Source organism: Notolabrus celidotus, chromosome 8, assembly GCF_009762535.1.
Source record: "Notolabrus celidotus isolate fNotCel1 chromosome 8, fNotCel1.pri, whole genome shotgun sequence".
Taxonomy (NCBI): domain Eukaryota; kingdom Metazoa; phylum Chordata; class Actinopteri; order Labriformes; family Labridae; genus Notolabrus; species Notolabrus celidotus.
Genome location: NC_048279.1, coordinates 8061596 through 8133684, shown reverse-complemented (window position 1 = coordinate 8133684; position 72089 = coordinate 8061596). Strand labels below are relative to the sequence as shown.

The 72089-nt window shown below is 40.0% G+C and overlaps 2 long non-coding RNA genes across 2 annotated transcripts; one reads left to right on the top strand and one right to left on the bottom strand.

Annotated features, from left to right (window-relative positions):
- The first annotated feature begins 19011 nt into the window (after positions 1–19011).
- LOC117818081 lies at positions 19012–22010 on the top strand. Its single transcript, XR_004632295.1, has 3 exons — positions 19012–19226; positions 21546–21671; positions 21836–22010. It is a non-coding gene; the product is annotated as an uncharacterized LOC117818081 (long non-coding RNA).
- A 19720-nt stretch (positions 22011–41730) lies between these two features.
- On the bottom strand, positions 41731–58333 carry LOC117817777. The gene is made up of 3 exons (XR_004632205.1): positions 57998–58333; positions 50951–51023; positions 41731–42591 (listed from the first exon to the last, which is right to left on the bottom strand). It is a non-coding gene; the product is annotated as an uncharacterized LOC117817777 (long non-coding RNA).
- Positions 58334–72089: the final 13756 nt, after the last annotated feature.

Here is a 72089-nt window from a genome sequence, read left to right as displayed (position 1 = left end):
AGAGAAAATAGAAGCCCTGCTTCTTTATATATTTGTTAGATTGGCATGAGTGCAAGAATGCTCAACTGTAAAATTGCTTCCTGAGGTTCATACCACATTCCCCTCACGCTATATGGTATTGTTACCATGAATACAGACTAGAAGTAATTACTCTAAGTACACTTGGATTCAAGTCAGCTCCCCCGCTGGACTCCATTAAATTTCTAACTACAGTTAAATGAAGTTTAAAGTAACATTTAACATAAGCTGCTTATTGAGTAGAAGAGTGTTTATCCTCCTGAACTTCATTAGAATACTTGACTCCAGTTGAGTGAACTTTTTCATGCAGTTTTAACCCTGTGACACAACGAAGAAGAAGAAAACACCATTAGAATAATAGAAACCAACCAAGTTGTTATTCAACAACTGGAAGATCTCTGAGACCTCTGAGAAAAGAGGTGACTTCATTGTTGGCTCGCAGAAAATGGAGGTTAATGATAATTGAATACTTGAAGAGGTAGATGAATAATAACCAGCAATTGGAAAGTCAAGAGGGGACAGAGGCACAGAAATTACCTTTTTCTGTTAGATAATTACAGCAGAATAAAACACAAACAGATCCATTTTATCATGCACATACCCACGTTCTCCTGAGTTTATTTACAATGTCTACTGTTATTACTTTGCATAAATTTCCATCTGTATTGTCCCCCACGGATTCATATTGTCCTCCTGAATAATAGAGAATTGCATGAGTGGCATGACTATTCAATCACTCAAATATCTACTGAACAGAACTTAAGTCTGTTTGAACAAAACTTTGCTGCTATGAAAGGTAAATGTGAAGTCTACAGGTAAGAGTAAAACCTGGTCTAAGCTTGTCTACTCTTGAATCTACGCTGTAGGTTCGTGTACCCCTGCATCTACGCAGAAGCCTATGAATATAGTCTGATGTGTGTCTCCTCCAAAATTAAATCATGTATTGAAACAAGAGAGAGGATGTAGCAGAACAGGAAACTGGGAATATGACTAGCATATAAATTGCACTGCCAAGTAGTGTTTGGATGGAGTACTTCAGAGGCATGAAGACATTCCAACACACAAGTCTGTCAGCGTGTGTTCTCAGTTGTCACCAAATTGTTGGTTTGATAGGCTGGCCTGGTGAAAAAAACTGGTGTGATGAGAGATGGCTACACTTGAAAGAGAAAAAACACCTCAGATCATGCACATAAGAAAAAATCAGGACATAGACACATCTTCAGACAGTAACTTGATGCTTGTTGTGGTCACCAGTGGTGAAGAAATAATCCAGAATTTAAGTGGCAGGAGGACCAGGTATTAGTAGAAACACAGATTGAGATTGCTCACAGGTGTGTCCCCACACAGCAGCAGCAGCCACGCCTACACCTTACACACAGGAAGGAGGGGGCAAAGGCAGAGAGGAGGGGTGAAACCAAGTGGCAAAACACTGCCACAGCCTGAGCCGTGACAAAGTATGTTGTGCTCAGGATGCTGTAGGCCACTATGGCGTAGAGTTATCACAGGATTAAGGCTTGAGAACTCAAGCTGTGTTTTCGCCAAAAGTGAAACCAATTGTACCCTGTCCAATGCTCCCGGATTCACTGCAGTACCATGTGTGTTTATTGAATTTTATTGAACTTCATCTGTGAATTTTCAACTTTCTAACACAGGACAAATATACTCTATCAGGTCTGTATTAATAGCATTACTCTGATGACCCACACTTCATCAGGAGTGTCTGGGTTGACAGCACTGTTACTTCAAGCTACCTGAGCTTGACCTGATGGTGAGCCCAATCAAAAACAATAAACTCTGAAAAACTCTAAATTACCTGTAGGTGAGAGTGTGTGTGTGAATTGTTGTCTGTTTCTCCATATTTGCCCTGTGATAGGTTGGTGACCTGTCCAGGGTGTACCCTGCCAGCCGCCCGAAGTCAGCTGGGACAGGCTACAGCCCCTTGCAACCCCAAACGGGATCAGTGGTCAAGATGGATTAAGATGGTTAGATGGATGGGTGGTATTAATGGGCTGCATGGTGGTGCAGTAAAGGCGGTGACTTCACAACAGGAAGGTTCCTGGTTGAGGCCTTTCTGAGTTTCATGTGTAGCTCCCCTGCAGGTACTCCAGCTTCCTCCCACAACCCAGACATACTGGTCAGGTTAATTGGTCACTCTAAATTGCCCATAGGTGTGAGTGTGATATGTAATAGGCTGACAACCTGTCCAGGGTGTATTCTACCTCTTGCCAAAGACAGCTGGGATAGGCTCCAGCCCCCCATGACCCCAGGATAAGTGGCAGAGATCATGGATGGTTAAAGCTGGGAATATGAACACAGCCGTACTGAAATCCAGCAGCTGTTGATAACACAGGTAGTTGTGAGCTAGCCAGGCTGACTAGTAAAGATATAAGTTGCACATTGTAGCTCTGAATAAGAGCAGATTTGAAGAAAAAGCAAGTTTAAGAGTATCAATTTCATTAAGTACACTGTCATACTTATTGTGAGTCCCATTAAGAGGGCATTGATCGCAGTATGTGGGTATGAGCTCTTGGGACAATTAGTGTGTTATGGCTTTAGCTCTTTGGATACATTCAAACGTCCCATCAGTGACAGTCACAGCATTGGTTTGGATAATGAAAAGCTGTAAAAGATCAATGAGATATCATAAGGAAGTAATGAGACTTTATACATACCATACAGGCCATTTAATCCCCATTTAATACTGTTATAAAAATCATCCTGTTCTAATGGGCATATTTGTACTGTGTAGATGAATGTATCTGTATGGCAGTGACTCAGTTGTTTGTCTTTAGTCAACAGTTTGGCTCCATTCGTCTGCATTAGCCAGACTAATATAATTATATAGACTGATGAAAGAGCAGTCGTGTGTGTACGTTTGTGTGTGTGGGGAAAGTGACGCAGACAGAGAATGGGTAGCTACTGTGCATGCTGGCCAGATGTATCTCTGAAACTTGGCTTTGATGGAGGAGTGTGCTGGACCAGAGCTCTAGACTAACTGATTCACCTGTGGCAGCAGCTAATAACCTGGTTGCATCTTTTTTGAGTACAGATTGGTATTGGTGTACCAATTGGTACTGCTTATAAACAGCTGTTTTAATTCCCATTGTAATGGTGGCAGTGTTTTTGCAACCTTTTAAGATAGTTGGAAATTAAACTTTTCTGTTTTAGTATTTTCGTAATGAGTTTATGGCCTTCAAGTCATCTTCAAAGGTAGAGTGAAACAAATGACAAAGCAGGTTATGCTTTAGGGCAGAGGTTCCCAAAGTAGGGTCGGGACACCCTGGGGGAGCCACGGGACACCTAGTGGGGGGTCGCAAGATGTCTTCCAGAACACTTTTTTAAAGTAATCTAAAATGAAATTTTTTATCAATTATTGTAAAAATATTATGGAAAATAGCAGTTAAATTTGAAATAAAACTTGCAAATACGTTTTTTTTATTGAGTTATATTTCTGCCTTTCTTTGATGCCAGATGACTTTCAAGGTTAGGGTCAGAGTTAAGGTTAATTACAGTTAATTTTTCAAAAGATTAAGATTAGCAAGTTAATTCTCAGCAGCACAGGGAACACAGCCACATAGACCAGCTGAGTAAAATATGAAGAAACATTTAATCCCTTGAAGGGACAGTGGGGGTCGTGATTATTTGGCATCTATATTTATGGGGTTGTGGAGTGAAACGTTTGGGAGCCCTGCTTTAGGGCATAGCAGCCAGTGATTGACAAGTTGCTTCCATGGGGACCGCCAACAAGGACAGATGCCAAGCAAAGGCATCCATCCTATGGTCCAGATTTGAGGCCAGTCTGAAACACAGTTAAGGGTCAGCTCTACCCTAGTGCAATAATACACAGCTGTAGGATGTAACGGCCAGAGATGGCCAGGACAATGTATCTACATATAAAATCCACAGTGCAGATGTTACATTTTGATTCAGGAAGGCACTGCTTTTCTCTGCACCATGCAGGCCTGTGGACCCAGTTTCCCTGTGCCTGCAGTCCACTTATCAGTCTCGCCTGGGTCAGGACTGTAACCGTGTTAATCAACCTGCATTTCTGGAGCACAGATTTGGCATATTTGGCCGTACGCCCAGTGTTGGCAGAACGAACCACTTCATTGAATCTTGTGAAATTTCAAGTCTCAAGCTCCCACAAACAGTGAAATCTCGGGCCCTCTTTGGGCACCTTAATTAGGAAAACAGATTTTTGGAAACCTCACCGTGCTTGACAAATACCTGATGTCACTTGTGGAAACAGAATTAATGTTTAAATCCTACATTCATCCAATTGTAATAAATAAAGGTTTGTCCCCGGGCAGCCATTTAATTTAGAACACAACCAAGCATTTGTATCAGTGTATTTCCCTCAGCATCCTTTATCAGCTTAGTGTTAATTAAAGTGAGCTGACACTTGTTTTTGTGTTTTTTTTTCATGGCCTTGCTCAAATTTTTTGAGTCCACAGTTTTAGTTTCAGCTCCCAACCTTGGATATAGCTCTGCACAGAAACTCAATGTGGTCTGAGTATTCTGCAGTTTTGATTAAACTTCTGATCTGTTTGCAGACTAAAAGAAGATTGTGTTACGAACAATCAAGTGTTCATCTGTTACTTCTTTCATTACTTATTACGGAAACACAAAGCATTTACGTTTCTGTCAAACACAGTTCATTTCAGGTCGTTTCACTACTTTCACCATGTGAAAACAAATCTCTTACATAATAACTTTTTAATGCATTTCAACGACCAGCAATTTCAAGGCAAATGTCAACCTTTTAACAGTTTTCCCTTTGTACCTCAGCGTAAAATGATGCTGACCTTGGCTGCACCCTGCGCTCTTTCTGACACTTTATATCGGTGTGTGTTTGATGATTTCAGATATGGCAGCGATGATACACCCTCACAGTTGAGTGGCTGGTACATGTTGAGCTGTAAACAGGCCAGCCGCCTTGTCCTTGGATTAAGGCGCTGGCCCGTAGAATTTAATGGCACATATACCCATCCTGGCTTTGCAGTGTGAGGCAGAGAGTGGGCAGATTTTAATGGTTCCTATAACTTGAAAAGAAAGAAGCACAGCAGAGGTGCGTGAAGGAGGATGGAGCATGCAGTTAATACCAGAGGTTTAATGCACACATCAAAGCAGACAGCAGGTTTCCAAGTTAAACCAAGAGTCCAACCAAATCTATCTATCCATCCATCCATCCAGATCTTTACAGACTCAAAAGAGAAAGCAAAATAAAACATTACAACTGTTAAAGTGAAAATGTACTTTAAAGGGAGAGTTCAGATTTTTTTTAAATGGGGTTTTAAGAAGTACTTGCCTATAGTAACTGTATTACTCACAGGGGATCCTGGCTGGCTTTGTTGACATTCGGCCAAAAACTCAACCAGGTATTGAGCTTACATTAAGAAACTTCGACCCAAACACTAATGTCAGTTTAAGTGTATGCTCCATTTTTGCCGTCAGGAAGCTAATTTGTTTTTGCATTATTCTCCAAAAGCAGAATATACAATTTCTTCAACCAACCAGCAATTTGGGTCTGCGGACTTTGAAAGACACACAAATATAACCAAACTAAATAACTAGTGATTCTTACAGCGATAATGGTAAATGGACTTATATGTAACGCTTTTCTAGTCTTTCTGACCACTTAAAGCACTTTTACACTACTGGTCACATTCACCCATTCACACCCATTCACTCACTGATGTTAGAGGCTGCTATAGTAATAGACGATCAGTAGGTCATTCATACACATTCAGACACCGCTGAACAACAGCAGGAGCAGTTTGGGGTTCAATGTCTTGCCCAAGGACACTTTGGTAGGTGACTGAAGGAGCTGGGATCGAACCGCCATCGTTCAGATTGATAGACGGCCGACTCTACCCACTGAACCACAGCCGCACCATGACATGCTGCTCAGTGTGGACAGGAGTGGACACCTTTATGATCCAGAGTTTACAGAGGAAGAATCAGACTTAATCAATGAAGGAGAGAGAGGAGAAAAACATCAAAATTAAAGCAGCACTGCAGTTGTGTAGATTGTTAGCCAATGCTCACAAACCCAGAGAGCTCCTGCTGTCATGAGTGGGACTTGGTAACAACAGTACTTAGCAATCTTTTCAAAGAATATACCAGCTGCATCAATGCTGTTGTTTTACCCACTTTCTTCAATTTTCAGAAGTCAAACCAGAAAAGTTGAACAGAATGTGTTAAAAGTTAGTTTTGGACTATCAGTTTTCTCTGTTATTATTGCATAATGCCCCATTCCATGGTTTGCATGATATGTTTACCTTATTAAAATACAATGTGTTAGCTGTTGTAAGGGGAAGAGTGAACTGAAACAACAAACTATTCGACTATAATAACTATCCTGTTCACTGGCTTCATCTGTGGTGTACCCAAGATGTTCCAAAGTCTTCTCCTGTAGCCCTGTTTAAAATATATCTATACATATATATTTGTTTTCTGAAATGACAATTTTGCCGCCGTATGAGTGTTTAACCCAGGAGAGAAAATATGTTTGTCTTTTTCATTTGACCTTTATTGTTTTGATCCTGGACACCTCCACTTAAAGTACAACTAATTGAAAACAAAATGCATTGTGAGGCCTTGTGTGGCTACTTTACTCGCACATTCACAGAAGCACTCAGAGCTTTCAGCTGATTTGCATTTAATTGACTTGATTTCGCTCTGCAAAGAAAAAATGCTAAAAGGAACTCTTAATGTGTACCCAGACATAGATGTGAGGCCAAATTATAACATACAAAGTTATGGGAAAGTTGAAACTGCTACCTAAAAGGAACAACATGTTCCTGGAAGCGTAAATTGAGGTGAGGCTAGCATTTATGCTAATGGAAAAAACTCTCAAAGGGAACAAAAAAAGAAGCTTTTGGATTACATGAAAGAATCAAAAGGGAATAAAAAAAAATATGTCGGTGAATATGAAAATAAACATAACTTAAAAATCAGTGTTTTGTCTTCCTTACTTTCTCAGTTTGCACAGTTGGCACACCACTTCTTCACACAGGTTCATCCTCTGGAGGTGACTGCAAACTAATCAAAGACGTGTTTTAAAGGCTTATCTCAAAGAAAGCCACAATGACTAATTAAAATAAGCTGTAGTTCCTTTGCTCCTATATTGCACCTAGAGAAAAAAACATATTGCGCACGTTATTACATCCTTTTATTATGTGTAGGGATGTGTTTGTGACTTATAACCTTAATTTAAGAACATCAGATAAGAAATCCAGACAATATGCAGTGTTACAAATACAGTCACACATTTGATTTCTGTGGTTCTTATCCAAACCCTCTCTCCCTCTCTCGCTTCCTCGCTCTCTCCACACTGAATAATTTTCCTCTTCTGCTGCCCTCAATTAACTCGCCTCTCTCTAGCTTTTTCATATCCTGCTCATTTTACTCTTTTTCTTCTCAGTCCAACCTAGTTTTCTGCCTTTCTTATACATTTCCTGAGCCTGCCATGACTAGACCACTTTACAAATGCCAATTAGTCTGAAACCTCTCTGTTCCTTTAGAGTTACGAGGGGGGTTAGATAAAATGCCTTTGGATGCTACAATCAATCAGACCAATAAGAAATCAAGTTCTTAAGCCTCATACTTTAATGCCAATCCCAGTTATTTGACATGACTTAATTATTATATATATTTCCTACTTGTCTGTAACATAAACCACATTAAATTAAAGTAGACATCACAGTTTTGTTTTGTACGTAGATAAATACCTTAAAATTTGGGGCCTGATCTACTAAGATCTCAAATAACGAGCGCTATATTGCGTGTGCAAACTAAAACATTGCATGTGCTATTTCTGGACGTGTTGCGGGTGATCTACTATGACTGCATGCACAGGTGATACAAGATGACAAGTGCAAAAGTGGAAAATACCGCCCTATTTTAATGAGGATTTTGCCTGTGCTACCGGCTGTCCCCATGGAGAGATTGAGAGAACAGAGTGGCTGTATTTGAAAAATGAGGTTAGAAGCCATGGAGTTGGAGGTCTTGGTGGAGGAGGCAAATAAACATATCGGTGAACTCCAGCAGAGACATCTCAGCGTTTTTGGGAGGCCTGTGAAAAGGTGAATGCTGTGAGAAAAAACAGAAGATCTGCTGATGAAATAAAAAGAAGATGGCAAGATATCCGTGGGAGAAAAAAGGAAAAACTTCCCCTTAATAAAACCTCAGCCCATTTCTAATATTGGACACATTTAATTAGTTCAAAAGTCTGTCACTCTTGCTCTAGCTACTACATTGAGAAGTCAATCGCAGTTTTAAAACAACCAGGGCGTCACTTTGATGAGGATAGTCGCCTCACTGGCGCAGAGAGAAAAGAAACTTTCAGGTGACCGTTTTTAATGCCTGCCTTGATATCATCATCCAGCAACTGACCCAAAGATTCACCAGCTTAAATTGAACTGTGAACATGTTTGAGGCAATTTACCCCAACACACTGCTGCAAGCACACGATGAGGACTTACACCAAGCTGCCTGGCGGCTTAGTGAGCACTACAGTTGGGACATCGCTCCCAGCTTCGCTGGTCAGCTGCTTTATTTTAGAACCTCTTTCAGGGACCAGAAACCAAAGCAAAAGTCTGTTGCGGAGCTAGCAAAAATGCTCATTGTCAACCACCCTGCAGTGACTTCTGCATTCAGTGAGGTTTGCGCCCTCCTTTTATGTTTTACTCTCCCCGTCACCATTGCAACTTCTGAGCACTCATTCTCCAAATTAAAATAAATTAAAAACCTCTTGAGGAGCACGGTGGGACAGGAGAGACTGAGTGGACTTGCCACGTTGTCCATTGAGAATGACAGAACAAAGAAAATGGACATACAGCGCATCGGGGACAAGTCCGCAGAGCTTAAGGCTCGTATGCCCTTCAAATACTGGTGAGCAGGCCAAGTTAATATTGATTTTTTGTTTGTATGTGAACATGTGTGACACTGTGCCAATTTTACTAAACTTTATAGCTGTTGATACAGTGACCTACTGTGCTCTCATTAGTTGAAAAAGTTAAAGTGGGTGTCAGAATGATGCGGTCGCTATCCGTGGTGCTGAACTGCTTTGAATTTGTGATGTTTTATGATTAGGGGCCAGGTAGCCTAATGTTGCTGTTGTTCTTTTGGTTTGTTAGACTGCATGTCCATTTGATTAACTTCAACATGACAAAACCATGTGTAAAAAGAATGTAGTAATGCTTGTAAGTCCCGCTGTTGCGAGCATGTTTTAAAGCGATGTTATGATGAGCTTTACAGTGACCGCAGCCATGTGTGCGTAATGCTATGCCAGTTTGCACCTGCCTTTCAAACGTGTTAATATAGACGCAAAAACAGCGCCCGCTATCTGCTTCAGGTTTGATAAATCACATTGCGTGTGTTAAATGTTTACATTTGCATCTCCTCCTCCCAGTATTTTGCGCGTTCTGATGATCTACATGTATTCTACATATTCATGTAGGCAAACACACTAAATGGATAGCGAGTGCTATTTTGCTCATTTGACAGACGCAATCCTCGGTGCTCCCCGTTAGTACATCAGCTTTACGTGCGCTATCAAGTTTGCACCTGTTTTTATAGACGGCACTGGATCTGATAGGTTTCTATTCTAGTCAATGTGTTAACTTGAATTGGATCTTCTCTTTTGCATCCCTGTTCTGATCTGGCATGCCAGACGCATAAATCTCAACAGAGCAGATGGAGCATGACAGGGAGTCATGCACCAAAATAAAATGAAAACATCCGGTTAGTTTTCAGGATAAAACACTGTGTAACCACCAGATTGTATTTATCTTAACTACAACAACAAACAATCATGATGAGCGGAGCCAGGCCTGGAGTCAACAGGTCAGAGGTGCTGCGTTCTGAAAATGCAACCGGTGGATGTTGATGGATGAGAGAGCATGGACACACAGAACACAAATCTGGTGCACCTTTATTACCTTTGTTTTTAAACTGACATGTGGGCTCTATCATAAATACTAGGGCAATATAATACCAATCTCAAACACAGAGAGAGGTTGTTTATGGGCAGGAGATGGTAGGATACTAGCTAAAGCCTCATCACTGACACACTAGCTCGTGCAACCGCCACCATCAGTCACTGCAGAAAAATGGACCCCATTCATTGTTCATTGCATGCTTCACAAAGCTTTCTAGGATACATAGCGACATGGACATGCGCAACCTTTTATCAGTATTTCTTCCTCATTAGGGCTTGTGTTGTGTTTTAATCATGCATTCAAAGAAAACTGTGGTATAATATTAAATAAATGAAACTTGCATGGTTCTGGTTTAATCGGAAAGGCTCCTGAATTCAAGTTACAAGCAGATGGGATGGTGGACTCTGCATGGGCAAATTGGTTGTTTGGAAGTTGGTGTGTTTGTCAAGCTCATGTGAAACATTTACTACATTAAATAAGCTTAGTTTGATTTCTCATTGACTTAAGTGATTGTAATGGGAAAAATACAGATTTGGTATTATATTTAGTAAGTTACACTCACACACAGACCTTCTGTGAATTGTATTTTTTTTTTTTTTTCTGTACACGTGGATGAGGAGAAAACCAGGGAGTGAGAAGTCAAGGTGACCAGGCAGGGTGAGGTTGTAAAATTCTCCCTGGTTCGTCTCACAGCTCTTTGGGTTTGTCTAACAATGAGGTCATCTTATACTCTGTGAAGACAATAAATACCACGCTGAATCTTCAATCTGGGTCAGTTGCACAGACCCAAGTGGCAACCCCCGGCCGCGAGACTTGAAGCCAATGCGGAAGTGTTAAAAATCGCAGGAATAAATGAATGAATGAATGAATGAATGAATGAATAAACGAATAAACGAATAAATGAATGAATGAAGGCAACATTATCTAACAGTGATGTATGCAAAGTGGATATTAAAGTTACGGTAACACTTTATATTAACTACACACTTTTAAGCATTAGTTCAGCATTAATTAATCATCAATTAATACTTAACTCATCATCTGTAAAGCATTGTTCATACATTAATACTCATTTATATATCATGTACAAACACAGTTATAAATGTTTTATTATTCATGAATATGACTCTCTATAATGTTTTAACTAACTCTTTGTTCATACTTTATAAATGATAGATTCACCGAATATAAATGAGCTATTATGGTCATTATAAACCAGTTATAAACACATTTACAGGTTATGATTCTAACATTTAGTAAGGGTTAGTGAGCACCTTATTACATAGCAAATTATGATGAATCAAGGTAGTCACAAAGGACTTATAAGCTGCTTGTTCATGGTTTTGTGAGCTGATCTAAAGTGAGGACTTTTTATGCTTTACAAAGCATTCATTAATGAGATTTAAGACCAGCAGCACCTTAAAACACAGAAGTCACAGATATTGATTTAACAGAATAAGGAAACAGACACAACACATGTACTTAAACTTGTATTTATTAAAAGGAAACAACCTCTGTATATACCGCGTTTATCAAAATAACTCTTCATATGAACTTAAAATACTCTGCAACTGAAAAAGAAAATCTCTCAAACTTAAAGTGCTCACAGTGGAAAAAATCAAATAATATATGACATATCAAATATATAAAAAGACAGTAACACTTAAACGCTGGCTGTATAAAACCATTTGTAAACACAAGTTAAGTTACAATCATGCTTTTATCTGGAGAAATCTGGACTTACAGAAGTTGTGGCTAACTTTGATACTTAATCAAACTTTCATTAAGGAAATCTTTTAAGAAATTTTGATCTTTTCAAAAATTTTGATGTCTGAAAGTACATTATAACCTAAGGGAGATGCTGCAAATGTTCATGGGACTGAGCCCAATGTCCACTTCAGATCTTATCATACATTTCTGCTCTCTCTTCTGTCAATGTTTCTTTCTCTGTAGAAACAAGAAACAATATGTCCGCTGCACTCCTCTAACCACACTCACCATCATAACTGAGACCAAGACTTCATGCTCCATTAGCTGTGGAATTGTTGTAATCTCATTTCCTCATTTGTAAAAAAGCAGAGGAAGCAGGGAAATATTTGTTTATAGCAAACAAGCTTTAATAATGATTGTAATGAGATTTGTGTTCTCCTTCGTTTGTAATATTAATAATAGGAAGTTTCAAACTGTCACGACACTGGCATTAAACAGAGTGATTCTCTCTTCTTGTTCCATTTATTCTCATCACATAGATTCCTCCTCTCTCTCCATCCTCCCTCCCTCCTGTAATTTCTTTCATCATTGCCTTTGTTGCTGCCTGCACTGTATTTGTAATTTTCAGGCCTTTCTTGTATCCTTCTCATCTCTCGTTCTTGCTCTCTAATCTTTTTTTGTGTTGTCCTCTTTCATTCGTCTTGAATCAAATCGATGCAGATAGGTCTCCGCCTTCTTGTGTCACAGACTTTTGCTGGGGGTGTTAATCTAAGGAGCTGATTGGATACGAGAATGTTTCACATGGTTACATCACGTCTTTGAAAGTGAAACTTCTTGACTGGCTGGAGAATGGCGGACAAGATACATCATGAATATGTGAGTGTTGGAGGAAAGACTTGAAAATTAAGTGTGTAGTGTTCCCATGTTTGTTTATGTTTTCAATGTATGAACTCATCCTCAGTCATTATTTACCTACATTAAAGACTTCACCCCAGTGGAGGCATGGCAGTGACCACTTAGTTCAGAGCAAAACAATCTAAAAAATTGAGCCACTTTCATTTCAGAATAAATCAAAGACTTTGGTATTTCTGTACTTTTCATTTGGCTCCATCCTCAGGTCATCGTTTTAATCTTTTGAATATCTGGTTTATGACTAATCAAATATGCAAAGTGACACCTGGCTGCATTCAGAGCCAACAAAACCTCATTCCAATTCCCATTGAGCTATTTTGTATTCAAATTTATTCCAGGACTGATTTGAATTATCTTTCATTAGGTTGTGAAGCACCCCAGCAACAGTCCCAATCATCTTCATCTTCTGTGCACCTGGCTAGCTTAGCAATGCTCTCTGAATGAATTTCAAAAACATCCACAGATCTACGTGTGGAATGTTGATGCAGTCGATGTTCTTGTTTTAAATTCCGTTAGATCAGTGTCCGGTCCGTCTCCGATCCATCACGCCATCGGATCTGAGGTTTCTATTCTAGTCTGTGTATTAACTCCCACTGGATCTGTTCCGTTACGTTCCGACTGCGACTCTGATCCGGCAGGTCGGAGCCCTCCGGATCAGATACACAAGACTTCTATTTTTGCCGCAGGATGACGCATCAATTTTAACAGAGCAGTTGGAGCGGGACAGGACGTCAGGCACCAAAACAAAATGTAAACATCCGGTTAATTTTCTGAATAAAACACTCTGTGTTATCACCAGATCATTTTTAACTTAACTACAACAACAAACCGTCATGATGAGCGGAGCCAGTCTTTGAGTCAACAAGTCAGAGGTTTCCAGAGGACCATAAAGACGACATGGATGAGGAGAGGAGGAGGATAATCGTTGATTTAGAAATTACTGCGGGAAAAGCCTTGGTCACCGTTTGGGTGTTGATGGACGAGAGAGCACAGAGCCGGAACGCAGTGGATCGGAGAGGGACTGGACAGGGATCTGGTGGAAGTCCCGTGATAGCTTTCACAGCACAAGTTTTCTTTTAGGAGCTCCTGGAGCCTCATCATCAACCTCCCAAGTAGCTCTTTGACAGAGGGTGGCCAAGGATCTCCCTGCCCCCCCTTAAAATCTGCTTGGCCACCCCAGGTGCCACCACAAAATCCCAAACTACAAGATTGGCTAGTTGCCTTGGCAGAGGCGGGTCTTAAATCTACTACTTGGGGTGCCGATTTGGCTGAGAAGTTAAATCGCTGGCCTTATACAGAGGATATACAGGGTTCCCACGCGTCCTGGAAGAACTGGAAAACCTGGAAAACAGTTGACTAGTTTTCCAGTACTGGAAAACACCTGGAAAATGGGAGAAAAAGTAAAATGTCCTGGAAAATCATGGATTGTTCTGGAAAATTATTCCAACATGACTGTGTGCGATCTAACAAGGTTAAAAAAACACATCCCCATTAAACATTTGTGGCCAGTTTTGTCATTCAGATCTATTTAGGTCAATTTATGCACTGATCCTCTGATTATTATTAGTATTTATTCATTTCACTAAGGCAGCTTCCAGAGTCTTTTGCTGGCTCTTTGGTTTTTAATTTTATATTTTTTGAGAAAAGAGAAAGCTGAGATGAGAGTTGCCCATCATTGTTGCTTGGTTGCACTAATAAAGTGAAATGCTGTACATCTGTGGTTGTATTATTCTATTATCAATTTGCCATCATTTTTAGGCATGTAAGAGATGATTTCATCGATAGCCATAGACTGCATGTCATCAATGTAGACTTCCACTGAGAGGAACATATTAGATTATTTAGGAACTAAATTAGGAACTAAAGACTGTCATACCAGCTTACTCATCACTGAAAATGTCCTTGAAATGTCTTGGAAAATGATCTCTGGAAAAGAGTGGGAACCCTGATATAGTCCTCAAACTATTTGGACTGTGTTGTTACAGGTTGGGAGTAGCTTTCTTTGTACATTAATGTTGCACACTTGATTTTATTTTATCTTATGACTTTGGACAAACATGTTTTTAAGTCCTTAAAGAATTAAGCTATGATTTATATGTTGCCACTCTGCTGTGTTATCTTTACAAGAAAAAAAACGATTCTACACAGGAATATAACAAATGTGTGATGCTCTAATGATGGTTATTAAAGTAGATAATGAAGATGAAGAAGTCATGCTATTGCAAGTAAACACAAAATATTATGACATTTAGATACACGAGATTAAAGCAAGCAACATTTTTTACTCGCATCCAGTCGGAACACGACATAAATGTTGCTAGTGGTGAAGAGATAAAGCAAATAGCATTGGAATGATAAAGCCTTCAGGAAACATTTTCCAGATCTTGCCTAAATTAACTCTTGAAACGCGGACATGACATGTATCTGGAAGCAGCATTGTGATCTCACGTGTTCCAAGATTTTGTTGAGGGACTGGGCAGTGGTGCTGCTGGTGTGTAGAGAGCTATGTCTTACAGTCTTTAGTCCATTCTTTGATGTAATCAATCATTTACAAAGGGTGGTAACTACACAACTATGCTAGGTATGATGCTAATCATAAGCACAGATGGAAGCATATGTGTTGCACAGCAGGAAAAAAAGGGGGAAAAGGTCTCATTAGAAGAAAAAAAAATAGGTTTGAGCTGACTCCCCCACTGGCAGAACATCCATTATGATATCAACAATTCTTTTTTTTAGAGTGTTTCATGATAAAGAGTGAAAACATTGTTATTCAGCTGCTTGAAGTTTTCAAATGATTACTCACTGTAATAATAAGAGGACTTCAAAGTAAAGACAAATGATGTGTTTACACCTGATCTTCTCATCTGTTCAGGTCTTGATTAGGACAGAAGTACAGCCACATGCCCCCTCTTGTTATGTGTCTTTTAAACATGCCCTCACACTCACTTTGAGTCACCCTTCATTAATGAAACCATGATCGACAGTGACGTACATTCTGCCTTTAACTGTCTCTCACTGGATTTCATCCCTTATATTCCCCTCATCCCTTAATTGGCTCTGCCAGCAGCTGGATTGTGACTTCACATGAATGGATCAGTTTGAGTGTGTTATGGAGGACAACGTCTAATCTGGAGGAAAAGAAATGTCGGTAACACTTTATATTAACTACACACTTTTAAGCATTAATTAATACTCAACTCATCATCTGTAAAGCATTGTTCATACATTAATACTCATTTATATATCATGTACAAACACAGTTATAAATGTCATACTTTATAAATGATGGATTCACCAATTACAAATGAGCTATTATGGTCATTATAAACCAGTTATAAACACATTTACAGGTTATGATTCTAACATTTAGTAAGGGTTAGTGAACACCTTATTACATAGTAAATTATGATTAATCAAGGTAGTCACAAAGGACTTATAAGCTGTTTGTTCATGGTTTTGTGAGCTGATCTAAAGTAAGGACTTTTTATGCTTTACAAAGCATTCATTAATGAGATTTAAGACCAGCAGCACCTTAAAACACAGAATCCAAGTTATTGTTCAGTTTTGCACCTGCATTTTAACTTGTGTTTACAAATGGTTTTATACAGCCAGAGTTTAAATGTTACTGTGTCTTTTTATATATTTGATATGTCATATTTTATTTGAGTTTTTCCACTGTGAGCACTTTAAGTTTGAGAGATTTTCTTTTTCAGTTGCAGAGTATTTTAAGTTCATATGAAGAGTTGTTTTGATAAACGCAGTTTTATACAGAGGTTGTTTCCTTTTAATAAATACAAGTTTAAGTACATGTGTTGTGTCTGTTTCCTTATTCTGTTGAATCAATATCTGTGACTTCTGTGTTTTAAGGTGCTGCTGGTCTTAAATCTCATTAATGAATGCTTTGTAAAGCATAAAAAGTCCTCACTTTAGATCAGCTCACAAAACCATGAACAAGCAGCTTATAAGTCCTTTGTGACTACCTTGATTCATCATAATTTGCTATGTGGTAAGGTGTTCACTAACCCTTAGTAAATGTTAGAATCATAACCTGTAAATGTGTTTATAACTGGTTTATAATGGCCATAATAGCTCATTTGTAATTGGTGAATCCATCATTTATAAAGTATGAACAAAGAGTTAGGTAACACATTATAGAGAGTCATATTCATGAATAATAAAACATTTATAACTGTGTTTGTACATGATATATAAATGAGTATTAATGTATGAACAATGCTTTACAGATGATGAGTTAAGTATTAATTAATGCTTAACTAATGCTTAACTAATGCTTGTGTGTAGTTAATATAAAGTCTTTGTGTGCTGGTGACCTTGCCCTTTTCTGCCCTTCAACAGAACACTTCTTGTGACAGTATCTGTGTGACTTTATCTGTTTATGTTCAATTTAAACATTCAGTGAGCTCTATCTGGGTGATGAAGGCTTTCTGATGAGCCATTGTTCTTGAACATGACAATAATGACTCCCAAAATTTGTATAATTATAAATATCTGGGAGTTTAAACCAAAATTTATTTCAAGTCCAAAATAAGAAAATGTTAATTTCACAGATTTTGATGGTTTGTAAATAATATAAATCATTTATTTATGAGAAAAAGAAGGGAAAAGAAAACAAAGCAAACATTGCAATTGAAATAAAGGAAATGCTTAAAGAAAGACAAAATACTCATTTTAAATGTATTAAAGCAATGCTGTTATCAGCAGGGCACAAGCACCGGGATGTGGCCCTATAGAGTGAGGGGTCCTCCTCCTCCGCTGATCACAGGTGTCTTGTTTTTATTTGAAATGATTCAATCCACAGAGAGAGTTTGTGGTGAGTTTTTTTCATCATCAAAACTTTGTTTCAAAGTTATGTGACCTCATTAAAAAACATGTGTTACATAGCCTGGTGAGCCTCCAGCTTCTTACAAAGAAATATATTTTTATCCCTGCCAGGCAGGGTATATTTTTGGTCATTATTAGTTTGACAGTTAGCAGGGTACAATTTTCACAGAAATCGGAGGAAATACAGGGCAAGGGAAAAGTTTAGGTTCTGAAAGCACTTGAAAAATGTCCTCGCAGCATCCAATATGTTTGCTGTTTTTGCAATGTGCATGTTAGTCCATTGTTACTGATCAACTTGAGGTGGACAGAGTGACAGAAACACCTCTATGTTTAATATTAACGTTCAACTAAACCACATCTGTTACAATCTCCAAATGACCAAACAGTGAAACTAAAGCAGCATTGATGCTGTTCTAAGAAACTGAATATGATAACGTTGATACAATTTAAATCCAATGCAGAGTTAGGATGGATCTGACACCAGGCAGGTGGACCCCCTAATGTGGCAACACAGTGTATGTAAAGGAAACAGACCTGATATAGCTTTCATTAGCCAGCTCCCTTACTGATCTTCCAGCTGTGTAAGATGCTTGATTCTGATTGGTCAAAACTCCTTGACAACGGTTATTAACTTTCACTAATATGAACAACGCCTGAGGCAAACTGATCACACGTCATGTCAAATCAATCCACGGAAAAAGAGTTCCAGCACATTTAGCTTCTGCACATAAAACTGAAAGTTTCCGTTAGCATCACATTGGTAAACAATGTGGCAAGAACGCTAGTTTCTGTTAGCATGATAATTCAGCACGTCAAACAAGATGGATATGTTCATATTGGATCCTGTCCAGCAATACGAGCAACGAGCAGAGCAGATGAGAGAAACTTTAGGTTACTGACCGCTACAAAGAAACTTGAGCCACCATGAGCGGTGGAGATGATAGCAGTAGTGTTACAAGTTGTGGCGTTTGCCTTGTTAATTTTTAAAGGTGTGTGAACCGCAGAACTCAGAGAAGAAGGAGAGTTGAATGAGGACAGTTTCATGTTAAATCCACCGCAACAGGAAGATAAGAATCCATCACCATTGAACGCTTACTGAACTGGAATCACTGGGACTATTTTTTAAAAACTGTACACATAAATAATTTTAAATCAATTAAATAATATTTGCATCAGTGGTTTTTAATGACATGTTTGTATCCTAAGGTAGTAACTGGGTAATCAGTGGGACAATGTATGATGAGCAGATAGTTATGGGAAATAGAATCCCCACAGGCTGGGACAAGACCCAAACTGAAGCGGAGGGATCCTGTCTCAACCTGTCAAGATTCTATCTCCCATAACCACCATAACCATGCATCATCCCTCACTTAACTGTTAACCTCTAATGCTCATGTGATCATTAGGGACTGTGTCGACTATGACGACCCCTCCACACCACTAGGTGGGCCTATGTTGCTGCTTGATTGTGTCCTTCAGGTCTGGGTCATCAAGGTGATGAGCTGCACCTGGGCCCGGTGTGGAAGTCATCATAAAAGCTCTCTCAGTTGGCATGTGGCTCTCTCTCTGATCGGGCACACCTCGGCTCTCATCCCATGTGGGCATCACGGCACAGCGCTCCTGTTTGTTTTTGTTTGTGCACCATTATTTCCTTTTGTTATAAATGTAGAATTCTTTTTAGCACACCTTTGTCTCCACTCCCATTTTTTGTTGCGTCCTCTGAGCCGGAACGTAACACCACTAACGCTAATTTTTGAACTGACAGCGTCCACATCCTCAATTTCAGAGCCCATCTCACCGGTGATTACAGTTGTTAGATAATCAAAGTTGTCCTTGAGCACTTTTGATTTATTTCTCAGTGACTGTTTAGTCTGTTTAAAAATACTTTGTGCGCCTCATATTTGCATATTTGCTTTAACAGCATTTTAGAAAGAAAATGTAAAAACACTTATTTCAAGTCGTTGAATCAGCAGCTCTGTAGATCTCGAACCGTGGTTAGTTTTTCATTCTCACGTATCTCTATTGATGTTTACAAAAATCAATCTCAGAAGTCCCGCCCATTCTTTGATATGATTGGTAGGTGAGAGAGAAGTGACACTGACCAGTGCAGCACTGTTCCAAAGGTTGAACTATTTTCACCTGAGAGCACAGAGACACAAATCAGCTGACATTGACGGCACTTTGGCACTGAGGTCACAAGAATTTGACAAAAAAAAAAAAAAAGTGTCTTTAATATATTCATTTATTTATTTATTTAAAGAGACAGTTCATATAAATGAACATTTCAGCATAGCATCCATGTAAATATGCCAGATTTAGCCATAAGGCAAATTGTGAAAATGAAAATAAAGATAAAGAAATTAAGAGGATGGACAGAAAATAAAAAGGCTTATTTCAGAGGTTCTTTCTGTGTAGAAATATTTGCAGCATGAACAATTCATGTTGAAGCAATTTCAGTAACAGCCCAGGTGTACTCAAACAAACAGCCCTTTTCAGTGAAGCAGAGGAGTTCCTCGATTCCTCTATTTCATTTCAATCAGATCACAAATTGAAAAATCTAATTGAGTTTTTCTATCTTCTTTCTAAGTCTCTCTCTCTCTCTCTTTCTCTGTTTACATTGCATTGCTTTATGAAGCATCTGCTAAACATTTTTAGAGATTTTTTAATTATACAAGATGTAGAAGCATTCAATGACTTTATCTTCCTGTTGATTCAGAGATGGGTCAGAATGAAGGATGTTTATTTCCCTCTTTTTTGGGAGAACAAAGAAATAAAGTACGACAAGTTGAAGCATGTATTCTGAGCAGAAAAGTTGACTTTGCTGAAACTTTTGACAGCTTTCATTAAGACTAATAGAGTGATCAATCTGGGAAGCATTTCAGGTCACTGCTGCTATAGCACATAGGAAGAAGTGATTTAGAATTACTCTAAAAAATCACTTTACACCGGCCCAACTGCTGGTGAGGAAAAGGAGGATAAATCCATAACTCCTGAAGATTCATCAGTATAACAAATACCTGCTCCTGCTGTACCACTTCAGCTCCTGGACAATCAATGAGCAGTCTACTATCAGCTCTGCACAGGGAACACATTCAACACACATTCTTCATGCAGAGTTTCAGCTCTGTGTAGCTCTAGCAAGGAACAGGTCTTAACTGAGCCGCTCCTATATCAGTTCAGCATAAGCTTAAAATGTCAAGCAAAATTAATGTATTTCTGGTGACTATGTTCTGTGTGTTTCATGTCACCTGACACACACCTGACTACAGCCAGTGTTTGATTCAGGCCTTCTGACTGACTCAGTGTTTATGACAGCTGCCTGCCTGAACCAGTTTTTGGTCCTGTCCTGTGTGATGGTGTGATGGTCTGTGCCTTTGTTTCTGTCCTTCTTACATTTTTTTTCTCACTGTAAAGTGTGAGTGTCCCCTTGTCAACTTGTTTGTGTCAGACAAACAGAAGCCGACAGAAACAGTCCCTTGAGTGCAGCGACTAGGAGAAAAATACCTGAGAGCTGAGGTCTGCTGTGAGCCAGGTAGAAGTTGTTGGGATTATGTTTACTGTCCAGGAGCAGACAGGAGAAGATATTCTGACTCCAGGAATCATAACTGGATGAGAAGGCAGTGTGTGGATGGACACTCATAACACTGTGTAATCTATTGTCTCAGTGTGTGTGTGTGTGTGTCCCAGTCAGCAATCATCTTCATGACATCCAAATCACTCTGCTGCACAACCCTGTAATGTGTGTGTATGTGTGTGTGTCCAGTTCTCAGTTACTTTTTCACCTGATTGGAGTCATGTGAGGTAAAGCACCAGCTCTGTGTAATCACATGAACACACTCCCACACACACTTCCAGTCAGAGCTCTTATATTACTGTACCTCATCAAACGAGGGAACAGGAGAAAAATATGTGGATTAAAAAAGCTGCACAAGCCATTAGAGGACATGGGTGGTCATTCTATTATAGTCCATGTGAGCTATATCTAACTTAAAAAAAAAAAAAAAAAACTCATTCTAACTGATTCATTTTCGTCTGTGGTTAATCAAAGTTCTTCTGATTGTTAACAGATCCCTTCATTGTCTTACCCCTAAATATAACATAGAACCTCTCAATCCTTAGATCACCAGCAGACCTCTCAGATCCTCTCAATGGTGCTTATTGGCCGTGTCCTGTATGAGGAAGAACAGGGCTTTTTCCGTAGCAGCTCCTCAGCTCTGAAATAGCCTGCAGGAGGTCATTACACAGGTGAGCTCTGTGGAGGCTTTTAGGAAACACTTTAAGACCTACTTCTATTCCCTTTTGTGTTAGCCTGTTTAAACCTGTTTCTATTTCAACTCTCAGAAGCAGATTTTTTTTTGCTTTAAAGGTGCTTTATAAATGAAACAAACTTAAACTTATCTCGTGGTCAGTTTCAGATCCCTTCCTTTGCTTTCCCCTCCAATCCAATGCCTTCAAGGACAGGAAGCTCCTTTGATGAATGATAATCTTGCTCCTCCATTTGTCAAATTGTTACCATTAAAAGTGTCTTTTAATACAAATTATTTTGCACACAACAACCTGTGTAGATATAAAACCTCATTCTAAGTCAACAAAAACAAAGCGACCTCAAATCAACAATAAAACTCAGTTCATTATTGTTCAAACAACTGTGAAAGGTTCTGAGTCGCTGCCATAGACGGCCTGCTGCTGTAGATGTTCCAGACTCCACAGATGTGTCGGACTCCAGCGGCAACAGCTACTGCTACTATCCATTTCATCACTATCATCTCTCTCTCTCTCTCTCTCTCTCTCTCTCTCTCTCTCTCTCTCTCTCTCTCTCTCTCTCTCTCTCTCTCTCGCTCTGGCTCTGGCTCTGGCTCTCTCTCTCATTCTCCTCTATCCCTCTTTCCAATCCTAAATCGGTCTCAGCAGATGTTTGTATAACATGAGTCTGGTTCTGCTCAAGGTTTCTGCCTGTTAGAGGAAGTTTGTCCTTGCTGCTGTAACTTACTTAATACTGCAAGGTGCAATGCTTGTGTTGGATTAAGATGAGATCAGACTGAGTCCTATCTGTAAGATCGGTCTTATCCTGGATCGTATCCTGTCTTGGTGTTGGGTCTCTATGAATAATTTAACATAGAGTATGGTCTAGACCTGCTCTGCTTGTAAAAGTGTCTTGAGATAATGTTTGTTGTGATTTGGCGCTATACAAATAAAGATTGATTGAATGATTGATTGATTGACTACAAAATAATTTCAAATACAAGGCATAAATACAAAACAGAGTTACAAGAAACAAAACACCAAATACACAAATACAAACCAAGAGAACAACATCCCTATTTATAACTGCAGTAAAAAGCAGGTAATGCAGCTAATTTGAAAAACGAAATAATTAAATGAACCAAAGAATCTGCACAAGGTTAACAAAGAAGAAATATTAATCATGGTTTTTCCCCCTTTCCTTTCTCAGCACTCAGTAAGTTATCCTGCCTATGCACACTTAGCTGTGTGTATTTCAATGAGAGCAAAGACAAAATCCTGTATTTGGTGATCTACACTCGAACCCCTTGCATCTCATTTCCCTCTTTTATCAAACCACACTGAAAGAGAGATGTGTAATGTGAAATAAGAAAATGTGATGTTATAATCCACTCAGGATAAATTTAATATCCAAGGATGATGAAGCAAAATAAAAGCTAACCATCAAATGTGTAATTTTTGATATTCAGTGGGATGACGGGGTATTTGAAGGGTTGGAATTATCAGGGAGTTTGTAGCAAATGTTGAAAAAATAGCAGCAAAAGTCAAAATTCTGGGAGGCAGAATCTGTGGATAAACTTCCAGTGCCAGCAAAGATTAAATCACCTGATGAAACAAGTTTGCAAGATGTCATAAGAAGTTTTTCCAGATCTTAAGAAAGTTTCCGGGGATCTTCAAAAATGTTCATAGGATGTTGTGAAAATTCTCCTCATCGGGCCTGAATGGGATTTCAAAGCTTGTTTCAAGATACAGATGTAATGTCTGGAATCAACTAAAACAAAAGCTGTGTTTGTTTCTCTCTTGCATGCCTTTAAGACTTCTTTATGAATTTAAAACAAACAAATACAGAAAAGAAATACTAATTTAAACATAAATACACAACAGCATCTTTACAGAGAGTATTTCTTTGAATGTATGTCAAAGCAAGTGAGTGAATTTAAGAGGAACACGTCTTTGTATCGTCTTTTCTGTACCTTCAGGGATACTGCATCTGTGTCTGTGAAACACAACAAAGAACTGCAGTCATGTACTATTGAAGTCACAGGCCTCCAGTCTTTTGTTTGTCCTTTGTTTTCCTGTCATCTGCTTTGTCCAGAAGCCCCAAACAGCAGCTCCTCTGCTTTCTATTCATCCCCATTCTCCACGGTGAAAGGCTCTGTGGGTGGAAGGAAATCCCTTTAAATTTTTATGGCTTTCTCTTTAATGATAAATCAATTTCTGCAACACTGAAAATGTGTCAAAATTATAAATGAGGTTTCTTTATCATTTTGAGAGGCTGATTATAAAAAATAATAAGTGAGGCACCACAGGAGTGGAGTCCATTACCATCATGTAATCGGACTGAGCGGGTTCCATCAGACTGCTTATCTGCTGTTAATTAGCACTATAATGGAGAGCAGAGGAAAGGATTTAGTCTCCTCCTCTCTGCATGTTCTCTGCTCTCCATCGGGCACAGGGATGGACTGAGATGCTAATGTAGGCCTATTTATTTCAGATACATTCTGTCCTCCCTCAGCCTCACATATAAACATCACTTTGTTGCCCTGTTCAAATCAGTCAGCTTGTGACTGCTGCTCTCTGGCTGCTCTGCACATCCTAATAAGAAGCTTAGTCTTCCTGGAACTGCGTCACCATAGTCCTAAATTTGCCAAATCACCGTCATGTCAAAATTGCAAAAACTATACGCATAAAACTGAACAATTCAGCTGTGACTCAGCTAAAGTTCACTCCTGACCAAAGGACAGTGTCTGTCTGTGCTAAAAATAAGCAGGGCTTACTGTCACTCCGCATCATGTGGATCGTTGTATTGACAAGTCTGTTTTGCTGTTTTTTAAACTGATGCCTCGTCCACACACACAAGGATATTTTTGAAAACATCGTTTTCTTTGTGTTTTGGTCTTCCCTCCACGACTAAACTGAATTTTAGGTGACTAAAAACATCAGATTTTTGAAAGTTCTGTTTTACTGTTGTCCTGGGGACAGTAAAGCCGAAAGTTTTGGGACATGCTGACATAACTGCACATGCCAATTGTTGATGTTATGTATTGCACATGCACCAAGATAGCAGGCTACCAGTTTGTTTAGGTCTGCTTGGTACTGTTAAACCTGGTTTATACTTTTGTATCAAATTGACGCTGTAGCCTGCATTGTAGCCTATACGCTGTAGTTCTGCATAGCTCTTTTTTTTATTTAGAAGCCGAAACAACACTGAATGCAAGGCCTGTGATTGGTGCGCTGGACGACATTGTATTAACATAACAAGCTCTGAGTCACTGTCAAAAAGTAAACAGAAAACGTAGCGGGGCCGGAGCGACCCAACTATCAAAGTGACCCCAATGCCAACAAGTGTTTCGGTGGAGTATTGTTGTGTGATGCAAACACATTGACGCACAAGTTTGTAGTGCTCATGTCTGCACCGGCCACTGCTGTGTAAGGTCAATGCAGGGTTTAGGCTCAAATGCATGTTTAGAGGGAAACCTTGCTGTTCTTCGTCATTTTAACGCGGCGTGAGGGTGAATATATACATTACACTCAATAGTTTTTAATTTGCCACGATGTACACTGTTAAAGACTCAAGAACACGCTTGACAGACATGCACACAGTGTTCTTCTTAAGTGTTTGACGTGACACACTGAACCCATGTTCACCACTTACTGGCCTGGCATGCTTACTCAATTATTTCTGAGGTTGTCGTGCAGACAGAGAAGTATTCAGAAACACCTTTGGTGGGGACAGGATTTTCTATTTAAACAGAGAGACAAAAATGTGCTTTTTCTGTGTTCATGTGGATGTGGCCTGAGGCCTCTGCTATACTCTGTCACTTGTATGTGGTCCAGTTGCAGGAAAGAAGGGGCCAGCATTGTTTTCTCTCAGAACAGGAAATGGTTTATTATTAAGTTTTTAAAGTGGGGTTGTATGAGGTACTTGTCCCATGGGTTTCAGTAGTGATGGGCAAATGAAGCTTTGCGAACCAGTAGCTGTATTTTTTGACTCCTCTAGATGGCGCTGTCTGTTCAACAAAGAGTTGAAAGCACGCTGAATTGTCATTCATTGAGCCTTTATTTTTAAACCAAGAGCGCCATCTAGAGGAGTCAAAAAATACAACTACTGGTTCACAAAGCTTCATTTGCCCATCACTAGGTTTCAGCTCTAGCTTTGCATTACCCTAATCTGGATGACTGAGAACATTCACATACTGTATGTCCTAAGTATCTGTTGGTCAATGTCACTTTGCTGACTGGATAATGGCATGTAGGAAAGGCCAGGGGTTTTCATCCTGTGACCCCCGAAGTAATGATGCTAGTCCCTCAGGAGGTGGTTCAATGTTGGTCACAGTGGAATGTATGCACTAGCATGCTAGTCCAAAAACAGACACGAGAACAATATAAAAGAACACAACAGCCAAACAACAATCATTTTATTTTATAGTGATTTTATAGTGAAAAGATGAGAAGCAGAACACAGACTAGCAATGATAGCACAAACAATATTAAATAAGCAGACGCACAGGTGGGTCTATGTGCTTCTGTGAGTTTCATGCTGGCTTATAGTCGAAGATACTTAATTAACTAGTCTGCAGAAAATGAGCCTGCCTCTGTGCACATGTCGCTGTTTCCTGTGCTGCTGTACATAAACCTGCTGCTACTGCTGCTTTTGTTAATCTAGTGTAATCCCCTCAGGCGTCATGAGGCCACACAGAAAAGCAGAAAACTGATGACAGTTTTTTATCGGCACAGATTTATCTAAAATTCAACTACTTTTGTTTTTATTCTTTACGATAATGGATAAATAGCCAAAGATATATATTTTTATTTGAAAGGTATCCAATGACCCCCACCATCAGTGTCTCACGTCCTCCAAGAGGGTCCCAACCCCACTTCGGGAACTACTGGGCTAATCTAACTGCTGCAATCAGGGCTAATGGTACTCCTTGCTTTAGCTAATGTAATGAAGTCTGACCTAAATACCAATATTGGTAAAAGTTTACACTGTACAGAGAAAATGCTGCACTATTTAAAGACACTTTTTCCAGCACTAATCAAGGATGCACCACAAACATGTTCCACCTGCAGCACACTGATCAGCTGTTCAGGTGTGTCGGCTTCAAGAGAGACAAAATTACAACCAAGCTCAAGCCAAGACAGAGAGTGAGTGAAACTTCTGTGCTAACCAGAGAGCAGAGAAATCCAAAGTTACATGGTGGTTCAGTTGTATGAACTGTGAGCTCATGAACCCAGAGAGCTCCTGCTGTCAGGAGAGAGACTTGATAACAACAGTAGCTCAGGACCTTTCTGAATCAGAAGATGCCAGCTGCTCACATAAGGCTGCAAGTCTGCATCACTCACCATCCATAGTTTCCTGCCTAACCGAATGACGCTGTTTTACCCACTTTCTTCAATTTTCAGAAGTTATGACAGAAAACAAGAATAGCTGAATGGAAGTGTGTCTTCAAAGCAAGTCTTAAGCTCTCACTGTTTTTGTTGCAGAATGGTACAACCCAGGGTCCACACAATGTGTTTAACTTATCAAAATAAAATGTGAGCTGTTGAAGTGAAAGACTGGGCTGAAATATCAAACTCAACAGACATTACTGTGTCAGCATAGTAATGTTCAGACTTTATTGCTCAAATGATCTAAAACTGGATGCACTGATATCAAAATTCACAGTGCACGCCCAGGGTACTGGGCAAAATTCAAGTTGACCTGTACTTTATGGATCTGATGAGCAGATCAGTGTGCTGCAAGCAAATGAACCACATGTGAACCATCTATGAGTAGTGCAAAACAAAGTGGCACTCTGACCATGCTGGTACTCCGGCTGGTTTCTCAATAAAGACTGTCTGAGTCGCAACATGCTTGAGGGTAAGTCAGCTGAAGGCAGTGAGTCAAGTTAAGCTGAAGATTTTTTGCTGTTCTTCACCTCTTTCTCTTTGCCCACTGTTGTGAAGCTCTTGCTCATGATGGATTCATTTTGGGTTGTTTAAATAATTTAGGTACAGTTTAGACCCACTCTGTGTTTAAGGTGTCAATAGATAGCTTTTTATATGATCTCAATCTTTATTATTAAAACTGACTCATTAAATGATCGACTGTGTCCAATGTTAGCTACTTGTAGCAGGCAGTTGCTAGCTAGCATGGTGGTGTATTGTTTGTAAAATAACAAATGATAAATACACTTTTTTCAATTCAACTCAGTGCTAAAGTTTATTTTGTGCAGAGCTAAAGCATGTGTTTTATTTACTTATTTTTGTGTAGTTATTCAATATTTTTAATTACAGCCATTTTTTCCCCTCAATTTATCAATCTGAACCATCTATCTCAAAGTCTACCGTGTGAATCAGCTTTAAGTTTTGTACATTTTCGCATGACTAAACATTCTGATCTGCAGTCAGCTTCATCCATCATCAGAGGATCATCAGACATTAGGTTGCATCCTGTGGGGATCTTGAGAGTCTATGCTGAACTTCACAGTGATCCATCAAAGTGAAGCTGTCAGCCACAACATGGCTACAAGCATGCAGGATCTTTGATTACCACACGGCCAAAGTTCAGTCCCTCTTTCTTATCTCATACAAGTATATCTCACCCTCACTGACTTTAATTTGGCCAAAAATAGCATCCTATCTCCAGAGCAAGTCCAATTAGCCTGGCGTAGCTGGTTGTAACAGTGAACCCTCAGATCAAGATCTCTTGACTTTTTATCCGTCTTTTATTTTGACATCTTTTTCCTGGTCTAACCTTTCTTTTTATTATGCTGGTGCACCCTTATCTTGATAAGACTTTCACCTTCTCTCTGTGTCTTTCTGTCTGTCCTTCCTCTGTGAAGCACAAGGACAGGATAAGTTAGAGTGTGGGAACACATTTCAGAGTGATGCACATGAATAAAAACATCAAAGACGTGCACATTAATATATAAAAATAAGATGAATGAGGATAAAGTCCTGTGATCGTCAAGTAGGGGATGGCACTGACAGACGACGTCAGACGGAGCAGAAAGTAGAACTTGTTCTTCACATTATATAATAATTATATAAAATGTAAAAAAGTCTGACGTCTCCCAAAAAAGTATCAATGACTGCATTTTAATCGTGGCTATTTCAGCCTGTACTCAGTAAAACGGAGGTAAAGCTGCCTGCTAATGACTGCATAATGGAGCCCCTAATCATTACGGCACTGCCCTCCATAAATCCTCTTTCAGCAGACTGTCATGCCAAACTGCTGAGAAATACTGTCAACCAAAACTCCCTCAAACCACACAAGTGTTAGAGAATCATCCTCCTGGTGGTAGAGCCAGGTTGTGGGTGACTTCCAGGGGCACAACCAGACTCTTTTGATTGGGGTGACCAAACTGGGGCAGGGGTGGCATCAAGCACATGTGCCCACATGATGAAAAGCTTATTATTGACCTATTATACTTTGGATACCAACTTGGATGTATTTATAACATATAACATCCCAGTGTATTTTATGTTTCTATATTAAAAAGCGAAATGTCTTATTGGCTTAAATCTTTGTGGACTGAACAAGAGATCTTGTCCAAAGTCATGATTTAATGTACTAATAGAGGAAGATATGCTACACTGAAATACAAAAAAAAGCAGTCTCTGGCATGTTAGCATCCAACTTCAGGAGTGAGGGAAACAAGCTAACGGCCAGGTATTCAGAGCAGGTGATTCCAACTGAAATTTAGTAAATAAATACAATTTACTATTTGCACATATCAAAAAGGAACTGAATTACTGAGTTACTGCATTATTAAAGTAATTAGTTAATTGATGAAAGGAACTTTAGCGTCTTTACACTCTTGTCATTGCACCCTGCCTCTCTGGTATTGTCCTATTCAGTTCTTTAAAAAGCAGCAGACTCATCAGTCTGTTTACTCCTTTACTCTTTTCGACAGAGACGAGGCTGAGACGCCGCAGTGCTCCCCGTGGAAACCAAGCAGTAACCTCTAGAGAATTGAAGCCAATGTGGAAGTGCTAAAAAACTGCAGGTCTTAGTGTCCGCTTGAGGCTGGCTCTGGAAATACCGGAAACCAGATTCACAAAGTGCTCAGCTGAATTGCAGTATCGAAGGTAAGTGATTTGTTGTTTTGTGTAGAAGTTAGCCGCTGTTTGTTTGTTTATGTTGCTCGGATTAATAGGCTGCTTTGTTAATATGTGGCAGTGAGTCCAGTCATTGTAAGTTGCCGCCGTCTTCGTTCCCTAGTAGGCTTCAGAGCGGACTCCCTTTGGCGTTCGTCAGGGTTTTTTGTGTTAGTGTGCTGCAGAAGTGGGCTGAGCATTTGTCTCAAGAACACATCCACTACTGCTAGGGAGTCGCCAAGTAATGGTTGCTTTCCATGGTTGCTGACGGGCCATTGACGTTGAGGGTATGTAATGTAGATATTACCATTAATGCCGTGCATAAATACTCACTACATGTAACACCTGAAAACTATAGCGGAGCTAAGCTAGTTTTAGGTAAGCTAGTTAGACGGATGAGGCCGTTGTGATGTCTAGATTGTACAGAAGGCTGAGGAGCTCAGCGTGCCTCAGAGCTAGGTTGTAACACTAGTATGGGCATGGATCTGCTCTGGAGTGCGGGTGATGATGGAACTAATGCACAAGCTTCCTGTGGAAATTGAAGGTTAGAGCTTGAGTTTGAGACATGGCACAAATGACCATGATACTTTCAGGATATTAGGTTTTGATATTTTGTTAAGCAAACAAGTTACGCTGGCAGAGTAATCTAAAAAGAGCAACTTTTGCTCACGCACATCAGAGGCAGATAAGATATTTTATCCTTGAGCACGAGGAAACATTTAAACGGTTAAAATAGAGAGAGCTCTTTAAATCAGAGTTACAAAAGACTACTTTAGGAAGTTGCGTCTGACATCATTTTTATTATCTTTATCTCTGCAAATGTCTGAAGTTGGCCTTGAAGGACAAAACTTCATGTTACACTCTTTTACTTTGTTCTCCTACATAGTAAACTTTGTGCAGTGAAAAGCTTGAAGCATCATTTATTACTTTGCTCTGCTGTTTTAGAGTAAGATATATAAATGCATTATACACAATCACTAAAATATTCCATGATAAATATAGACGAAATAAATGTAGAGCAATCTTCCAGAAGGATGTATGGAAAGAGTGGAGGTAATTATCCGCAGACACCAGATTACTCATTCCCTTACAGAATAAAACCAGATTCTAAAAAGCGCTGGAGACAGTGCTGTTAACATGATGGTCTACCTCCTCTGTACCTGTGCTTATTCCCTGTGAGACACCTCCAAGCTCCTGTACATGTTTTATTCAGCACACAAGCACAACCAGGAGCAGTAAACATTAAGTGTGTGAGTAAGAACGCCACACAGCTCCAACCATCCCACAATTCTGCCATTATCCTCAGTGGACAGACCGACATCAGAGATTACAGCGATTGTGTTGTTATGGCTGATAGTGATAAAATGTTTGGGGAGTGCTGGAGAGGCAGCAGAGGGTTATTGAGGGAATTGAAATCTCAGGTTTATACTTCTTACTTTGCGGTATAGATGCTGAAGGGTGTCTTTGAAAATATATTCAAAACTGTAGAGAGGCAGGTATTTAGACCGTGATGTATTGACTACTCAGATGTGTGAACTCTAACTCTGTGATCTGAAGGGATGGAAAACACATTTTGTACTCAAACAGAAATTCTTCTACGTACTAAAAGGGTCGTGATGCAGATGGAAACATTATCCAAAGGAGAGGGCTGTTTACCTCAAGGTGAAGCAGTGAACATATTCACAACAGTATACAATTATCTAAAATGTCTTACATGAGTGACCTCTTTTACCTTCCTGGAAGTGTTTAAACTGACCCTGCAGCAGTACATAGTTCAGCTTTTGTGTAGGAACTCCAGTCAGTTTCTTATAACATGAACTGTGATGACCAGGGCTCTTCTATTTGTTGTAGCAAATCCAGGTTAGGGCCCACAGTGCAGACACAAATGGAGGCAAGGATGAAGTCTTGAAAACACAGTTTTAATGAGATAACACGGAACAGGTAGAGTTCAGGTTTCCAGGGTGCTTTATGGATGGCAAGTGGCTGGCTGTGGTCCTGGAGCTGGGCGTTTGGTTGTTGAGAAGTCGCACAGAGATCTGGGCACAGGGAGAGACAAGGTTAGATTCTTTCAAGGGAAACAAGGACTTCAAAAACCACATTTGAAGAGGGCCTGAGCTGAGTACCACGCTTGGTAAACAGACGATCTGGCGATGAGTGGAGGACTGAGCCGGGCGCAAGTACTGCAGACAGATTTGGTTGCTGGATTGCAGATTAGCAGCAGGTGAGCAGAATTGATTGCAGTAAAGTGAGTTAAATCCACACATATGTCCAGGTGAGCAGACAAACAAGAAAAACTTACAGGGAAAGGGAAACACAGGAAGAAAAAGGAGGGGAGGACACTAGGAATCTCACACTATTACACTGTTGGACCAGATTTGAGGAACAGGACAATCATTCAAAATCACTTGTTCTGCTTTTGCTTAAAGTAAACTTGCTATAAATGCAGATGGATGTAGTAAAAAAAAATATTATTATTATTTCACATTTGAAATGAAACGGTCTTGGTGACATATTTGGTTGAAAATCAGATTCATTCATCTGTGGATTCATCAGCTGCTATAGATATGACATCTGCCTTTTTTAAGCAAGAATTTTAACCCTGTGTTCCGGCCCTAGCCGTGCCCCCGCTCAGAGGGTTTTGTGAATTAGTCTTCTGTAGCGTCTGTAGGTACGTGTTTGTGGATGTGCAAGTGTGCTTTTCCCCAGGTCTTGCAAGCCGCAAGAGGATTGGATAACAAGCGGAACAGCTCGGCATGGCCGTGGGAAGTAGGGGTGCTGAGGGTGCTGCAGCACCCCCTGTTGGAAAAGGCATCACATAATTTTTTCTGAATGCATAAATAAGTTGAAATAAATACATTAATCAACTAGCTAATTATTATAGCAATTTAAAAAAATTGTTCATTTTAAAATAACCCAATGCCTGGGCCCTGTGTGTGTGCCTGCTTAAAAACTGAACGTATTTGGATAAGTTCTGTTCAATGCGCTTTACTGCCTTATGGGTCTGTTTTACCAGGTTTGGCCTGTATGCTCTCTGCTGTACAACAGGGTATGGAAGTTGCAAGTCGGGCATTTGATACATATTACAGTAGCCTGTATTATAGTCGTTATTGATGTGAATTTATAATGAAAAGTTCTCTTGAAAGCTTGTATTCAAACCAGATAAATAAAAATAAAATGTATGTGCGCTATAGCCTACCAGTTGCATACGTTACCTAAATGCAAAAAGAAAAAATATTACACCTCTTACTACAGCACCCCCAACTTAAAGCAACTTCCCACGGCTCTGCAGCTCGGCCAATCAGAGGAGAGCATTCTGATTAGAAAATTGGAAGCAGGGAGGAGGGTAGATCAGCTAGTAAATTTGCTCCGTGCCTCCTGTAGTCTGTAGTAAGAATTGTTAGTGTTGTAAGAATTGTTAAATTGTACAGTCATGGCCAAAAGTTTTGAGAATGACACAAATATTACATTTTCACAAAGTCTGCTGCTTCAGGGTTTTTAGGTGTTTTTGTCAGATGTTTCTATGGTATAATGAAATACAATTAGAAGCATTTCATAAGCATCAAAAGCATTTATTGAGAATTACACAGAATTCATGCAATAAGTCAATATTTGCAGTGTTGACCCTTCTTTTTCAAGACCTCTGCAATTCTCCCTGGCATGCTGTCAATCAACTTCTGGACCAAATCTTGACTGATGGCAGTCCATTCTTGCATAATCAATGCTTGGAGTTTGTCAGAATTTGTGGGTTTTTGATTGTCCACCCGCCTCTTGAGGATTGACCACAAGTTCTCAATGGGATTAAGATCTGGGGAGTTTCCTGGCCAAGGGCCCAAAATCTTAATGTTTTGTTCCCCGAGCCATTTTGTTATGACTTTTGCTTTATGGCAAGGTGCTCCATCATGCTGGAAAAGGCATTCTTCATCACCAAACTGCCCTTGGATGGTTGGGAGAAGTTGCTCTCGGAGGACGTTCTGGTACCATTCTTTATTCATGGCTGTGTTTTTAGGCAAGATTGTGAGAGAGCCCACTCCCTTGACCGAAAAGCAACCCCACACATGAATGGTCTCAGGATGCTTCACTGTTGGCAAGAGACAGGACTGATGGTAGCGCTCACCTCGTCTTCTCCGAACAAGCCTTCCTCCAGATGCCCCAAACAATCGGAAAGGGGATTCATCAGCAGTCCAGTCCCTGTACCTTCTGCAGAATATCAGTCTGTCCCTGATGTTTTTACTGGAGAGAAGCGGCTTCTTTGCTGCCCTCCTTGACACCAGGCCTTCCTCCAAAAGTCTTCACCTCACTGTGCGTGCAGATGCACTCACACCTGCCTGCTGCCATTCCTGAGCAAGCTCTGCACTGGTGGTGGCCCGATCCCACAGCTGTAACACCTTCAGGAGACAGTCCTGGCGCTTGCTGGACTTTCTTGGGCGCCCTGGAGCCTGTTTGGCAACGATTGAACCTCTCTTCTTGAAGTTCTTGATAATTCGATAGACGGTTGACTGAGGTGCAATCTTACTCGCTGCTATAAACTTCCCTGTTAGGCCCTTTTTGTGCAATGCAATAATGGCTGCACGTGTTTCCTTGCAGGTAACCATGGCTAACAGATGAGGAACAATGGTGTCATGCACCATCTTCCTTTTAAAGTGTCCAGTCACTCAATCATGACAGATTGATCGCCAGCCTTGTCCGCATCAACACCCACACCTGTGTTAATGTGTGTGACACCTGTGTGTCATTGAAATTATGTTAGCTGGTCCTTTTGTGGCAGGGCTGAAATGCAGTGGAAATGTGTTTTTGGTGATACAATTCATTTTTAAGGCAAAGAGGGACTTTGCAATTAATTGCAGTTGAGCTGATCACTCCTCATAACATTCTGGAGTATATGCAAATTGCCATTATAAAAACTGAAACAGCAGACTTTGTGAAAATTAATAGTCGTGTCATTCTCAAAACTTTTGGCCATGACTGTACAAAGGCACTAGACCTGAACTGGGCCAGGGCTCCGTTTTCTGGTACACATTCACTTTAGGGTTTATTACTTAGTCTCACTAGGTCAGGGGTTATGCTCATTTATGTTGTTTGGTTGTGCAGGTAAGACATGCAGGTTATTGTTTTGAATGTGTTTTATTCAGAAACGGCAGATAGCCCAACTCTAGGTTGGAGTCCTCTTTTGGCTCCCCTTAATTTGATCCTTTGGGCTGTACTCACAGGCCCTTTTCTGGTTCCTCATTTGTCATATGCTCAATTTGTTTGCTTCATTTGTAATAAAATAACTTTGTTAACCTTAACACCTGCGTTTTATGGTACTTCCCTTTCCCCTCAGGAGCTGAGTTGTAGAGGTGTAGAGTGTGACAGTTGTACTTTTTTAATGACAGATGGTACACTCACTTTAATCTTGGCACCATCCACAACCAGCCAGCATGCATTCATTTTTGGAGTCTGTGAATGGCGACTTTATCTTTTTCAAGATCCATGACACACGGTGGGAAACTGCTGTGGCTCTCTGTTTGACTATGCAAGACCGCACCAAGGTTGTATGTCTGCGTTCGTTAGCTGCAAATAAACTCTGTACTGGGGTCTCCCTCTCCTGTGATCCCTCAGGAAAGCTGGTTCCAGAAAGTCTGAATGTATTGACTACGACTACTTCTCTGAACCTCTGCTCTGATCTCCTCTCAACAAAGACAGTAATGAAGTAAGATGGCTCCCTCACTAGCTAGTTGTGTACATACTGTTTCAGCTGTTAAACTATTTGTTCATTCATATATTGGATTCATGTATGCAGCAGGGGTTGGGGCCACTGGTATGTAGCCTGAGGGCTGGATTAGGCCCGGGGCCAGTCAATTGAATAGCCCGGCTGCTGACTATTAATGTGCTGACCTTGACTCAATCATAATTGATGAGCATCTCATAAAAACTCACTTTAAAATACACCTAACTATCCCATCAGGTACAAGGTATGTTACCTTTGATACGTCTCTACCCTGACGATCGAAGATGAGATAAGAAAAAAAAAATAATAATAACTGACTCGTGAAAAGACTTGTTATTCCAGTATAAATCAGATCAGATCAGGTAGTGTTTTTCAATTTCTGTCTCCGGTCTGTGCATTTTTTAAAGATGTATATCTTCATACTGTACAAATTCATTAAAGTGGGATTGCACCTGTTCTACTTCTACAGATAAACAGTAAGCTGGTGATGTTAGGCTATACTGTGGAAAGTAAATTCTCTGTTGGTCCATTTTTGGGGAATTTCATTTTGATTTGAAGAGTTTTCTTTTCCTACAGTGATGACAGACAAAGAAAAATGTCAACATGACTCTTATGTGTCCATTCTGTGTGAGAAAAGGCTTTTTTTATATCTCCTTTCAGTCTGTAGGAGCGTTAAAGATTTTTTCTTGCAGGTTTGTTGTTGTGATTTTTGTCACACAAGAGGCTAAAGATTAACGCTTGCCAATCCTCTATATGTGCATTATTCAGGTTTCAGTTTCAGTTTGTTTTCCTCCATGCACTGTTAGATGGTTACTACATAAAATTATACGGCATCAGCGTCTGCATTTAGGTATGCTTTATAATAAACCTATGCACTTTAATCGTAACTGGGCTAGTCAATGGGTTGACTGGTTGCATGTTGAAACATGATTGAAGTCCATTGAGAACCCGTTTTGCAATGTTTTCATTGAAACAGCTGTGCTTAACACTGTGTGCCTCTGCAGTTTGTAACCATTATAAAGAGCTGTAAAGATTATTGTTGGTATTAGGTTTTGCAATGGCGATAGTCGATAACTCTTCAAAGTTAGACGTCCATAAGAGTACAGGTTACTATTTAATGGCCTTAATCTTGTAACAAAATGAGTTACTTTTATTTACCTGACACTGTTCAGTACCAAAGACATACCCTTGGGGATTCAAAAAAATATCCTGTTATTGTTTCTGCTGTATCAATTGTATCTCCCTGGGTGTGAATGGATTTCTTTCACTGTTTTTTTTTGTAACTGTTTCTGTTTGAATAATTTGTGAAACAAAAGCAAACAAAGAATGACTGCTAAACACCTTTTCTTTACTAACTTCTTTATCTCCTTCTAATCTTAAAATGTATATCTCAGAAATCCTACACATTTTTCTTATCCAGCTCTTCACATAATAGGTTATCAGTAGATCCATGAAGTGTGTGTGTTTTCAAACTTCAGTGTCTGTGAGTGTATCTTTGGGTGTTGCTACAGTTGCTACCAGAGAACAATAATTATCAGCATCTGTGGGCTGAAGCCTGTTGACACTCTCATCTCCATTAGTAACAGCAGGAGCTATTATGGCACACAGGCAAAGCATCACGGCAGCTGTTGGGATGCGCACACTCTGCTCACTGACACAAGATACCATAATTAGCCGCCTTAGCTGCAGACTTCCTCTGTATCACATTACAGTGCATAAACCAAATCTGCACTTAAAAGATGAATGTTTCGCACAGTATCTGCTTAATTAGACTGTGCTCAGTGAGACATGGTGAGGGGATGAAAAAAAGGTCAGGAGCTGGGTTCACACCAACATCATCATATCTGAGTCACTGAGCTGCCACAGCGGCTGCCTCGCCTCCATACGTGATTATTTTAAAAGCACTTGTATGTACCTGCAAAAAAAACTGGCAACCTTGTACGGCTCTGAAATGTGTATTACACTGCTAACTGACAATTTCAATCTTTTAAAAAGTATTTTATGCCAAAAACAGAAGTGAAGGCTGTAAAATCACTCAGCACTTCAGCACACTGAGGACAGGAGTTAAGGGGTTAATGGCAACAGTTTTGACCTCCAGCAGGTAAGGTAGGTCTCCTGAGGATGTAGCACTGTGGGATAGTCATACCAAGCTCCCCTGCTGTAAATCTCTTGACCTTACATTACAGTACCTTCATACTCCTGCCTGTGGCTGTAATAGAGGCAGAGGAGACTGTGCAGTACGCCTGAGCGGTAGCTAAAATCACCCTCCCAACATCCACCACATCACATCCTCAATTTAAACCAAATATAAACCCTCCAAGTTTTCAGTTGATTTTTTAAAGATCATTTCTGTAAATTTCAAGTCCCAACAGGAAAGTCTTCAAAAAAACATTGTTAATTTCAGCACCTGAATGTGTCATATCAGAGGAAATCATGACTTTAGTAAAAATTTGAACGGTGGCTGCTGATGTGCGTGTTCAGTGGCGGCTGGTCCACAGAGTGCGCTCAGTCAAGTCCTTATCACTCGCCATGAGTGCAATGACAAATAGTTTGATATATCTGCATTCATTTCCCAGCTCAGTTTGAAAATCCATTATTAAAAAACGCAAATCAACAATGTGCGCTACGTTTATATAGTCATTGCTTCATTACGTGTTTCTGGCCTGAGGTGTAAAATTAAAGCAGACCTCCAATGGGTCTTGTGTTAAGTTGTACTTTACATGTGCATTCCTTGGTTACTGATTTTTCTTGGGTTGTTGGTAAAGTGTCACCAAATGTATTACACACCATCACCACACAGGTGTCGGTAGAGAAATACATCCAGGGAACCAAAACAAACCTGTTTATTGCAGATATCAGGAAATGTGCATCCTGGCGACAGAAGCAGCATCTTCTGAGTAAGCAGGCTTTCAACATTGAATGAAAAGTGTTACCAGATTAAAAATGTGTGGTTGTTGAATGGTTGGTTGTCAGATTTGATTTTCCAACAGTGGGCTCAAGTTGGACTGTTGCAGAGCCAGTGGCAACTGTGGCTTCAAGCTATAAGATGTATTGACACGTGTACCCTACCCCAGTTCAGTCAGGTTCTGACTGCAAATAAATAATAGTAAATGCAAAAATTCTAAACCTATACTTGCCACTGTTTTTAGACACAGGGCAAGACAATTAGGACTTGGAATGGAGAGACAGTTAAAAAGTAAAAGTTGGAATTATGGTGAACAGAAGCAGAATGTTTACGTTACAACCATACCATCAAAGGAATAGCTATTCTAGCTAGCAGGCCGACAGCACAAGCTGATATGCAGGTACAGTTTGCAGTTAGCACGTAGTTTTCTGGCGTGTTAGTAATGAACATAGACTGTATAAGTAATGGATGTAGTATCCGTGACGTCACCCACCTGTTTCTGAAGCTCTGTTTTGAAGCCAATCATCGGTGGGAGCCATATTGCAGAAAGCTGAACTCAATCAAACTTCCGTTGAGCTAGTGTGAGGTAAAGAGGCGGGCTTTGAGCCTCCTCGCCAGCAACTACAGTGTTCCCGCCTGTCAGTCAAGTCAGCTGTGCCTCTAATAATGGCAAACTTTTAATCTAAATATCTTCTAAATTGCTGCATTATGAAAGAATCCACTCCCGTACAGTCTGTGTTGACCGAGAAATGAGCTATCCAGACTACTCTGTTTTTTTTTTGTTTGTTTGTACCAGGCTGTAAACATGTTTATTTCTGCTGTAAAGATCGACTTTTTTGAATTTGTGTCTATGTGGTTTCTGGTACTTCCGGAGCCAGCCTCAAGTGGACACTCGAGAAGCTGCATTTTTTAACACTTCCCCATAGGCCTCAATTCTCGCGGCCATAGGTTGCCGCTTGGTTATGATCAAGGACTCATACACTACCGTTCAAAAGTTTGGGGTCACTTAGAAATGTCCTTAATTTTGAAAGAAAAGCACAGTTTTTTTCAATAAAGATAACATTAATTAATCAGAAATACACTCTATACATTGTTAATGCAGTAAATGAGTATTCTAGCTGCAAACGTCTGGTTTTTAGTGGAATATCTACATAGGTGTATAGAGGCTCATTTCCAGCAACCATCACTCCAGTGTTCTAATGGTACATTGTGTTTGCTTATCGCTTTAGAAAGCTAATGGATGATTAGAAACACCTTGAAAACCCTTGTGCAGTTACGTTAGCACAGCTGAAAATGGTTTTGCTGGTTAGAGAAGCTATACAACTGGCCTTTCTTTGAGATAGTTGAGTATCTGGAGCATCACATTAGTGGGTTTGATTATACTCTCAGAATGGCCAGAAAAAGAGAACTTTCATATCAACTCGACAGTCTATTCTTGTTCTTAGAAATGAAGGCTATTCCATGCGAGAAATTTCCAAGAAACTGAACATTTCCTACAATGATGTGTACTACTCCCTTCAGAGAACAGCACAAACAGGCTCTAACCAGAGTAGAAAGATAAGTGGGAGGCCCGGTGCACAACTGAACAAGAGGACGAGTACAGTAGAGTCTCTAGTTTGAGAAATAGACGCCTCACAGGTCCTGAACTGGCAGCTTCATTAAATGGTACCCGCAAAACGCCAGTGTCAATGTCTACAGTGAAGAGGAGACTCCGGGCTGCTGGCCTTCTAGGCAGAGTGGCAAAGAAAAAGCCATATCTGAGACTGGCCAATAAAAGGAAAAGATGAATATGTGCAAAAGAACACAGACATTGGACAGAGGAAGATTGGAAAAAAGTACATACGGACGAATCAAAGTTTCAGGTGTTTGGATCACACAGAAGAAGATTAGTGAGATACAGAACAAGTGAAAAGATGCTGGAAGAGTGCCTGACACCATATATTAAGCATGGTGGAGGTCATGTGATGGTCTGGGGCTGCTTTGGTGCAGGTAAAGTGGGAGATTTGTAAAAGATAAAAGGGATTTTGAATAATGAAGGCTATCACTCAATTTTGCAACGCCATGCCATAAGCACTGTCCAACCTGTGGACAGCGCTTGATTGGAGCCAATTTCCTCCTAGAACAGGACAATGACCCAAGAAATGCAAGAAATATTTAGGGAAGAAGCAGGCAGCTGGTATTCTGTCTGTAATGGAGTGGACAGCGCAGTCACCAGATCTCAACCCCATTGAGCTGTTGTGGGAGCAGCTTGACCGTATGGTACGCAAGAAGTGTCCATCAGGCCAATCCAACTTGTGGGCGGTGCTTCAGGAAGCGTGGGGTGAAATTTCTTCAGATTCCCTCAACAACTTAACAGCTAGAATGCCAAAGGTCTGCAATGCTGTAATTGCTGCAAAGGGAGCATTCTTTGATGAAAGCAAAGTTTGAAGGACAAAATTATTATTTCAAATAAAAATCATTATTTCTAACATTCTCAATGTCTTGACTATATTTTCTATTCATTTTGTAACTCATTTGAGAAATAAAAGTGTGAGTTTTCATGAAAAACACAAAATTGTCTGGGTGACCCCAAAGTTTTGAACGGTGGTGTACATAATAGAGGTGGAAGAAAAAAATATGCTTCATATAGTATCACAATATTCTGGGTGGTGATATTGTATCATTTCATGGGTGCCAAATATCACATTCTTTATTTCATAAATTGTGAATATGAATTAGGTCTAAAGATTACAGTGCTGCTGGTTCCTGTCTTTTCCTAAAGTTGTGTGGTTATAAATTTAAAATGTAATTTATACAAATTGCTGAAAAGGCAACAATTATGCAATCATGTTTACCTACTTCGGAGATAGGCAATCAAAATGACTGAACACATTTTGCTGTGATTAGACTGATACATTTTTGAGCCTCTTGGTTGCTTAACTATCATTGTCTCTATACAACCTAAACACCGGTCAAGAGTTAGTGTACAGAGCAATTTAAAAGGTTTTGGATTGAAACTGAGAAAGTTAGACAATTCTGTGTTGGCAATGATGGCAAAAAGAAGATCAAAGAGAAAGATGACTGCTGAGGAAGTCTGACAGTTGTTTCAGGAATTGGACAGCGCGGACAACCTATCTGAATAAGAAGCGAATGAAAGTGTCTCGCCGTGGAAAGTTTCATCCCAGTAGATCCTTATACAATAAACACATCACTCTCTCTTTTGGGTATTTATCATAACAGATAACAATACTTGGAATCTGGCAGTCAAATGACCTCTCGTGACCCCCTTCTAGTGTTAAACATGATGGTCAGCCAACAAGAGGAATTTGGATGCCAAAAGATGGAGGCAGCAGAGAGAGAAATAAGGGAAGCACAATCTGCTTTTAAATCAAACGTTTATTAAGGAAGAGACAAAGGAGATGGGGTTTGCAAGAAGCGGGGCATGAAAATAAAACACTCAGGGAATAAGGTGAACATTAAAGCTCACCCAATTTGCCACCGTCCAGAGAAAGCATTAGCTGATGGGGCAGAAGCTAGTGCTAAGTCAGCTACGCCTAAAAAATACAGCAAACACTGGACGCACTGAGCTCGACAAAGCTTTTAATTCAGAACAAGTGAAGGTGAAAACGCAATCCATCACCTGCTCCATGTTTTAAAAATTACATCCATAGTGTGATGAAAAGTGAGAGCTTTTGTTACAAGCTAAAAACACTGGAACCCACTACATCTTTTACTACAACATTTTAACTAACACAGCTGAATCAAAACTCTACAGAGAGGGGGAGATTAAAGTTTCAGAAAGTTTCAGAAAGCATTAACTTTCTGCATGTGGACATTACAGAAAGTGGATTTATGTGTGACCATAACAGATAGATGGATGACTGTTGACTGTCTCACATTATGCAGACAAGGCAGTCACACAGAGGCAAACATTGCAAACCTCCTGCAGCAAAATATGAGAGATTGCAGACAAAACCTGGTGGTCCTCACTGACAACACTTATAATGTGGCCATTGCCATTCAGGTAATGGGATACCTGCATGTGAAGTGTTTCCCTCACACATTCAATCTAGTGTCACAGCTGGCGTTAAATCTGCCTGCAATATCCAAGCACGATGGCAAACCTTTAAAGACAAAGAAGAAAATGTTCCAGCTCCCGACCAGAGAATCCAAGGCTGACGTCAGCACGTGAAATGACTCTGGCAGATCCTTGAACAACAGCCTGACATTTGTGCAGCTGTAGTCTCCTGAAGTAAGAAAGAGAAGCACAAGTATCTTCAGCCTGATAGCACAACTGTTGCATGACACATAGGGCCACAAAGGTGACACAGTACTGGACAGAGACATCAAACAAAGCATCAATCAAGGTCTTAAGAAGAGGTGTGTCAGTGCAGGAGAGAAGAACACTCCGTACAGCATCAGCACTTGATCCCCGGCTTAAGACTGTGCCTTTCCTGTCCCCTGAGGAAAGACAAGACACCTACACCACAGTGGCTGCTCAGGCCTTCACTTTGCAGGTAACCAATCAAATAATGATGGATATATTTCACATATATTTTATATCAAACAATGTAGGGTGAGTTATGAGCTTTGGATTTTTGATAAATTAGTTAGAGGGTTTAAAAGCCTATTAAACCAGCGAATCAGTACCTGGGATAGATGTGGCTCACTAGAAGGCTTCATGCTTTTATTCGACCTTCTCGATCTAATTTGTACTCACCGTTTTATTTTACCACATATTTTGTTAATCTGCATAATTATGATAGAAAGAGGGACAAGGCAGCTGTCAGAGATCGTGACAGGGAGCAGGATAGAGAAATACTAAAAGGATAACATTTTTAATTAATTTCTCTATCAAGGATGACAAAAAGAGCTGAGGCTTACTTCCACCGTGGTCCTCTGGTGTTGAAAAGGTGGAGAAAAGGCAGAAGAAAGAAAGAAAATAAGTGAGAGAAGGACATGGATGATGCTGAGAGGGCAGCCTTGGCAATCAGGCAGTTAAACAATAAAATAATAATAATCTGAGGTGACGATTGGCCCAGCTGTGCCATGCCTAGTGACGCCTCTTTTGCACTGGGTGCGCCCAGGACCTCAATTTCAGCGCACTTCTCACCGGCTTTTACTGTTACTAAGTTACGAAAGTAGTCCTGTGGTACTTCTGCTTTCCTTAGAAGTAAGCATTAGGTCTGTTTTAAAATGCTCTGTATGCTTCATACTTATTTGCATTCAACGGCATTTCATCAAGAAACTGTAAAAACTATTGATAGAAACTGTGTCAGAGCATTTGAAGCAGCTCTAAACTTGGAAATTGTACCTCAGAAAAGTGAGTGTGATAACTTTTTTTCTGCATTCGCCATTGTTGTTGACAAAGTTGATTTCAGAAGTCCTGCCCCTACTTGATTCTGATTGGTCGGTGATCAAGAAGTGACTTTGATGAGCGCAGCAGTTTTCCAAAAGTTTAACTATTTTCAATTGAGAGCACTGCGACAAGGATCAGCTGATGCTGAGGAAACTGAGCGCTGGAAATACCAAATCACATTTGGTTTGAATAGTAACAAGGCACTGCCAGCGCAAAAAAAAAGCATGATCACAACATTTACAGAGGCTACAGTCCTCAACGCAGCAGCAGCCGCTTCGACTCCTGGCCAGAACTCTTTGCTGCGTGATATCCCAGGCGCCAAACACACCTTCCGGCATGCTTCCGGGTAGTCGGCACTGTGTTACTCAGCCAGATTGCTCTCTTTAATCTAACCTTTTCATAATTTTTAGTAAGACTCTTATGCTGCCCTTTTAGATTCTTTTTACTTCTGACTTATGTACCTGGGCTTTTAACAATCGGTCATCAAGATTGTGAGTTTTACCAGAGGCAAACAGGGTAAGCTATGACTCCACTAACTTCACCTTTGGATTGCTCTTGTTGTGTCAGTATTTCTTTCTTTCTTTATTAGGATCTCCATTAGCACAAGCATAAGCATCGGCTATTCTTCCTCGGGTCCAACACATATACAATCAAGGGGCCGCCCCTGCTGTAAGCTACCTGTTGATGGTATTACCACCACTAAAGTACAGTGGGGCTCTGACAAACTGAACCACCAGGCTGTGAAGCTTATTCATCAAGTGCAGCCTTTAATCTTGTTTCTATAAATACCTCCTCTCCTCACTATGGATGGCTGCTTTTTGAATAATGGAAAGTCAGCTTTCAAAATGTAGATTACTGATGTTTATTATGTTTTATTTCTCTCCACGCAGCCATGCTCTACTCTGGCACATACAGCATCTTCTTCTTCACAACACACTGATACGACAACCTATAACACATTTCACGCCTTATTATTTTTCTTGTGTAGTAGGAAATTGAATTTGAGCTGGAATATCAACTGACTTTACTTAAAGAGGATAAGCCACTCAGCGACAGCGTGCTGCCAGGAGAGTCCAGGGGAATTGAAGGGAAAAAAAGATGGAGTGATGTGAAATGATATTAGGTTTGGCTGTAAAAGGGTCATGATATCAGCATCTAACTGTGATGATTCACAAACAGCTCATTATTTTTAATTGGCCCCACCTATCCAGCGAGTTAACACTGCAGCACGGTTTCACGATTCGCTCTGCCAAAATGTTATTTTCACAGCAGACGTTTTAACATGCTCTAACAGAAAAAACACGGGCATACCAAACAACTTTTATGATGGCTGTGTTCCATTTAGCTGCATCAGTCCCAAAGCCCTGCTATTGAGCATGTTGACGCTCTGGCACGACTTTCTGAGGCATTCAGATGGAATAAATCCATTCTTAATCTCATTATTTACACCTGTGCTCCTCACGCTGTTACAAGTCAAACTGTCTGCCAGCAAGAAGATTTACAACCTTTGAAGACATCTGGAACAAAACCCCATGATCTCTTAAAACCCAATGCTGTGTCATCAGAAGTGCAGTTTAAGCACACCTGTGCTTCCATCTCCAAACAGCTGCTTTTTAGCACCAAATCCTCTCCCTGTGTTGTTGTGCCTCCACTGCAGCTAAGAAAACAGAAGGAAGGAATTTAGTACTAAACAGACGGGAAAACACCAACCTGATCTGTTTTACTCAGACTACTGAATGCTCAGATTAACATCTTAAAACAGCACAGCAGGGGAATGATTAGAGGAAGTTAAGACTGTTTTCAAGCTCACACATAAGCTTGTTTTGTTGTCCGTAGTTGTTTTGAAAAGATGGGCATGTCACGGTTAGGGAAAAATGGAGGAGGACCCAGGTGCAGAAAAAATGAAGGTTTTAATAAACAGAAGGAATTAAAAAAATAATAATAATACTCAAATGCACAAGAAACAAATCCAAAAGAATACACTGGAAACACCAGGAAGAAGAAACACACCTTACAAGGAAGACTTACAATGAACCAACACAGGACAGGGGACACAGAGACACTAAATACACAGAGTAATTAACACATGCGTGAACACAGGACACAGGTAAAACTAATCAGAGTAATCAAAAAGGAGGGAAACACACAACAGGAGGAAGTAAAACTAAACTGGACACACAAGCTGTTTTCGAAACCGCCCACTATACTAGCAGTACGTACTGATTTGACCAAAATTCAGTATCTAGTATAAAGTATGTGAACAAGAGCAAAATCTGTAGTATGCCAAAACTCCCCATACTTCTTAGTATGCAGCTGACCAGTCTCCTTTGCATACCGTTTCCCACAATGCACAGCGCTAACGTTCCACTTCTTCTTTCTTCCATATCTCACTGGGTGCACTCAGTTTTTAGGTGCTGTAAAATTAAAACAGAAATCCAGCAACACCTGGCCCAGCATACTGCAGAACAGATCCAACAGAACAGTCATACTACATACTACCTTCAAACACAGTATGCAGTACAAACTGCATACTGCATTCGAAGGTAGTACGTAGCAGGCGGTTTGGAAAACAGTCATAGAAACTACATACACAGAGTAATTAACACAGATGTGGTGAAACTATTGAGGTTCATCAATAAGGAGGGAGACACACAAGGACAGGAAGTGAAACTAAACTGGACACACAGGGATCAAGAAATACAAAATAGAACAGGAAACACAAGAATACAACAAGAGACATGGATCACTAATAACAAGAGGAAGACTAAGGATAACTAGTACAGAAAACAGACCGGGAGGAAACAACACATGAAACACAAGGTAAAAACAAAACCTAAGATCAACACATGACTAGGGATGGGAATTGATAAGGATTTAGAGATTCCGATTCCATTATCGACACTGCTTAACGATCCTTCCTTATCGATTCTCATTGGATGAGGGACTGAAATAATACAAATGGGTTTAGTTTGTTTGGGGCATGGTATTTAGAGTTGAGAGTCTTTATCATCTCCCTACAGAAAACATGGGAATAATGATACATAACTACACTGGTTAAAACAACATGCAACTCTGATAATTCTAGATTTCACCTGAGGAGATAAAAGAAAATATTCAACAAATTAACCTAACGAAACTCAGAGGCATCTACAGAGGCAAAAGGGTGTAAACCCTTAACCACAAATCTTGTCACTGCTCGGTGACACTCGTTTATCCTCGCCTCTGTCAGTTTAGTCTTCCCTGCCTTGATGAAAGGGGTTGCTAGAGGTGCGCAAGAGCTACCTGCTGCAGCCTCTGAGCCGGTGTGAGAGCCAGCCTCTGAGTTCATTTGGTGACAGGAGGTTAACAGGGAGCTAACATAAACACGACAGACAGGACCTGGAGGAGTTTATCGTAACCTTCAAAATTAAAAGCAGATGACGCCGTGACATTAGCTCCTGCTTTTACCTGGATGAGACTCACCTTCGCTAAGTAGCGTATCAAACACTTTACATTTCCGCAAATTAATTGCATGCTGGGTGGACAAATGTTTCTGCATATTGGAAGTATTCCCCACCTTTGAAGAAATTAAAGCTTTGCAAGTGTTGCAATTAGCCCTGGTATCATCTTTCAGCCAAACTCTGGAGTGCTTCTGCCTCGACGCCATGTTGGAAAAGTTCTAAACCAAAATATATTTATCATGGTTGATGTCATCACGCATTTGGGACGTAAGAGGAATCGATAAGCAGAATCGTTAGGCACGCAAACAAACGATTCCCAGGATTCAAACCACTTGGAACCGGTTCTCAAAAAGAACCGGTTTTCAGTTCCCATCCCTGCTCATGACAGGGCATGCTTTATTGAGTTTTTAAAGTATGTATTTTCTCAGATTACAGGACCATCGCACTGAATCACAGCTTCTTTTCAGAGACCCAAATGAAACAATTAAACAAAGTGTCTCTTTTAATTCAGTTTAGACAGAAAAATCCAGCCCTCAGAAACAAAGAGCGGGTGATTTCCAACAGCCAACGCTCTCCAACAGTTGTGCTGTGTAGCGTGCTGAGTCCCCCAAAGGACGGCGCCATGGTGAGCTGTCTGAAAACCTTCTAAGACAAAGATGACACGAGTTCCAGACTGCAGAGAGACGGAGACATCATTCGAGACAAAGACAGAGAACGGGCAACATGTCTCCTCTGAATGGCAGCATGTTCAAAATCGCTTTAATGGAAGAAGTTTGTTGTGTCTTTGTTTAGGGGGGCTGAGCAGTGCACCCAGCCGAGTGCACATGACTCGGATTAAACACACACACACACACACACACACACACTCATGTATTAATAAGAGGGTGACAGAGGAGTCGCACTAGTGCTCCGTGCTGCATGGACGAGCTGAGTGTACGAGACTGTGGTCAGTGTGTGTGAGAGCATGTGTGCGTAATGTGACCAAAGCAGACTGTAGGATTACATAACAGGAGGTAAAGTATTCATGATGGGTACACTCCAGACACCAGACCCACATACACAATCATCTGAATGTTTTTTATTTTATAATTTATCTCACTCCATTCAGCCGTCTTTTCTCTGTCTTCTTTTATTCAGAAAGAATCAGGCTTGTATACCCGACCTCATTACTTGTTGAATTTTATAGTTAGAATTTCTATCAAAACCAAAGTGCTTATAACAGCTGTATTCATAAAGAGAAGCCCTGGATACTCATATTTAATGAATAGCTGTAAACTATGTGGAAGAAGGCGAAGGTCAAAAGACAGAATAAAACATGAGGTCAGATAGATGCTTTTCGAAGAGGACACAGCATTCAGGTTCTTTGCCATTACAGAGCTGGATTCAAAGACTTCATCAACTTTTAGTCCACAGACCTTGATCCAAAATGAATGTTTGTGGATCCAGCGCCCGACTGAATCATAACATCTTTAAAGCATTTAACTAAAGTGACATCATGTTATAATTATGGAATGTAAAGCTGAAGGTCACATGCTGAACTGATCTGCTCAAAATTGTTTTGAAGATGAACCCGATTCTGTATGTCTTTTAAAGCAACTGAAAAACAGAACCCATGAAAAACCTTTTAACAATGTAATGAAGGCTCTATGGGCATGATAGAGGAGTCAATTTATAGGATGAAAAGGTAGTACAAATTAATTTCATTTCAAAATGAACATCATGTTTCATAGTTGATGAAAATGTTCCTGATAGTGGGATTAAATCAGGCTTGGTTGCACTCGCTCACTTATCACCTCATTGTTTTCATGTCACAGTCCTTGGACTTCCTTTCAGTGGTTATTTAGCTTCTGATCCTGACGTGAGTGTATCGAGTATAGAATTCATACTGATTGCTGTGGCTGTTCAGAGATGATGCTGGTAATCCTTTTGAGCATCAGATGTTGAGTGACGTCAGCAGCTGACTGGATATGAAACATAACTTTAAACTGTCAAAACAGGATTCACAGTGCTGGGTTTAAGATACCATAGGGGTATACTACGAAGCCGGATTTGCGGTTATCGAGGTAACTTCGGGGTTAACTCTGGATTTTCTGTACTACGAAGGGTAGATAACCATGGTTACTCATGATGAACTCCTAACCTGCTCCGGAGCAGGTTATGCTCAGGATCAGAGATCAGTTTGGAGAATACTCCACCCACTGACCAATCAGCTCGCTTGATCACGGAGCTCTGTGAGCTGATCGCGAGGGGAGGGGGGAGAAGAGACGGGCAGAACACTTTGTCTACCTGTATGATTTTATATATGAAATACTGATGACAGTTATTGATTATCTTTCCTGAAATCATACTTAAACAGAGTCTGGAGTCAGATTATTCAGATTATTCAGATTAAATTGTTTTACTGCATTAAGTATGAAACTGCGCGTGCTTATCACTTTGAATCACTGTTCTCATTTTTATTATAAGTCCTTTAACCACAGCGCTCAGTTTGATACCGTCAGGGCTGCAGCTGAAATAATACGTCTAAAATTTACACACACGACACAAGATGAAATCAGAGAGAGGTCACTGTCAGAGAATAAGCAGAGTTATTATAGTCAGATCTATCTGCACTAAGTGATGAGAAATAAGACGTCATTTGTGCATTCAAACAGGTTTTGTTTGATCCCTCAGTTCTTCCTTCATGTTTCAAACACAGTTGTGTTGAAGTTAATCTGGATTATGTGTTTAACTTCTTCATATTTTTCTAATATCAGTGCAGTGCTTGAAATTCATTGCGATGTCCTGACGGCAGACTCACATGTCACATGTTGCCTTCTCCGCCCCGTTCATGTGAACGCGCTCAGGGTAATTCTGGATTGACTCAACATGTTGATAACCAGCTTCGTGTGACAGATTAGCGCGATCTCCTTTGTCAGGTTCAGTGAAGCTGGATCAGGACAAGATATCCAGGATATGTTGAACTCGCTTCATAGCATACCCCTCATGTCTTCAGAGTTTGTATTTAAGGTGTACAAAAACAAGTTTATATTCAGACGTTAGAGCAGAGACTTTCTCACAAACCTATGGTGGCCCTGAATAAGACAACACAACAACAAATAAGAAAACAACAAGAAATAACACAACACAACAACAAATAAGACAACAAAACAACACATAAGACAACACAACACCAAATAAGACAACACAATGAGCAATAAGAAAAGAAAACAACAAATAAGAAAACACAAACACAAATAAGTGAAATACAATGACAAGTAAGACAACATAATGAAGAAATAGGAAAACACAAATAAGACCACACAATGATAAATAAGAAGAAATGCATTTGTGCTTCATTGTTGTGTTTTGTGATATGTTGTTGTGTTTTATGAATTGTTGTCTTGTTTTGTGATTCATTGTTGTGATTTGTGATTTTTTTTTATTGTGTTTTGTGATTGGTTGTTGCGTTTTTTTGATTTGTTGTGTTTTTTTTAATTTGTTGTTGTGTTTTTTTGATTTGTTGTGTTTTTTTTTAATTTGTTGTTGTGTTTTGTGATCTGTTGTTGTGTTTTGTAATTATTTACTGTATTTAGTGATTTGTTGTTTTGTTAACTTAGTTGTGTTTGTACTTTATACTTCAGGGCCACTGTAAGAACTTGTTATGTGGATGCTTTTATTTTGCTTTCATATTATTTTACTGCTGTTCCCCTGGGTTACCTAATTTCCTGTTTTGCTAAGAAACAAGCTTTTATTTGGAAGGACACAAAAGGTAATTCTGCACAATCATAAAGTTTCAAGAATAAATAACAACTAAGAGGATCTTACTTTGTTGTATCTTTGTCTGCTGCATCCTCTTCATTACTTGAAGAGCAGGTTTGGAGACTTTGCTTGTAGATTGCTTGAAAGGAGCAGACAAAAGAAGGATCATCCATTAGTTAATCAAAAGCAGATTGTGCAGATTTGTTTAAGTTTCAGGATGCCTGCTGGCATTTGGGCTTATAATTTAGTTTTATTTTCAAAGTTTTGTTTTGTGTTTCAACCCTTAGCTCCAAGACGAAGAGTTAAACCAGTTACACAGTATAGAAACCTCATGAAGCCAGAACAGTTTGACAGAAATAGTAAATCAAAGAAAAAGAAAAACAAAGTCAAATTAAATGTCCTTTTCAGATGAATTCACCAGCAATGTAAAATGTCCTTTATAGGCAAAACCCAAAACCAAAGAAAATCAAACATAGAACACCCAGATTTAGAGTGTGAGAATCTGGTGAAAAACAAAGTATCTCCAGCTGAAAGAGAGCCTGGAGGGAACAAACCAAACATAGACTTGGTAAATAGGTTGCGACAGCCATGATCGCTCACGCCTCAGTCCTCACTGTCTTGTTCTGGACGTCACCCTTTTTTTTCACAGCCTCTCAACATTGGGTGCATGCTCAAATCGTGAGGCCAACGGGGCCCAAGGTGTCACCATTTTTTTTACTTTTGCATCATACAGGTAGCCCGTCAGTAGGTGAGTTGAATTCCAGGCCTGATGATTACGGGGAAGTAGAGATTGAAAACTGAAAAGGAATCTGGGCAGGCGGCTACAAGGTGGAATCTCATATGGATTCAAAAAAGGCCAAAATGGTTAGGAAATATACTTAAGCAGGCTGTCCGGGTATTGTGTATGTGTTGGAAACACTTTGGTGGTATCCTTAAACCCAAATTCTTTCAGCTGAGCCCATTAAAAATCTTCATCTCTTGCAGATGTTGATGACATCGTAGCGCAGAATGAGATACGTAAAAGGTAGGCAGCGTCCTCCGCTGTTCTTAAAAAGGGTTAAATGGTTCCTTTTTATCACCCCAATTTGAAACATGTCTAATGTGTAATTATCAACCGTCTAACATGGCACAAACACATCCAGTTTCAGTCTGGTTTTAAAGCACGTCACAGCACAGAAACTGCACTTTTAAGAGTTTTTAATGATGTGATTTTAACTGTTGACTCGGGTGACTCTGTCATTTTGGTACTTTTGGACCTATCTGCTGCGTTTGACACTGTCGACCACACAATTCTCCTGTCACGCCTTGATAGTTGTGGAATTAAGGGTTTAGCACTCAGTTGGTTTCAATCCTACCTGACAGACAAAAGTTTCTCTGTCCATTTGGGAGATTTTTCCTCTGGGACAGCCCCTCTTACTTGTGGTGTTCCTCAGGGGTCTGTTTTGGGCCCTATCTTGTTCTCATTGTATATGCTGCCCCTGGGATCTATTTTCCAGAAATATGGCGTCTCATTTCATTGTTATGCTGATGATGTGCAAATGTATATGCCGTTCAGCTTAAAGAGGAATGGATCCCTGCAGTCCTTATTCAACTGTTTGAAAGCTGTAAAGTTATGGCTGAGCCTAAATTTTCTGCACCTTAACGAGGAAAAGACTGAGGTCATTGTATTTGGACAGCCCCAACAGTTCAATGGGAGCACTCTCGGCCCTCTCGCAGCAAATGTTCACTCCTCTGTAAAGAGCCTTTGAGTTCATTTTGATAGTGCCTTCAAATTTAGGAAACAAATCTCTTCTGTGGTTCAGTCCAGCTTCTTCCAGCTGAGACTCATAGCGAAGGTGAAGGCATATCTCCCTCCTAAGGATCTAGAGAGAGTTGTACATGCCTTTATTACGGCTAGGCTTGATTATTGTAATTCTTTGTATGTGGGCTTAGACATGGCGTCTATTCAGCGCCTGCAGCTTGTACAGAATGCGGCAGCTCGCCTCCTGACTGGCAGGAAAAAGGGGGAGCACATCACACCTGTGCTGTGTGCTCTCCACTGGCTCCCAGTCCGTCACAGGATTGATTTTAAAGTTGCACTTTTAACATACAAGGCCCTAAATGGATTGGCACCATCCTACTTGGCTGATCTTCTCCATGCTCACAACCCAACCCGAGCACTGAGGTCAACAAACCAGCTGCTCCTGGATGTGCCTAAAAGTCGCCTTAAAACCCGGGGAGACCGAGCCTTTGCAGCAGTGGCCCCCAAGCTCTGGAATGGCTTGCCACTCCAATTAAGATCGGCCCCAACTGTTGAATGTTTTAAATCTTTGTTGAAGACCTATCTCTTCTCTTTGGCCTTCTACTCGTGAAGAGGACATTAATATCCTGTTATGTTGTGTTGTTTATTGTTGTCTTCATGTCATTTTTACTTTTTACCTTGTAAAGCACTTTGGCCAACACTGGTTGTTTTAAATGTGCTATATAAATAAAGTTGACTTGACTTGACTTGACATCCGTACTGTAACTAACTGCAAAAACTCAAAGCTACGGAATTGTCTAATTAGACTTAATACCAGCCACATCTACCTGACAAGTCCAGAAAAACGTCTCATTTCAAGATATTACAAGCCAATAGTAAGGCCTAAATGATGCTTATAATTGCTTATAATGAATAAAACAAATATGCCAATTATATAAGAAAATACATCAGTTAAGTATCTTGAAATAAGAATAACATCTCAATTTAAGTAACTTAACTTTACATTTGTTTTATTCCATTGGCAGACTTTTTGTTCGTATTACAAGCGGTTCAGGCGTTACTTTTGACTCATGATGTCTTGAAATAAGACATTTTATTGAATTTGTCTGATGAATGTGGCTTAAAGAAGTCTAATAAAACATCTTTACTAAAAATAAGACAAAAACATTTGCTTAGTTTAGAGTTGTTGCAGTGTTTGGGCTGTGAAAGTTCGGTGTGGGACATTGATGAACTCATTTTTGGCAGCAGGCATTAGCGTAGCATAAACTATGGAGTTTAGCTCTCTGATGTTAAAGTACTAGTTTACCATATAGTTCCCTGTTTTCAGAACAGATAGAGGCATTTTAGCTGATGTTGAATTTGTGTTTTAATAGCAATCTAGAGCATGTTGCAAGTTATCATTTGTGGACCAATTGAATGAGCTTCTTTAATCTACTTTTTACAGTTGTAGATATATATTGCGTAAGTCAGCTCTAAACTATTGGTATTATACTGTGCATCCATTGATATCATATTGACAACATTTCGTTTAATTGGTATGCATTGTTACATCATCTTCTTTGTTAAAATCTCAAGAATCATACATCAGGATTTGATCACTTTACTCGCCAAAGCACTCTGCCTTTACTTATCATCCCTCAGGTGTGTGGAGTTGGGATTTCTACTAAAACGTTTCCTTCCTTAAAGCTGCATGAAGAAGTGAAATATTCATAAGGGGTCAAACCTGAAAAAGCTCCAGGTTTGCTTTAATGTGTTGCATAATGAGCCTGATTAAGGTCACAAGTTGAAATGTCTTGCAACATAATAAACAACCTCATTATATTACTGTCATAACAAAGTAGTTAATACAACCTATGCTGCTCTAAGTCTGTCCTCTCAGGATGAAACGTGTTAATTAGAGGGCGGATCAGAGCTCCATCATCCAATACCGACCCATTACAACTTTTAATCCTCAAACTTTTCCCTGTGTAAAGTGAGCGAAGTAGCTTTATTAATTCCACTTTAAAACTGTGTTGTTATTCAAAGTCTGACACTGATTTCAAATGTAGAGAACCAGCCTGTCCTCTTTTCCAACGTGTCAATACTGGAACTTTGCACGTAGTCCTCAGCATGATATACTGAGACTATACATACCCTTTGTGGAGCCTTTGTGTGAGGTGATCAGGCCTACATCCAAATATATAAACCCATCTGAATTGAAAATAGAACCACAGAGAAATTTGTTTGACCTGGTGAAAGGCTGGCAAAGTTTGTTTGGGTCATGAGTCTGTGTTGAAGTACCAACCATGGACCTGTGAGGCTAACACCTTGCAAAGCAGATGGATTGGCCAGATTGCATGTTGGCAGATCCATCTTGCAAAGTTTCGAGCTGAGGCGCTGGTTCCCGGTCAGAAATTGACTGGACTAGTCAGCACCATTTCAGGAGGCCATGACCATTGGCGCAGTTTTAGTTGCGGCGTAAGTATGAGCAACATACTGTAAACAATGGCGGCCCGTGAAGAGATTAGCGTGGATCCACCTATTGTGGGAGTTTTATCAGAACTGGACAACATTTGTCTTGAGTGCAGAAATTTTCATCATACAAACGGTAAGAATCATTCATCAACACGACAGCAGCTGCCTGTCGAGCTTGCATTAAGAAGTTTAGTCCTTGGCGATGACACAAGCTTACTTGTGTTCTGCCCTCCCGAAACACAGTTTATTGGGTGTTGTCCAGATAGATGTGAAATTGACCCAATACCATAGATATGTGAAACAGTCTACCTAGTGTATCAGGTTATCAAATACTGGATGTTTAGATTAGATAAAACCTGAAATAAATCACCAGGAAGGATATATTTTTTTCCTTCCATTGTTCATTTCTCATTATTTTTTTCTTTCACACACATCATTCTCATTCATACGTCAGCTGTTATCTTAACCTTGTCACTTCTGTCATGTAACACTGCAACACACACACACTCTGTAACCTCCTCATGTTGATGAACTCTTTCATTATTGCCTTGTTCTTTTCAAATATAGCCGTTCTCTGCCTCCAGCTACTCCACTGTCATAATATGCAACCTCTTCACCTCCATTTAAGCTCCCACTCTGCAAATGTTCACTAGCTTCATCATGTCATCAACATTATGTGACTAATTGGCGAACACCTCCAGTATCTGTCCAAACTGAAGGAGGGAACGGATTGTGTTGTTGGTCAGGGAAGACACATTTTGACCACATCATCCATGTCAAATAAATATTAATCTCTGAGCCAACTCTGCCATGTGTGTTTTACAATCTAACTTTATTCTGTGATTGTATTAGTTCTACCTTTGATTTTAGTGGTCTGTCTAATACGTTTGTATGCTATTAAGTTGTTTATTCCGATTCTGATTCTGATTCTGATTTGATCGCTTCATTTTTGCTTTACATTTCTACTTGCTTTTATGGCCCACTGTGTAGCACTTTGTTACCCTTATTGAAAAGTGCTATATAAATAAAGTATTATTTTTATAATATTCAATATTCGGACAGTTTTCAAAAACATTCATGATTTTTTTTTAAAAAGTTATTTCTTTTTGTGATGTTAATTTGCCTTATTTCTGTGAGTCCCATCCAATGCCTTACATGAACAAGATGATACGTAGCTGGGTTTTGTTATTTAGCTACAATAAAGCATACTGCAAAAAACAGAAACCAAAAAAAAAGGGTGTTCTGGTGAAGGACCACATGTGACATTCCCTAGGTGGGATTTATTTTTGGTGCACATTAGCAGAAGCCCTCCTTGCAGAGGAAAGTTGTGTGGCCGCCCCTCAGTAGGAGTGTGAAGTAAAAATTTGATTGCAGTTCTCATAAAAGCGCTGTCAGTGGGTGAGAACATTAATGAAGCTGCTGGTCAAAGAGAGTCGCATTCAGTTCATGAATCAGAGGCTCACTCTGGGTATGAGTATAGAATGTCTTTTTAAATGTGCGTGTTTGAGTAACACTAACTGAACATGCTTCCAGGCCATAAAATGTGTGTGAGTGTGTGTAGGTGTGTGTGTGTTCTCATCTGTGTTTGAATAAGACTGAGACGGACAGATGGTTACTCTAAAATGGAATTTAAAATGACGGCTACTGAATTGATATTCACCTCACAAGCTGAGGGTCGGCCATATGCCATTATCTCCCACACGCACTCGCACACATGCACACACACACACACACACACACACACACACACACACACACACACAAAGTCACACACCCTCTGCTCTGTTCTTATTGAAGACATAAACCAGTAAAGCAGTGCTGTTGTGAAAACAGGCCGGGTCACAGGTGTGTTTTCTGTTCGGCCATGATAGTCTTTTTTTCTGGGTGGAGCGTGTGACAAACTAATCACAGTGAACCTGACAGGAAATCAGTACAACATTTAAGGTAAAATAACACACCTTTTCACCTGACAATATTGGAAAACAATTTAGGACAAATAAAATACAGAAATCTGACACTGGCATGAATAAATAAATAGAAATGTCCACAGTCATGCCAGCTGCTGAGTGGAAATGTTTTGTAATGGAAATACTTTCCACTAAATATTAATGTCTGCTTGCTTACATGTTTATGATGACAATGGTCTTTGGCAGATATGTAGTCCTTGATATCTGCGACACATTTAAGCATTCTAGTGTCAGAAAATAGGGTCAGGTTAATCATATATGTACCCCCACAGATTTTACTGGAGAGATGAATGTATAGATTTCAAAGCCTTACTGATGTGCGTCACAAAGGTCAACCAATGGTCCTCCAGTGTCACACCTACAATCTGGATATGTACAAGCAGGCATAGGGACTATAAATATAGGACATAAGTATAGCTTGTGTTGTAATGTACTGTACATCATATTCACCTATTATTGCACTCTAAAGGAAAACTGTTAACCTTTCAGCAGAAAGCAAATAAACAAACTAGTACGGTCACATTCTGTGGAGGTGTTTTATGCTCTTCCCAATACCAATCAGTATGTTAACATGGTGTTTTTTGAATACATGTGAACCTGTTAGTCTGACAAAAATCGCAGTAATTTGAATTTCTCAAAGTGGGACTAACACACCTCAATAATCAAAGTCCCCTTTATTGTCGATACTGCAGTATGTTCCGGACATACAGAGGATTGAAATCATGTTTCTCTCAAACCCTTGGTACAACAACAAATATGGTTGTTTATCGATAATGTGGTTGGTGATCACTTTTCTCTCACATGTATACACCTCAATCATCCCCAAACTGGCCTAGGCGTTCTGCACATGCTTCAGAGTTGAAGAGCATAGATGCTTTGAAGGAAGCTGGGTAGTAAACAACTGTTATATAGATAAATAAGCCACAGAGATAGCATGCATCTTATACATACCAAGTAGGAACAGCTGGAAGGTTGTCCACGTTTTCACTGTTGGAGGTACAACCGGTTAGCCTCTTGCTGACTTGCTTGTCGATTGTTTTGGTGTGCGATGTAACAGGTCAACCTTTGATTGATTTTCACCTGGTGCTTGTACATTTGCACAAGGACAGTAGTCCAATTGAATTGCCTAAATGATCAATAATCTCCAATTAACTGTGCATGTAAACACACTGAATGACAGTGTTTACGATCACCTGATGAGTATGAGCAAATGTCGATATATGCTTGAGCCATCTTCATGCCCATCCTTACAGATGAGCAGAGGGTGATATTATGTAGCTGGATGTGCGGTTATTATGGTAATTTCAGGGTTAACTCTGGATTTTCAGTACTACGATGGGGGTTGACTTCATATGTGGGTAGATCACCATGGTTACTCATGCTGAACTGCTAACCTGCTCCAGCGCAGGTTAGTAGGAGAGATCAGAGATCAGTTAGTAGAAAACTCCGCCCACTGACCAATCAGCTCCCTCGATCACAAAGCTCTGTGAGCTGATCGTGAGGGGAGAGAGACGGACAGGACACTTTGTCTACCAGTATGATTTTATATATGAAATCCTGATGACAGTTAGTGATTATCTTTCTTGACATCATACTGAAACAGAGTTTAAAACAGGTCAGTTGGGTCAAGTTTTTTTACTCCATTAAATATAAAATTGCGCATGCTTATAACTTGTAACCATGTTTACGTTTGTATTAGTCCTATAACCACAGCACTCAGTTAGATACTGTCAGGGCTGCAGCTGAAATATTAGGTGTAAAACTGTCACACACAACACAAGATTGAATCAGAGAGAGAGATCACTGTCAAGGAATAAACAGTGATGATAGCCAGATCTATCTGCACTAAATGATGAGAAATAAGATTAGAGATAAGTCATTAGATCATTCACTCTCAGTGTTTTTGTCTTATCTCTCAGTTCTTCTTTCATGTTTGAAACCCAGCTGTGTTGATGTTAGTCTGGATTATGTGTTTAACTTCTTATTTTTCTAATATCAGTGCTCTGAGTTTGAATATGATGTTGATGTGCTGATGGCAGACTGTCCCTGTCTATAATTGGTCATATGTTGCCTTCTCCGCCTTGTTCTCGTGAACGTGTTCGGGGTAACTCTAGATTGACTCATCATGTTGATAAACAGCTTCATGTGACAGTTTAGCATGATCTCATTTGTTTGGTTCAGTGAAGCCAGATCAGGAAAAGATAGCTGGGATATGTTGAACTCGCTTTGTAGTATACCCATCAGGTGACTCCTTGTTGTTTTTCATTTAACATATCTAGTTGAGCAATAGCATTAGCATAGTTGATAGCATTAGGGTGACGTTGGCTAATACTAACTTCTCTGAAAACTACAATTGAGGACACCGTCACAAACGCTAGGTGTAGGGCTGACACTGACTAATTTATCCTTATTGCACATTTAACCAAAGTTAAGGTAAAACCTTCTTTTTCAGTAGCGTCAAACATTTTTCTTTGTATCTGTTTTGAATCTGAAACACTTTTTAGAAAGTTTTTTGTTTAGACAACCTGACTCTGCTGTTTGTGATTTTCTGCCACTACTGATGACGCTGAGAACCAGAGGACTAAAAATACCTTGGCTGAATGGATTCGTACCAAATCCCATCATAGTCTGTTGGATGAAATTCTAGACATTTGTGTTTTGCCTAAGTAATGGACTGGCCAACCTTCAGAGCTACATTGGCATCCCACATCACACTAAGGGCCTGATCTACTAAGATACCAAATAACGAGCGCTAATTTGCGTATGCAAATAATAATTTTGCACATGCTATTTCTGGGCGTGTTGGGGTGATCTACTAAGACTGCGTGCGCAAATAAAAACGAGTGCAAAAGTGGTGCGGACCGCCCTATTTTAATGAGGATTTTGCGTGTGCTATCGGCTGTCACCATGTAGAGTTTGAGAGAACAGAGTGGTCTTAAGCGATAAATGAAGTTTGAAGACATGGAGTTGGAGGTTTTAGTGGAGATGGGAAATAAACACATCGGTGAACTCCAGCAGAGACATCTCAGAGTTAGAAACACGTTTTGGGAGGCCATCTGTGAAAAGGTGAATGATGGGAGAAAAAAACAGAAGATCTGCCGATGAAATAAACACATCTACTCTACTCCAAAACGCAATCAGTGTTTTGATGGAGTTTAGAGAGCGATTTGATGAGGCTTAGTCTGCCACTCTTGCTCTAGAAAAGTTAGGCGTCACTTGGAGGAAGACAGTCGCCCCACTGTCCCAGGGAGCAACTTTCGGGTGAACGTTTTCAATGCCTGATATCATCATCCAGCAACTGTCCCAAAGATTCACCAGCTTAAATGGAGCTGTGAACATGTTTGAGTCAATTCGCCCCAACACACTGCTGCAAGCACGAGATGAGGAGTTACGCAGAGCTGCCTGGCGCAGCTCAGTGAGCGCTCATTCACGTTAAAACTAACTAAAAACCCCTTGATGAGCACGATGGGACAGAATAGACTGAGTGGACATGTCATGTTATTTATTGAGAATGACAGATCAAAGAAAATGGACATACAGTGCATCGTGGACAAGTCTGTGGAGCTTAAGGCTCGTCCAAACAGTGGTGAGTATGCCGAGTACTTCATATTGATTTTTTGTTTGTATGTGAACATGTGGGCCGCTGTGCCAATTTGACTAAACTTTATAGCTGTTGATACAGTGACCTACTGTGCTCTCATTATATGAAAAAGTTAAAGTGGGTGTCAGAATGATGCGGTCGCTATCCGTGGTGCTGAACTGCTTTGAATTTGTGTTGTTTTATTATTATTATTTTGTTATCTTGGTTTGATTGACTAAAACATTTAGTAATGCTTGTAAGCCCAGCTTTTGCGGGCATGTTGTAAAGTTATGATGAGCTTTACAGTGACTGCAGCCATGTGTGCGTAACGCTGTGCCAGTTTGCACCTGCCTTTCAAACGTGCTAAATATAGACGCAAATACAGCGCGCGCTATCTGCTTCAGGTTTGATAGATCACATTGCGTGTGCTAAATGATTACATTTGCATCTCCTCCTCCCAGTATTTTGCGCGTTCTGATGATCTACATGTATTCTGGATATTCATGAAGGCAAACACGCTAAATGATTTGCGAGTGCTATTTTGCTCATTTGAAAGACGCAATCCTCGGTGCTCCCGGTTAGTACGTCAGCTTTGCGCGCGCTATCAAGTTTGCACGTGTTTTTATACACGCAAACCTTTAGTAGATCGGGCCCTAGGAGGCTAAAATTACTGTAAAGCTGTCGTATGTTAAAACAGCTGTCACAGTTTGTGTCCTGGAGATTTAAATAGAAGGCAGACTTGTTTTTGTGGCTGTATTTTTAAAGGCAGGGAAGGAGAGGGACAGCTTTGTCAGCCTGTCATAGTGTATTCAAAGTGCAGACCTGTGAAGGAAGTGGCCCCTGAAGTGGGACACTGCTTTAGGCTGCTTTCTGTTCGACTGCTGTCTCTCTGTCTATTGTACGTGACAGTGGAATTCTTGTGTAAGTCAACCCAGACAGAAGCACATAAAACAGTGATGCACATAAACGCTCCAAAGCACACACATAGAGACTATCTCAGCCTCTGAGCCCAATACAAAGGGAATAGAAAATACACTCAACTCTGCTTGTATCTCCCTGCTGCTTCTTCATGGTCCAGAACTTCTGTGTGACTGTGTGTGTATGTGTATGTGTGTGCATGTTCTGCTACCCTGTGTGTGTGTGCGTAAGTTTAAAACATTTGCTTGAGTCATTACTTATTTACACAGTGTTTAAAGTGAGAACAGAGTTTATGAATTGTTGGGAGCACTCTTATCATGAAAACTCATTTGGATGGTGTTAAATTCAAACAACAGAGATGAAGTCAGACAAATAACACAAAATTAAATATCCCTGTGTGTATAAAAATGTAATATCCATGGATGTGTTTTCTGCATTCTCTACATTTCTTCTTGTGTCCCAGTTCCATTTTGTTGTCAGCCATCCAAGTTGGCGAGCATCCCTCTGCAGCCAAAACATTGTGACAGGCTTTCCACTCTACAAATACACCAACAATCCATTCTGTAGAAAAGGGACGCTTGTTTTATGCAATGGAGAGTGTGCAGAGTGTAATGAGAAGTGCTGTAACACCATGAAGGGGGATTTTATTTCAGTATGAGCCAAGACCAGTATGAACTGTTTCAAATTCAGCTTATACTGCCCCTCTGTCACAAAGCGTCCCCCAAGGTTCGGTGCTTGATCCTCTGCTGTTCATTCTCTACATGCTCCCCCTTGGTAACATCACACGCAAATGCAGTTTCCATTTCCATAGCTATGCCGATGATGTCCAAATTTAAATCTCAACCAAATCCATCACCGTTGTAACCCTCACCACAATCACCGACTGCCTCACTGAAATTAGAACCTGGATGCAAAAAACTTTCTGCGACAAATCAGACATCATTGGTCCCAAAGCCCTCACCAAACCACCCAAAACGTATCCCTCACCTTTAGTAACACCACTATGACTCCATCACCCTATATTTGAAACCTCAGCGTAATTTTTGACACCAACCTCACTTTTGAAAAACATACCACCTACATCACCAAAACCGCCTTCTTTCACCTGAAAAACATAGCCTGACTCCACCCACTACTCTCCTTCCCTGCAGCTGAAACCCTTATCTATCCATTCTTCACCTCCAGAATCAACTACTGTAACAGCTTTTTATACGGTTCATCCAAAGCCCTCAATGAACTCCAGTACATCCAGAACTCAGCTGCCCATCTACAGTACTCACTCACTCCCCTCCTATCTCTGATGAAAACCTCCTCTCCCTACCCTGAAGGACCAAGCACTGAACCTGGGGTAACAGAGCTTACTCCATTGCTGCCCCCACTCTCTGGAACTCTCTGCCCAAACAGATAAGTAACTCCACTGACCTGCAAACATTCAAATCCCAGCTCAAAACTCACCTCCACAGGTCCAGACCATACTCTATGTTAAATTATTAGCAAAGACCCAACACTAAGACTCAGCCTTACCCCACCTTAATCCACAATGAGCATTGCACCTCATAGTATTTAGCTAGTTACAGCAGCAAGGAAAAACTTGTTTTTAACAGGCAGAAACCTCGAGCAGAACCAGACTCATGTTAGACAGCCATCTGCCTTGACTGAGTTGGGAAAGAGGGATAGAGGAGAATAAGAGAGAGAGATGATAGTGATGAGATGAGTAGTAGTACCTGTTGGACGCTGGAGTCCAGCACGTCCGTATCCGCTGGAGTCTAGAACGTCCACAGTAGAAGGACGTCTATGGCAGATCAGAGGAACCTACGAGATAAGGGAGCTCAGGGACTCCAGAAAGGTCTATGGTTAGTAACTTTCAATGGGACAGGGAGAGTTAAAGTAAGTGATGTTTTCCATACAATCAATTCTTAAAGCTAATACCAATCTGATACAAATACTAACTCCAACACTTATCCTGGACTTTTGCTTGAAGCTGCTATTAACACAATAAATGCAGACGTAATAGATATATTTCGAAACAGCTGCACACGTACACCCCTGAAACAAAGTTTCTTTTTGGAGTTGTCTTAGTACCCATCAGATACATGCAAGTCCATTAATCACTCTGTCCTGGTTGTTTATTTAAGTAAGATGGTCTTTACTTATTTTCTATCTGTATTCTGTTTGGGAGCACACTGGGAGTTGGTCTGAGTTTTATTGGTTTAATCTGACTCAAAAACAAAGCACAAGGTACAATGGCTTCATCCCAAACTCCACACTCATCAAGTGTGTCACTGTTTAGGACTGTCCCACTGCCAACCCATAAAGTGTGTAAGAGCTCTGTCGAGGCTTTTACAGTGCCACATTCTGCACTGTCCTTGAGTCAGCATCTCTGTGAAAGGACCAGGGGACTAAAACAACTCAAATGTAAACAAAGCCAGCAAAGATGTGATGTGAGATCAGCCTTTTTTAAACTTCTGTGGGAAGTTTTAGCTGGAATGAAAAGTAGTGAAACTGACATCGAAACAGAAAAGACCACCAACAAATCATTTTATTATAGTTATTTTAATGTCATTCCCCCTTCCCTGATAGATGTCAGAAAAGAAGATTTGCAGCGTGCTGCCCTGAAGATTCATTCTGTGTTGTAAAAGAATTAGAAATAAAACACATTTTTGTTTTGATAAAAACACAAAAACACAGGGCAAACTCAGCAAAGAGCGGTATAATCCACATTGTCCACAGGGGGCGCTAAATTCAACACAACTGAAAAACTTACTGACAGGAGCTTTTATTGTTGAATGTGTCCCCTTGTACGTTTTAATACCATTTCAAGCCCTCCCACACCCACACAAAGCTCCCCAGGCATCCTAAAAGTCCTTGGGGCATCAGTGTTCAGGCTCCAGGGTGCAGATAGGGATTGGGTAAATGAACGAAAGCCTCAGTATCAAAATTTGAACAATATAAGAAATAGAAATAAATCTAATTTCCTGATTTTCACATGCTTCATGTAGGTTAATTATATTTTTCCAGATATAATAACATTGTTCCATTAACTGTGTTATCATCTCATAACCTTTAAAAGTTGCCGCTAACTTTTGATTAATTTTTTGATTTCACAAACTTTCTGAATTGGTAAATAATACTTTTTTTATTCCCTGAGCAGTAAACATGCAACATTTAACCCAGGCTGCTCCAGCTTCTAAAACCAAATTAGTTCCCAAGTTTAGTGTCTCTCAGCCCCCATCTTAATTAAATCTTGAAGTTGGCATTAAACACAACCAAATAAAAAAGTACAAGGGGTGCAGGTCCATATTACACAGATGTGAGATGAGGTGGATGTAATTTAGGATGTAATACTCTTTCTATTTAGCAGAATGCATCATTATCAAATATCAGCGTGGGTAGAGGAAACCTTAATAACACTTATATGATGGAGTATTTAAAGCACCACATAAAATAACAACACACATGACTTTTAAAGGTGTGGTGCATACTTCATCTAACCTGTGTCATTGTGTACCCCTCTGGATTAAAAAACAGGCAATGCAGTCCTTTCTGTTTAGCATGACACAAAACCTTAATTATAGGATTTGCTAACAGTCTTTGCAGATAGTGCTCAGATTGAAATGCCACAGCCCATTTCTAATCAATAGCACACAGCTTATCAGTGTTCACAGGAAGCTGGAAACGACACCTGCTTTCACTGATAACAGTGGTCAGCATAAGTGATACAGATGGATTCTGTTTTAAGAGCCCATGCTGAAGCCTGTAAAATTGTTTCATGTGTACCTCGGGGAGGCTTTGCCAAAAATAGATTGTAACCCCTTTTAGCACCAAGAATTGCTCATCATTTGCCCCAGCTATCTGCTCCTTCTTAGGGAGAAAATCCAAATTATATTACGCTAACATATCCAAGCACAAACAGGCCCATAAAGTGCTGCTCTGTGCAGTTTGCTCTTGTTTTGTGTCTAATTCTGAGCTGTGTCTAAAGATAAGCTGTCAGCATCTCTGCGGGTCTTATCACTTTTTCAATTTTGGGACGTAAGGGGGGGGTCTTATCACTTTTTTCAGGTTTGGGACATGGGGGGGAGTGTCTTATCACTTCTTTCAATTTTGAGACGTAAGGGGGGGGGTCTTAGACCTTCTTGGACTTCAATTTCTGCTGACAATTCGATTGACAGCGCAACATTTTCTGCTGCTACATGTGACTCTGTTGAGGTCGGTAAAACATTATGTACATATGTTTGAACACAAAGTTTATTTACATAAAAAAGGCATTTTTTTCTCTAATGAATTCATAATGCATCATTCACAAGAATGGTAATGGCTGCAGTCCACAGAGACATAATTTGTTGTGCACTGCAGTCTGAGGAGCAGTTAACCCTTGTAGGCTTTGTGAAGCATGTTGTTTTTAGCACAAAAAACATGCAATCCCCGTGAGAATCAGCCATCAGTGTATGACCAATAATGGCTACATACCTTATACACAACTTCATCTGATGAAGAGGATCCAACAGAATGAATTGTGCAGACTGAAACACACCTTTGCTCAATTACAGCAGATTGCTGTTTTATCACCTAATGATAGTCTTTTAAATTCTCAAAAGGGTTGCAGATATGGGGAGAAAAAGACATTATTTTATAAGTGCTACTTAGGACAACATTAATAGCTTTGCTTTTTTTTCAAAATGCACAAGAGTGTTTCAGTGTTGCTTATTTAGCTTGCCAGCTGTGTTACGTCCATCGAAGTACTTGGTATTTCCACTGACATTCTAAGATTGTTGATCCAAGAAATTGACAAAATTACAGGTTGGAACCACACAAAATAAACCAGATAATAACAAACAAAACACCAAATTAAAAAACCTTCACAGTCCTATAATGAAAGTTTTCAAATTACCCACAAACATCAGTGGTGTAGTGGAGGGTATAGGCAGGTATACAGCGTTTACCCACTTCTTCAGACTATGTCATGTATGTCCACTTCAAAATCCTCTCCGTTCACCTTTCATTCAGCGGTATGCTCCCTTTTTTCTTTTCTTCTTTTTTTTCTTTTTACTCTTGTCTGCATATATATTTCTGGTTCGTGTCATGTTTGTCAAAAACTGTCAAATATTAATGCAATTTATTCTTGCAGCAAAAGAAAAGAAAGAAAACCTTTTTCTTCTGTGCTTGTGACTGTGTGCATGCGACCATCACCATTCCTCTTAGAACTCTGGCCTATCTTTTATTGACAGCTAATATCATGTTCTGTAAAAGAGGGCATGCACACCTAGGTGGGCCAAAAAAAATAAATAAGAGAAAGTAAAAGAAAGATTACATAAGGATATACAAAGGGACAGGGAAAGAGAAGGAGAGAGAGACCTAAGACACTTAGATGGAGAGATCTCACCATGACGCCAAAAAAACTCTGTGCGGTGATACTAATGATTAAGCAACCCTTAGTGTCCACAATCATTACTGAAGCTTGGGTCGCAGAGGGTTGCCGCCGTGCTGTGTTCTATTTGTGTAACAAGACCACCACTGGTGCAGATGATACCACTTGGGTCAGATCAGCCGAGCGGTTCAGCCCAGCACCCGGGCCGTGAGAGCAGTCAGACCGAAGGACCCAACCCGCCGTGGGAGACCCAGGCCAGGGGACAAGCCAAGGACCCAGACCGGAAGCAAACAGGTATCGCCGGAGCACCCAGGGCGACCCCCAGGTCACCCAGTAGGAGGATAGGGGGGCGAGGGGGGAGAGATCCCGCAGCCCCCCCAAGGAACACCTCCACAACACCGCCCCCACAGCCCCCCAAGACAGAGCCAAAGGATGCTCCCTTTTTTCAAGGATGGCGAAGGCATGACATGCCCACTGTCTCTAATAGGCTGGTACTCGTTCTTGACTTCAATGATTGGTTTAGTAAGGATACCAATCAGAGATAGGGTAGGGCAGGAGATACTCGCCCTTTGCCTTCTGTGTAAAGAATATGTTGCTCTCCTGTCCTGAGGGATAAACACTAAAGCAGCAGCGCCTTCAGTGTTATCTAATGGAAGAACAAAAATACAAGAGGACAAACAATGAAGCAAACAACACAGACTAGGGCTGTTTCCGAAACGGCCTGCTACATACTACTTACTAATGTAGTAGGCAGTAGGTATTGCCTACTACATACTGCATTTGAATTTAGTATGTAGTATGACTGTTCTGTCCGATCTGTCATGCAGCATGCTGAGCCAGACTTCGCTGGATTTCCGGTTTCGGAAAGCGGAAGTAAACAACGGCGAAGCCGATAAATAAAAAGCTTATTTAGCATCCATTTATGATTTAAAAAGTTAGGAAGTGGTTTATATGTAATTTGATAACTTTCACAGCACCCAAAAACGGATTTCCTCCCGTCAAAAAATGAGGAAAAAGAAAAAGCAGAACGAGCGCTGTGCATTATGGGAAACAGTACGCGAGGCAGACTGGTCCGATGCACACTGAGATATTTTCCCGAATCAGTAGACATCCGGGGAGTTTTGGCATACTGCAGATTTTGCTCTTGTTCACATACTACTTACTACATACTGAATTTTGGACATATCAGTACGTACTGCTAGTATAGTAGGCGATTTCGGAAACAGCCTAGGTTATGTTTTGAGTGAAATGACCCCAGACTACCCAGTGCACAACAGTTCGGCTCCAACTGCCATCTCCGAGGTTCCTCAATATTCAGAAGTTGAAACAAGTTTTTATTTCATTTTCGTTTTTATATGATTGTTAAACTTTTTGCCTAATGGGTTTTGAGGTGTGGAAGAGGATGTAAGGAGTTTCTCTTACAGTAACAATTGTGGGAATGTTAATTAAATAAGATGAGATCTGCCTGAAACACTATGTTTGAACATAGTCTTGATTATGCTGTATCTTTATCCATGCATTAGGGTCAATATAGTATGCAGGATAACAAGACTGCATTGGGACTCCATAGATTTAATCTAATCAGTGGAGGAACTAGAGTAACATTTATCTCAAAATACAAAAGTTATCTCTCATTAATGTCCATATGTTTGTGGGTGGATACACATGCACCTACTTAAGAGTATACCCACTTCTCAAGGGACCACACCACTGACAAACTGACTGTACTCTTTACTGAGCTAAGCTCAGTCCTGTAAAGAAACAACAAACTTCTTGCTTGTTTTTATAGTTTTAATTGATTGTGTATATTTCTTCCTTTCTTGATGATAAATGATTAATGACACGTCATCTAACGTGTCACAAATTACTAATGCTTTCATTGAACTTAGCCAGTTTTATGAGCTGTTGCTGTTTCAATGTCTTTAGTTAAACAAAGAGATTTGTATCTACACTGGAATTATTCTCAGTATCTAACTGTGGTTTTATTATTGTAGGATGTGATATCAGTGTGTACTTTCCTGAGTGTGCAGTGTTGTGTTTGGGTTTTCCATTAATTCTGGTGGGGCTAAGGATCAGGGACCTGGTGATAGGGGACAGCTGCATCAGATGAAAGTCCTGACCTTGGACCAGCATTTAAAGGTCTGTGTTGACTATAATTACTATGACTTTGACTGGACTCACCTGAGGGGATGACATGACACACAGAGCTCCTCAGAGCAGCACTAACACACACACACACACACACACACACACACACACACACACACACACACACACACACACACACACACACACACACACACACACACACACAAACACACACACACACACAGCTCTGTAGAGGACCACACTGGTTAGCAGACTGAATGGAGCCAGCCTCAAGCACATGTAACTGTAGCTCTTTTCATACTGCCAGTCCAAGGCGCATTATCCACGACCCTGTTACTGCTCACCTTCACCATAAATGTCACAGAGGCGCTACGGGAGCAAGGCAGGATCAGTCTGAGCAACATTGTGTGTGCTTGTATGTGAAAATTATGTTGTGTGTGTACATTTTGTCCTTCTAAAATGCAATGTAAAATCATGCACATTGGAACACTGATATTGTGTGATCAATATTAAAATACAGAAGGTGTGATGGCTGTGATGCAGAACCTGATAAAAACAGCTCAACAAATAAGGTCCAACAACATGTGTCATATAGATGTTAATTGATTTCTTTGATGTCTGTATTGTGTAAATTTAATTTGCATTTGCAATCAGCACATGACCTCCTTCATATTTCAAAACAATTGTAATTTACATGCTGATGTGAATATTTACAATTGGTCTTAAAGCTCCTGTAAGGAGTTTTAGCTATTGATGAAACAGACTTTTTAATTCTGCTGCCTCTACATGATGCAAAAACATCTTAATGTTGGAAGGACCCATGATTAGAAAATAAAAAATAGAAAATAATAAAGAACAACAGATACAAACAAAACTTAGTAAAAAGTCCAAAAACTTCATCCAAAAGAAAACACTGGAAACAGAAACACACGGACAACACAAGTGAGACGAACACATAGAACAGAGGAAAGAGGAACAATGATCCAACACAGGACATGGTGAAACAGAGGGACTAAATACACAGAGTAATCAACACAGGTCAACACAGGACACAGATGAGACTAATGAGGGTAATCAAAAAATGGAGGGAACTACAACATAAAACAGAGAAAACATGACAAGACTAAGAAACACAAGAAAAAACAACAAGACACATGGATCATTAAACACACAAGGAATAAAAATTATAACAAATACAGAATAAACCCAAGAAGGAGCCAATGAATGAAACACAAGGAAAAAACTGAACTAAAACATCAACTCATGACACAAACAAGACCGTCAAGTATTTTGACACCTGCAACCACTGTCACTGGGATTTACACCATGCTGCAGAAACAGATTTCAGTATACATTTCAACAGCAAATATTTGCAGTGAGTGACAACTGATGTCATCCCCTAAAAGGACGTAAAACAAAAGTTATTTGCAGGAATTTTGAATTTAAATAAATGTTCACTTAAGAAGGTCAAAATATTTTGACAATTGGATGAACCATATTTGGAAAACAGTGTTAGCCAGAGAGGAGCACGTTAGAAGTTAGCAAACACTTTTTTATTGTCTAACTCATGTGCAAGCTTGGTTTGTAAGGCGCAGCTGTACTTCAAAGTAACTTTCAGTCCCTTAGTCTTTATTTGTGGGACAAAAGAAATACACAATTAAAAGAAGGCAGAAATAGACATACATTGACTCATATGTAGGTGGGACAAAAGAAACCCATTTGGCTTCATGAAAGAAACCCACCTGAGAATGAAATGAAATCATCTGCTAAGTCCTGTCAGAAAATAGAAGCCAATCTAGGTGTTCATAAAATGTCTAAGAGCAGGAGGAGAAGACAATTTAGAAGCCATTAATACTTTCATAATGTACCTTAAATACAATGTATTATATATATTTTTTAATCAATATAGTCGATGGACTGCGAAGAGAGGCAAAAAAATGGGTCCAATTCACTGAAACCTCTGTGCTTGGTTGACAACTGGCTGAGGCTGGTCCTGCAGAACTGACTATGGAGTGAATCTGAGACCTGGTTACATAAAAAGATGCTAAAGGGAATAGAAATTTGTACTCAGGTTATTTTATTATTATTAAGAAACGGAGATCAACAGGGCCACAGCTGCAGGCTTTAGCACTAGAAGGGCCAGAATTCCATTTCTACTAGAAAGGCAACGAAAGGTCATTTTGACTGCCAGATTCCAAATTGTATTGTCTGCTATGACAAATGCCCAATATAGAGAATGATGTGTTTATTATTTAAGGATATACTTTATATTTATGAAGATATACATATATTTATATGAAACTTTCCTCGGAGAGTCACTTTCATCCGCTTCTTATTCAGAAAGATCATCGGTCTGCGCTGTTCAATTCTTGGAACATCAGTCAGGTTTCCTCAGCAGTCATCTCTCTCTTTGAGCTTCTCTTTGCTAAAATAGATTTGTCTATTTTTCTCAGTTTCAATCCAAAACTTTGAAAATTGTTTTGTACACTACAGTGATAGTTGCAAATAAATGTGAAAACGGTCAAAATGACCCTCATGGCTGTTCTAGTGTTAAATAAATAGGAAAGCAACATAGTTTGAATAATTACTTTGGTTCATGGTAAATAAAAATGCCATCAGAAAAATAAACACTGCAGTGACACTTGCAATAGAAATAGATGCTGAAAAATGCTTGTTCAAGGTGATAGCTACCTTTGTAATACTCAGGTAGCCACATTTTGATAGCATACCCTGCTTCCTCTACTCTCCTGACAACGAGACTGTAACTCACACAGTGAATACATTGTAGACCATTTTCTACTAAGGACTGAGAACACAAACATGTTAGGAAAATGTTAACTGATGAAATACTTGATTTCAAAGAGGGGTCAACCTCTCTTATGCTTTCATTCAGTCAACATTATGAAGCTCTCCTTGCTATCCATCAGAGGATGCATATTGCTTTTCAGACCCTGAGGCTGCCGTCCTCCACAGTCAACACATCTGAGGTGTTGTCTTCCTTAAAGCCACTTATGGTCTGATCAAGTCTGTTTTGCTAGCTGACCACTTTTAAGTAGCACTAATCAATACTC